The following is a 72089-nucleotide window of genomic DNA, read 5'->3' on the forward strand; positions in this document are numbered from 1 at the left end:
ATCCTTTTCTGACTAACTCGTACGGGTCTAGGGCATAAGTGCTATGGGCCATTTTAGAGGCAATACCAACCTCTACCTCTGGTATAATGGTCGGTGTGGAGAATCTCTTAGTTTGGCCAGCCGGCAATAGTTCAGTTCGAATTCGTTGTATCTTTGATTCCATATCCCCCCTTTGAACCCTCTACTGACAAACTCGTACGGGTCTAGGGTATAAGTGCTATGGGCCATTTTAAAGGCAATAAGTACCTCTTCCTCTGGTATCATTGCCCACGTGGAGAATCTCTTCGTTTGGCCAGCCGGCAATAGTTCATTTTCGAATTTGTGATATACCAGGGTACCCCCCCTTATCCTTTTCTGACAAACTCGTACGGGTCTAGGGCATAAGTGCTATGGACCATTTTAGAGGCAATACCAACTTCTACCTCTGGTATAATGGTCGGTGTGGAGAATCTCTTAGTTTGGCCAGCCGGCAACAGTTCAGTTCGAATTCGTTGTATCTTGGATTCCATATCCCCCCTTTGAACCATCTACTGACAAACTGGTACGGGTCTAGGGTATAAGTGTTATGGGCCATTTTAAAGGCAATAAAAACCTCTTCCTCTGGTATCATTGCCCACGTGGAGAATCTCTTTATTTGGCCAGCCGGCTATAGTACATTTTCGAATTTGTGATATACTAGGGTACCCCCCCTTATCCTTTTCTGACAAACTCGTACGGGTCTAGGGCATAAGTGCTATGGGCCATTTTAGAGTCAATACCAACCTCTACCTCTGGTATAATGGTCGGTGTGGAGAATCTCTTAGTTTGGCCAGCCGGCAATAGTTCAGTTCGAATTCGTTGTATCCGGGATACCATATCCCCCCTTTGAACCCTCTACTGACAAACTCGTACGGGTCTAGGGTATAAGTGCTATGAGCCATTTTAAAGGCAATAAGTACCTCTTCCTCTGGTATCATTGCCCACGTGGAGAATCTCTTCGTTTGGCCAGCCGGCAATAGTTCATTTTCGAATTTGTGATATACCAGGGTACCCCCTTATCCTTTTCTGACTAACTCGTACGGCCTAGGGCATAAGTGCTATGGGCCATTTTAGAGGCAATACCTACCTCTACCTCTGGTATAATGGTCGATGTGGAGAATCTCTTAGTTTGGCCAGCCGGCAATAGTTCAGTTCGAATTCGTTGTATCCGGGATACCATATCCCCCTTTGAACCCTCTACTGACAAACTCGTACGGGTCTAGGGTATAAGTGCTATGAGCCATTTTAAAGGCAATAAAAACCTCTTCCTCTGGTATCATTGCCCACGTGGAGAATCTCTTCGTTTGGCCAGCCGGCAATAGTTCATTTTCGAATTTGTGATATACCATATCCCCCCTTTGAACCCTCTACTGACAAACTCGTACTGGTCTAGGGTATAAGTGCTATGAGCCATTTTAAAGGCAATAAAAACCTCTTCCTCTGGTATCATTGCCCACGTGGAGAATCTCTTCGTTTGGCCAGCCGGCAATAGTTCATTTTCGAATTTGTGATATACCAGGGTACCCCCCTTATCCTTTCCAGACTAACTCGTACGGGTCTAGGGCATTAGTGCTATGGGCCATTTTATAGGCAATACTAACCTCTACCTCTGGTATAATGGTCGATGTGGAGAATCTCTTAGTTTGGCCAGCCGGCAATAGTTCAGTTCGAATTCGTTGTAAACCGGAATACCATATCCCCCCTTTTAACCCTCTACTGACAAACTCGTACGGGTCTAGGGTATAAGTGGTATGGACCATTTTAAAGGCAATAAGTACCTCTTCCTCTGGTATCATTGCCCACGTGGAGAATCTCTTCGTTTGGCCAGCCGGCAATAGTTCATTTTCGAATTTGTGATATACCAGGGTACCCCCCTTATTCTTTTCTGACCAAATTGTACGGGTCTAGGGCATAAGTGCTATGGGCCATTTTAGAGGCAATACCAACCTCTACCTCTGGTATAATGGTCGATGTGGAGAATCTCTTAGTTTGGCCAGCCGGCAATAGTTCAGTTCGAATTCGTTGTATCTTGGATTCCATATCCCCCTTTTGAACCCTCTACTGACAAACTGGTACGGGTCTAGGGTATAAGTGCTATGGGCCATTTTAAAGGCAATAAGTACCTCTTCCTCTGGTATCATTGCCCACGTGGAGAATCTCTTCGTTTGGCCACCCGGCAATAGTTTATTTTCGAATTTGTGATATACCAGGGTACCCCCCTTATCCTTTTCTGACCAACTCGTACGGGTCTAGGGCATAAGTGCTATGGGCCATTTTAGAGCCAATACCAACCTCTACCTCTGGTATAATGGTCGATGTGGAGAATCTCTTAGTTTGGCCAGCCGGCAATAGTTCAGTTCGAATTCGTTGTATCCGGGATACCATATCCCCCCTTTGAACCCTCTACTGACAAACTCGTACGGGTCTAGGGTATAAGTGCTATGGGCCATTTTAAAGGCAATAAGTACCTCTTCCTCTGGTATCATTGCCCACGTGGAGAATCTCTTCGTTTGGCCAGCCCGCAATAGTTCATTTTCGAATTTGTGATATACCAGGGTACCCCCCTTATCCTTTTCTGACTAACTCGTACGGGTCTAGGGCATAAGTGCTATGGGCCATTTTAGAGGCAATACCAACCTCTACCTCTGGTATAATGGTCGATGTTGAGAATCTCTTAGTTTGGCCAGCCGGCAATAGTTCAGTTCGAATTCGTTGTATCCGGGATACCATATCCCCCCTTTGAACCCTCTACTGACAAACTCGTACGGGTCTAGGGTATAACTGCTATAGGCCATTTTAAAGGGATATGGAATCCAAGATACAACGAATTCGAACTGAACTATTGCCGGCTGGCCAAACTAAGAGATTCTCCACATCGACCATTATACCAGAGGTAGAGGTTGGTATTGCCTCTAAAATGGCCCATAGCACTTATGCCCTAGACCCGTACGAGTTAGGTAGAAAAGGATAAGGGGTGTACCCTGGTATATCACAAATTCGAAAATGAACTATTGCCGGCTGGCCAAACGAAGAGATTCTCCACATGGGCAATGATACCAGAGGAAGAGGTACTTATTGCCTTTAAAATGGCTCATAGCACTTATACCCTAGACCCGTACGAGTTTGTCAGTAGAGGGTTCAAAGGGGGGATATGGTATCCCGGATACAACGAATTCGAACTGAACTATTGCCGGCTGGCCAAACTAAGAGATTCTCCACATCGACCATTATACCAGAGGTAGAGGTTGGTATTGCCTCTAAAATGGCCCATAGCACTTATGCCCTAGACCCGTACGAGTAAGTCAGAAAAGGATAAGGGGGGGGGGGGGTACCCTGGTATATCACAAATTCGAAAATGAACTGTAATTGCCGGCTGGCCAAACGAAGAGATTCTCCACGTGGGCAATGATACCAGAGGAAGAGGTTTTTATTGCCTTTAAAATGGCCTATAGCACTTATACCCTAGACCCGTACGAGTTTGTCAGTAGAGGGTTCAAAGGGGGGGATATGGTATCCCGGATACAACGAATTCGAACTGAACTATTGCCGGCTGGCCAAACTAAGAGATTCTCCACATCGACCATTATACCAGAGGTAGAGGTTGGTATTGCCTCTAAAATGGCCCATAGCACTTATGCCCTAGACCCGTACGAGTAAGTCAGAAAAGGATAAGGGGGGGGGTACCCTGGTATATCACAAATTCGAAAATGAACTATAATTGCCGGCTGGCCAAACGAAGAGATTCTCCACGTGGGCAATGATACCAGAGGAAGAGGTTTTTATTGCCTTCAAAATGGCCTATAGCACTTATACCCTAGACCCGTACGAGTTTGTCAGTAGAGGGTTCAAAGGGGGGGATATGGTATCCCGGATACAACGAATTCGAACTGAACTATTGCCGGCTGGCCAAACTAAGAGATTCTCCACATCGACCATTATACCAGAGGTAGAGGTTGGTATTGCCTCTAAAATGGCCCATAGCACTTATGCCCTAGACCCGTACGAGTTAGTCAGAAAAGGATAAGGGGGGTACCCTGGTATATCACAAATTCGAAAATGAACTATTGCCGGCTGGCCAAACGAAGAGATTCTCCACGTGGGCAATGATACCAGAGGAAGAGGTACTTATTGCCTTTAAAATGGTCTATAGCACTTATTCCCTAGACCCGTACGAGTTTGTCAGTAGAGGGTTCAAAGGGGGGATATGGTATCCCGGATACAACGAATTCGAACTGAACTATTGCCGGCTGGCCAAACTAAGAGATTCTCCACATCGACCATTATACCAGAGGTAGAGGTTGGTATTGCCTCTAAAATGGCCCATAGAACTTATGCCCTAGACCCGTACAATTTAGTCAGAAAAGAATAAGGGGGGTACCCTGGTATATCACAAATTCGAAAATGAACTATTGCCGGCTGGCCAAACGAAGAGATTCTCCACGTGGGCAATGATAGCAGAGAAAGAGGTACTTATTGCCTTTAAAATGGTCCATATCACTTATACCCTAGACCCGTACGAGTTTGTCAGTAGAGGGTTAAAAGGGGGGATATGGTATTCCGGTTTACAACGAATTCGAACTGAACTATTGCCGGCTGGCCAAACTAAGAGATTCTCCACATCGACCATTATACCAGAGGTAGAGGTTAGTATTGCCTATAAAATGGCCCATAGCACTTATGCCCTAGACCCGTACGAGTTAGTCTGGAAAGGATAAGGGGGGTACCCTGGTATATCACAAATTCGAAAATATAACGGAATGTTTTTTTTCTTTAAATGTGATGTAAAAGTTTTATTTATTCATTTGTAAATGAATGTTAGAATAAGTTTTAAAGCAAAAGTGTCTCATAAGTCAGTCATGGCTGGATACCGATATTTTAACTTCGATTTAAATTCTTATTTGTATTTTTATACTTATATTATTATGTATGATATTGTTCAGTATTGGTATGTGACACTATAATAAAATATTCTGTCTGTCTGTCTGTCTGTAATAAATTGTTTGTAATTATACTGCCCTCTTACGGCGTCCTTGATTGACAATAAAAATATTGTATTGTTTTGTATTGTATAAAGGTATCATTATCACAAGTCTTGTAACAAATGGTAAATTGAAAAAAACTTTACACAGCCTGATAATTTAGATGATCATACAGATACTTCCCATGCCAATGATCAACCATGAGTTTCTAGTATGTTCTGACTAGTACTCCCGCCTTTTGACCTGACTACTACTGTTTACAGCAAATATAAATATAGAAACCCCACAAAAATCTACGTTATGCTGAAACTGATGCAGGACTCCAAATAATAATAGAACTGTGGGAGAAAAACGATATTTAGGAATAAAATCACTCCTTTTTCACAAAAATGTAAAACCATTACCTTTACAACAGGCCTTGATTGATTTTTTTTTCATTTAGCCATCAAAACAATGAATTTAGTATATAAGACTGTTTTTACATGATGTTTTAACATCAATATTTCAAATCATGTAGAATGAGTTAGATTTAAGATGCAATACCAAAGATTTAGACACAAAATAAAAGACTGTCAGAGAAACGAATAATTTCCATCCACAGGAATACTTTCCATAAAAGACTGGTAAAAAATATAACATACAAGATAAGACTTTCCTGGTTTTGACAGTCAAAGTCTTCGCTTTAATACTTTTAAAAAAAAATCTCCTAACACAACTTTGTACATGAAGATTAAATACAAACTAGGATATCAGCCAGAATAAAGCGAGTTTTTGGTTAACACATAACCATTTTTCCAATAAATGCGAACAACATGAATATTCAGTAGCCGATATTTCAATGTAAGAACACGTGTTTTCTATATTATGGATTACACTTTTTAAACTTAGTTCTTTGTAAGTATTATTGTTTCCGTAATTGTGATACGGTATAAACACGTTTTTTGTGTTTTCTCTGTTTCCTTTTTGCAGATTGTTGTCATTCAAATGCTCAGTAGAAGAAGGGGATGAGGTACTGATATGAATATTTCATCCTGTGAAAAATTATGCCTCAGTCGCCATTTACGCAGCCTTCTTTTTTTAGAGGAATTGTTTGTGTCGATGGGATGGGATTGTGATTATCGAATGAGTCCAGTCATGATTTTCCTAGAATCAATGCAACTGAAAACTTGACACGGTAAATTGATGTAGATTGATTTGTTTTGATTTGATTTTGTTTCATGTCCCGTGCCATATATTTCATGCATGCTCAAGAACAAGAACACAATATCAGTTTATACGAAAGGTATGTGCGCATTATTTGAAGATGGACGTCGAGAAGCCTCAAAAGGTTATCTATCAATGATGCATGTGGATTCACCTCAAGATGTCTTTTCTTTGATTCATGTATTTGCGTACATAAAACATCCTGAATTTTAAAAAGTAAATACATCAATACATTTATTCTCTATTTTATTGTAACACCAAATAGACACAAATCGTTCCGGTAAGGAGTTCGTAACTTACATGTAATGTCAATTAAAACATTTATTAACTCAATAATTACAAAATAACCTTGAAAGATTGATTGTTTACATGAAAAATAAAATAATTAAAAATACAAATAATCAAAAAAAGACAAAAAAATATTCCAATTACAGAAAAATTTCATATTCTTAGGTGAGGTTTTGGAATTTGTGTCAGATGTTCGGACTCCATGGTGTTTTTCCATACAATACAAGGTAAAATATTTTGCCCCATAACACCTATTTATCTTTTAATATTAGACTTTATAGCTCATAAGAGGTCATTTGACAAAATTTAAGCAGATTCTTGATTTTCTTTCTTTTGATTTGAAACCCAAATAATACCAATGCAAATATAAGGTAAATTTAAAGTCCGAGTCAGCCTTTTCCCGTCATATTTTATAAATCAAATATCTTGAATAGGAGCACCATGACCTATCAATATCTTTAGCTTATTTTGATCCTTAACTAATGCTTTTCCAGCTTATAGTATCAATTTAAAATTCTTGATTTATTTAATTTCACCTCAGATCACCTAAGTACATCCATAAGGTGAGAGTTGCTAAATTGATTGATTACTGTAACAGACAAATTTCATATTAAGGAGAGATTGAGAGTTGCCTTGATTGTTTACAGACAAGTTACTAAATACAGTTAACTTTATTAAGAGTTTTGTTTTTGTTCAATTCAAACTTAATGTATAAGTTCATACTTCATTGTCAAATCTCTACCTATCTACATATACAACTTCTTGTTAAATAAAACATTTTACACAATCATTTATGAATACTCATATCTTTTTGTAATGGTTAGATGATTTGAAAAGGACTCTAACAGGTTTAAGGTAAACAACGTCAACATTTGGGTGTGCATGTACATAACCACTAATCATTGTCCTTTCTTTCAAAAATTTACCGGTAATAAGAACAACTCACGAAAAACAAATTTTAAAAATGACACCACCGCGTTATTTGGTTATGAAAAACTGTAATGTTATAGTTCTTCAGCAGTCACATAAATGGTAAAATTCAAAAGTTAGCGACGTCGGATACTCACCACAGAGCTACCAAATAAAAACCACAAATGCATATACATGTAGGTTTAAAGTACTGTTTTCAATATATTTCTACACAATACTCAGGATTTTTTAAAGTTCTACTGTTTTGTCAGTGTTTGTTTCTTATTGGATCAAATTTCTTTAACGGCATTGTGAAACGAGAAAATTGATGTAAAGACAATGGGTTATAATCAACAATAACTAGACTCTACAAATAACAATCAACAAATAGGTCTCGCTGCCTTCATTTTTAAGTGCCTAATCGTACGGTATCTTATTTTTTTTAAATGGTATCTATCGTTAAACAATTTGAAAAGGCCTCCTTTTCATTTTTGTTTTTGAATTTTGTAAAATTATATGCCAAAGTTCTTTTGAAAAATAACACAAAAATACTTTTTTTTCAATTTACAAGTAAACATAAGGAGATGTGGTATATTAAATTTTCCTATATTTCATATTCGTAAAAGTCTTTAAATTGTTTAAATACATTAATTGCAACAACCATTTACAACATGAAATACGACATTAACCTTTTTAAAATACAACCACTCCCCCCAACAACATCAACAACATCAATAACAAAATGGGACAGTGTTCTAACAACTATAAAAATCAGTTTAAAAAGCTTAACTTATCAGATCGATAGAATGACAAAAAACAACTAACAAAAAACATTTAATACGCAAAATACAGATCTGAGAGTAATACAAGCTTGTTAAAGGCCAATAAAACTACAGTGCAATATATAAAATCGTGTATCTATTGCTAGTTTATGACATAAAATTCTGTCTGATGGTTAGTCCATTCAATCTGTCAATAGGTTTTTTCGATGGTGTAAAGTATGAGTCATCTCAATTATTCATACTGCTCTTTTTTTAGTTTTGTTAATCTCTTGAGTTACTCTCCATTACATTTACCTATTACCGCGCAAATATTGGAAGAATACAAAAATTGACGAATAAATTTATACTTTTGTGGTCTAAGTATTTCTTGATTATTTTCCAAAATGAATACCCTTCAGCTAATGGTTTCAGAAATTTGATAAATTTGTTCTTACCAAGTAAGGTGGTGATCTATGTTAATTCCTAAGATCTTTGGTATTCAAAGTTTGAAATATTGTATTGTCTTAATTAATATTTATTTGATATATATATATACCTTTCACGATACTTGTGGTTTTTGTAGGATTTATAAATAAGTTGTTCTTACATGTATTACACCTAATGTTTACTAAACAGAAATCATTATTCAAATGATTTTCAATAGAATGCATACTTTTACCAACACAGGTTAATGTTGTGTCATCAGTAGACATGTCAATTTGATTGCTAATATTTTCGAATGATAATTCATTTATAAACAAAATAAACAATACAGGGCCTTGTATTGACCCTTGAGGCACTCAGAACTTTACCGGTTAAGACTTGGACATAGTATTTCCAACACAAGCCCTCAGTGTTATTTTTTTTAAAAGAAGATAATACTCAAACCAATGAAGTGAAACATTTGAAATTTTTTAACATTTTGTTTTTAAAGCATATCATGATGAACCATATCAAAAGATTTTTTTATATCTAAAAATAATTGGTATGAGCAGTATGGCATTAATGTTTCAAGCGAAAGCCGCATTGTTATTCGTGTAGTTATCTTTATTGTGATAAGCATAAATATAAATCAGAAGCAACTTGTGGCCGAAACAAAAGAAGAGTGGAGGCAGTAATGAAATTGGTCGGAAATTTCCTGGTGTCAATTAGTAACACTTTTAAAAAGAGAAATTATTCAAATATTAATTCAAGAAGAAGGAAAATAACCTTCAATTATACTGAGGTTTATTAAATATGCAATACATGAGGCAAATATTTCTATAGACAATTAAAAAAGATATGGTTCAATGTTATCAAGTCCTGTACCTCGAATTTTTACTCATGTTGTTAAAATAAGTTGATATATTCTCAATTTTTTGGAAGAGAGTAATAACTTTATTTATTCTTTCGGGGTATTAAACACAGCTTCAATTTTAAATATCATAGTAGATGAGAAATTATTATGTTGTATAGGATAAAGATTTTTTCAAAACTTTATATTTCTCTAGGTTCCTGTTTTCCCCTATCATATTTTGGAAATACTTCAGAAATTTCTGATTTTTCTTTCAATGTCTTGGATTTATTTCTCCAAAATAAAAATTTATCCAGTTCTCCTTTGTGATACAGCTTCATGTGTTTCTGAACTTCTTTTATTTCATATGTAAGCCATTCAGGACAATTTGATAGTTTTATTTCTTTTGTTTTAAGAGGTGCATGTTTGTTAATCACAATACAGGAGACTGCATAACACATTTCTGGTGCAGCCTCTATATAATTTAATAAATACAATTGATAAAAAAATATTTTGGAGGTCTTTTAGGAATAATTTTCATATTTCTTTTTAAATCATCTATTTGTACTAGTCTGTGTGTAAGGTTCTGGCAATCTTATTAATGTTTGTGTGGCACAAGTTTATAGTGATCACTTAAAGCAATGTGTGATACAAAAATATAAATTTTTATTTTTAACTACACATGGTAAATAATAGTTCTAGTAATTGATAGGTATATATCATATGAGTAAGTTATTTTATTAATTACTGTTTTTAGAACTTGCTGTGGAATAAATGTTTGGATAGCTTAAAATCATAAGTTCGTGCCCATATGATTTTAATTGTCAATTTCTGCATCAAAATCGTCTTTCCATGCCTATTTAAGGTCTAAATGCATAGCATAATATATGAACATATTTAGTTTTTAAACAAGACCTCCAGGTCTTTAAGCCTTTCAAAGTCCAAATCTTAAATGTAAACTATTCCCACCTAATTTACTCTGTATTTATTTATCCTAATTTTTAATAAAATTTCTATCCTAAATGAAAAAAGTCCAGCATTGTTTAAGCCAAAATAAGAATGTGGGTTTTTTTTCAAATTGATTTTATTCTTCGGTTGTTCTGTTAACTTTTTAGCTTTAACTACTTTCTGGCATAAAGTGTTTTATTTAATACACATTTGTTTTGGATTGAATATTGTTTAAACACTGATTTGCTTGCAAATAATTTCTAAATTCGTGAGTTTACGATAGATAGGGTGTCATCCGCTATCTTATTGTAGCAGAAACCAATCGGTCTAGATCTTTAATGAAATGTTAAAATTTTGAGAAAATGTAATTCAATTATGAAACTTTTTATCTAACCTTAAAATTATGTGTTCTATTTTTATTTACGTCTGTTCTGTTTCCAAATACATTTTTTTTTTGTGCCCTAAAAGGGGAGATTACTCGGATAATGTAGCTTTTATATAGAAATATCTTGTGAATTTACCTATTTTGTTTTGTAGCAAGAACACGAGTCCCGTGAACCTTCAAAATCTTACGTATTGTATGAATGATGGCTACCACTGCCGTATAGGGTTTAAATCTGGCACATTTTTTTGCCAGATTGGCGGGTCAGACTTATTGAAACATCTAGTGTAACTATAGTTTACATTTAAGGGTTCATATGATGTTGTCATAATATTAATAAAAAAAAATTATTTCTGTTTAATTGACCAATATTGGGAATAAATGTTCTATTTGAATATGCGTCATAGATTACATTATAAGATGAACACAAAATGAATTAAACAAAAAGCAGTCATATGATTAAACTTTAAAGATTGAAAGTATAAACTGATAAAAATCGAACATTACTCTGAACTACTTCATTCCCTGTTACTTTAAAATCCATTGATTGTTTGATTTCATAATATCTTCTATGAGTTCCTAAAGATTTACTAACACATTTTATGTGCCTCACGAATACATGTAATATAAGTTGAAAACTGATGTGTTTTCAAATACTTTCTCAGTTGGAGAATGTAAGTTATAGATCTAACATCTTTCAACTTTTAAAATTAGTATTTAAATTAGATTTGCATGAAAACAAACTGAAATAGTAGACTTTTATATTTAGTCAGAAATTGCTTTTTTTTTAAATGTTTCTCCTAATTAAAAAATATATAATACTCAATTAAGATGCAAAATTTTCCGTCGAAATTGTTTACCCCCTAGGTAAAAAGTCAAGAACAACTATGAAAAGAACAGACAAGACAAGAACTGTTAAACCGACACATCCAATGTAAAATGATGACTTTCTTGGGTCTGAGGCACTGTTCTTTTTCCTGATATACGACGATAAAGTTGTCTTATCCAATCTGATATCGTTTGGTATTTCTGGGATATCCGTCGGTTCTTGAAAATTACATTTACACTCAGCTGATGTTAAGGTAAGGGACGTGTTTGTAGCAGGAAGGGTTGTTGTTTCTAAATTGGTATGCTTTGTTGTTTGGTTGTAGAATGTCGTTGGTAATCCAGTGTTGGATGTAGGAAAGGTTGTTGTTTCTAAATCGACATTGTTTGTTGTTTGGTTGTAGAATGTTGTTGTGTTTGTTGTTTGGTTGTAGAATGTCGTTGGTAATCCAGTGTTGGATGTAGGAAAGGTTGTTGTTTCTAAATCGGCATTGTTTGTTGTTTGGTTGTAGAATGTCGTTGGTAATCCAGTGTTGGATGTAGGAAAGGTTGTTGTTTCTAAATCGGCATTGTTTGTTGTTTGGTTGTAGAATGTCGTTGGTAATCCAGTGTTGGATGTAGGAAAGGTTGTTGTTTCTAAATCGGCATTGTTTGTTGTTTGGTTGTAGAATGTCGTTGGTAATCCAGTGTTGGATGTAGGAAAGGTTGTGGTTTCTAAATCGGCATTGTTTGTTGTTTGGTTGTAGAATGTCGTTGGTAATCCAGTGTTGGATGTAGGAAAGGTTGTTGTTTCTAAATCGGCATTGTTTGTTGTTTGGTTGTAGAATGTCGTTGGTAATCCAGTGTTGGATGTAGGAAAGGTTGTGGTTTCTAAATCGGCATTGTTTGTTGTTTGGTTGTAGAATGTCGTTGGTAATCCAGTGTTGGCTGTAAAAATAATAATATTATCTATAAGTTGTTTACAAATACATGCTTGTTACATCATTGATAATTGATAAAATGTTTTGCAATTTTCTCTGTTATTTTGGTTTAAAAATACAGTGATATGTATGTTCGTCAAATGACAAAACAAAACAAATGATGTGAGGTAGATCGTGTGTGTTCCGCCATCATTTGATGTAAAAGAGAAATATACAAGCTGTCTAGATCGTGAATGAAATTTACTAACTTTGAAATAGGAATGCAATTATTTATTTGTTAGACTTTTCATCCAAATAATGAAAATAATGTATTTAATCGTACTATAACGACTGTTTTGTTTTTAAAAAAGCATATTTTTTTTGGTATGATTCATTTGTTTCCCATTATGCAATATAGGGGTTGGTAATTCAGATAATCTTATTTTCATTTAGGAAAGATTAGGTAATATACGTTTTATTTGTTTTGCAGCAAGAACATGTGACCCGTGACCCAAATTTTCTTTAAAAATGTTTGAAATTCGTCTTGTATTTCATTTGAAAATTCTATCTTTTTGTTTATTTTCTATCACACAAATTTTTTTTTCAATGTATTAAATATACAAAATCTGACAATTTTGCACATTTAATAAGTTGGACAAAACTCCGTGACTAATATATTTAGTATATTGTTTACAAACAGCATGATATACACTACATGTTTGCAAATTATTAAAAAAAATCTTTTCAATTTCAATTCAAACCCCTGATACTTACGAAATGATATACACACACAAGTTGAGGAAATGGCATTAGGTTTAAGGGATATTAATTTTTTTTTATCAACGATTCCAAGTACCGTGCTTCTAAATCTTGTTATTGTTAACATTATTACGCTTTAAGTTTTGATGAATTATGATGTGGATTACCACATATAATGAGAGAATGGGACGGGAAGAGAAGCATCCTTTTTCCGAATATTTTAAAATGTACACTCGTTGACAAACGTATTATCAAATATAATATTGGTGCGTGTATACTCATGCAACATTATCTTCAAATATTGTCGGACTACTAGTATTAGAAAACAAGTTAGAAAAATATTATCGTTGTCATGGTAATTAACCAAATAGATTTCCTTCTATATACATTATACAAAAACGCATATATTTGGATTTTGTAGTCTGATTTTAAATACTTTTATACTCCTTCGAATATTTTCATCTTATTTCCTTTTAATTGACTGTTTGATTCATCGGTAATTCAACATAAAAGATTGTCACGTCTTCCTACTTTTTTAATAAAACAACACCAAAAAGACTTAATATTTTGCAAAAACAATTAAGAAAACTATTTAAAAAGATGTAGATTTTTCTTTGAAATTTATCGAGAAAGCACATGGATTAGGACTGTTTTTCTTAAGATTCATTATAAAACCATATACTTCATAAATAAGACAATAATAGTATATAGATAGATATAAGAAGATGTGGTATGAGTGTCGACGAGACAACTCTCCATCCAAGTCACATTTTGTAAAAGTAAACCATTATAGGTCAAAGTACGGCCTTCAACACGGAGCCTTGGCTCACACCGAACATCAAGCTATAAAGAGTCATTAAAAAGACAAATGCAAATATATCCACCGCTGTCTTATATTCATAAATTAATTTAACTATAAAAAATCCGGGTAACAAACCAAAACCGACGGAAACACATTAACTATAAGAGGAAAACAACGGAACAACAGAAACACTGAACTGCTACAAAAACAAACGCCAACATACATAGAAACGGACTATTAGATAACAACTGCCGTAGTCCTGACTTGGTACAGGACATTTAAAAAAATGGTGGGTTGAATATGGCTAGGCAAACATCCCGCTTATATGGCAATTTAGTAAAGTAAATTTCAGTAAAGTTCTAATTTGGTGAAACTTATACTTACCTTTTTTTATTTTATTTGGAAAACATGTCTTATACCGAATTGTATATCTATCTTTCCAATTCAATTTTGAATGTTAATACACAAATCTACGTTAAACAAATAAAAAAAAACTAATTTCTAATTCATTTTATATTCTTAATTACCATAAGAAATGATTTTTTGGTGTATAATTAAATTTTTACTAGAATCTACCTTACTAGAAGTACGGGGTCGATACGGGATTTCCGTTTTCAATTTTCCACTGAGTTCGATATTTTTGTTATTTTACTTTTTACTCTTCTCCGTTGTTTAACTGTTATCATATGTTGGTTAACATCAGGATTCCTAACGATTAAAATGATGTAAATATTCACAAAGGTGGCATGGTTGCCTTTTCGTATTCTGTATTTTCATTATCAAAAATTCATAAAAAAAACTGGTCAAATTATGAACAGCTTTCAGTGTGAATAAAACTGCAAAATATAGTTTGTGCCGGAGCTTTTTGATAGAAAAAATGCACTTTTTACGGGTAATCTGTGGGTCCGGAGTTTTTGAAATAGTATGAATGAAGAACATCCCTTGAACAATTTTGCACAGAAATGTGGTTCATCACAGATAGCTCCCTCCAAATATCTCACTCTTTCTACACCAATAGCCAACACTTATTTCTCACTATTTCTATTTTCTTTTTCTAATTAACAGGACAGCTACGTTCCTTTATAATGCAGTTTGCGAGAAAAACAATTGTGTCTGAAAATGCCTATTGTTAAATTGCTGAACATATTTTATATTTTAAAAGAGGAAAAGTATGCATGCATTGAATCAAATTCATATACGGCGTCAACATAAAGATTCAAAGAAGCCTATAAGATAAAAAGTGTACGAATTTTTAACTTTCAATTTTCTCCGCAATTTGCTATTGAAATCTGTTATAAAATTAATGCTTTCATACATTATATCTTCAAACAATTTGACGAAATGCAGGAAATGTCAATAGCAAAATATTTGAGAGATTCATATTATCAACATTGAATGAATCTAATTATTGATTTGAAAATGTTTACCTACAATCTACCTGACAGACGACCTTAAAATCTGTACTACAGTCAACGTCATACATTTCACTATTAAACATAACTGCACATAGATATGCGTTATCTCGTCTATTGGGTTGTTGATCAAACTGTTCTAAAGTACATTTTATCATAATTTTATCGATAAACATAGACTTTCGATTAAACTCTTTCAAAGAGCTCTTGCTCACCGTATTTCGGATCTTTGGATAACACATTACGTATAGTAGTGTTGTTCAGAGTTTTTAAGTGGCCAGTAATAACTTGGCCAACTGGATTATATATGAATTTGGAGCCAGCACATGTGCTACTAAGAGATTTAGACTGGGAGCTATTAATATTAAGATTCCCAAACGCGTGTTTGTTATTCATTTTTTTTAGTTGCAATTGATTTTGAATAGTTATAGGAAATAATCAGCACAAACTGTTATTTTTCAATGAAGACTGGAATTTACCAACAATTTCTAAAAGTTTTGCCAAATACAGCTAAGGTAATCTATTCCTGAGGTAGAAAAGCCTTAAAAGATCTCAATTTTTTTTAAATAAAATTGTAATTGCATGATTGAATATGCAGTAAGAATATCGGATCGAGTGAACACACTCGACGCAGATTACCAAAATGGTAAAAAATATAAAATGTCTGAATAAAAGCCAACGATCAATCTTACGGGGCGCGATGGATCATATAATTATGATACAGTACACTGCAAAATATAATATATAAAAAGTCTAAAAGTAAAATCACAAAAATACTGAACTTCGAAGAAAATTCAAAACGGAAAGTCCATAATCAAATGGCAAAATCAAAATCTCAAACACAACAAACGAATGGATAACAACTGACATATTCCTGACTTGGTACAGGCATTTTCTTATGTAGGAAATGGTGGATTGAACCTGGTTTTATAGCTAGATAAACCTCTCACTTGTATGACAGTCACATCAAATTCCATTATATTGACAACGAAGTGTGAACAAAACAAACAGACATAATAGATAAAAATGTCTGAAATAAGGGTATAGCAGTCAACATTGTGTTACAATCCTAATCACTATACAAACAAACAAATATATAACAAAGAAGCATAAAAAAGCATATAGACAAAGCACATTAGCAAAAATGAATGACAAGAATATGAAAATTTAACGTAGCACAATAGCACAATACTGGGATGTATAAATACAAAGCCACGTCATATGTATCACCAAAAGGAATATAGACAAAGCACATTAGGAAAAATGAAAGACAAGAATACAAAAATTATCAAACAGCAATAACACAATGACGGCATGTATAAGTACAGAGTCACGTCAAATGGATATCCCAAAAAGTCAGACCAAACAGTAAAAGTAATATTCATAAAGACAACAACAAAAATACTATGACACGTTATTAAGATGATAAACAACGTCAGTACACAGAATCTATACTTCAAAACCATCGTGTATTATTTGTGAAGTTGATACGGAATATTTATCAACAAGGTCTTGGTAAGAGATGATGGACATTTTACAGCCTCTTTGTCTCTGAAAACGTACTTTGGTCGATCATTCACACAGTTTTTTATCTTATGAATGCGAGGTTATATCAGAGACCTGATTGTTTTGACACATTCTGACAAAGTGTCCAGTTCAACTTCTCGTTAAGCCCATCATCTGGCGTAGTCCTCAATAGAATCCATAATTATTTTTGAATTTATGGTTCCAATTGATGTGTTGGGATTCTCTAAACTTTGAACCATGAGATATCACCTTTCGGAGATTTTCATGTTGAATTATGTTAAGTTCCCCTGTAATAACATGGCCAGAGGGGCTGTAATTTGTCGAGATGAAACAGTCACAAGTCATAGGGTTTTTTAGGTATTGTTCTAAATCAAGGTCCTGCAATTCTTGTTTATAGTTTAATACTTTGGGTGCAATGGTTTTGGTGTAACTGTAGGATACAATAGGACCAGACTGATTTTGAAAATAAAGTGGAACTGTTACCTCCTTGTGATGTAGAACGTTCTGATGTTGATTGAAACAATTCTTCTATTGATAAAGTGAACAGGAAGGAATTTCCTCTTTTCCTCATGTGAAGGTTCCGATCTTACTGATTTAAAAAACGGAAAAGAGCTACATCACAAATTATACTGACAAGTCTGTATATTGATGAAAATGTATTTATGCATCCTTTGTCAAGTGCAAAATCTGTCAAACATTTTAGAAAATTAACAGGCAGTGAAAAAAGAATAGTTCTAATGTTATGTAATACTAGCGGAGGATGAAGATGTGAAAGATGGTCATCAGAGCTCCCAGAGGGCGATCTAGATTTGGAAGACTTTTTTACATTAAGCCGATGGTAATGTTTTTGCCCATGACAGGTTTTTGCGATCAGCTTGGGCGTGCCCATGTGATCTCAAATGAGGACTTACGGGGAGGTCGGGCTTGCAGGTGCAGTCACTTCGATGACCATTCATGCGTTTGTTGAATGGCTGTTCTGTCTCGCCAACATACTGCATGCCACATCTACACTGAAGAAGGTATACAACATGCTGGGTTACATTCCAAAATATAGTGTACATAGACCCAGTGGAGTTGCAAGTAAATGTTTGAGTATTCAGTATTTGTTGACAAGTCAGAAATCGTCTGTTACCACACGACTTGCACCACCCTGCAGTTGAACAGCTTTTATTAGTGGACACATCAGCTCTCACAAATAATTATAAAAAAGAAGATGTTGTCTGATTGCCAATGAAAAAACTCTCAACAAGAGACCAAATGACACAGAAATTAACAGCTATAGGTCACCGTACGGCCTTCAACAATGAACAAAGTCCATACCGCATAGTCAGCTATAAAAGACCCCGAATTAACAAACGAAAAACAATTCAAACGAGAAAACTAACGGCCTAATTAATGTACAAACAAATGAACGAAAAACTAATAAGTAACACAGCAACAAACTACAACTACTGAATTACATTCTTCTGACTTGGAACAGGTACATACATACAAAATGTTGTGGGGTTAAACATGTTAGCATGGTCCCCCTTAACCTGGGACAGTGGTGAAACAGTACAACATAAGAACGATTTTTAAAAATCAGTTGAAAAGGGCTTAACTCATCAGATGGATACAAATAGAAATAAATATAACAAAGATACAGATTGGACGTGAACGGGTATTTGTACACCCCAACAACAAAAAGACAATAAGTACACATCTGAGAGAACTCGCAGTTACTGACAGCTAGTTCAAAGCCAAAAACAACAATTAAAAAAATCATGCATCTAAGACTTAATTATCAATCAGTACACATCCAGCATCTAACAGTCAGAGAAAACCATGACCTTGTACAATGCCAAGATACAGGAGTCGACAGATTGTAGATCCATTGAGGTGCATATGTATATAACAATAATATTTAGTTTGCTTTTGATTTACTGATTACAAAATCAATATTAATACCAATTAAAACAATATTCAAAGATCTTATGACAGTGTTGAATTGGTAACCTTTAAGAATAAGTTTATTTAAAGGATCGATAAGTTTACCAGGATCGCTTCTAAATTTCCTGGCACGGTAAACAACATCTCCGTAAAAATGAGGATTTGCTATCCCGTTTGAAATAAGTTTTCAACAGGTACAACCGAACTTCAAAACCAAATCTTTATATTTATGGAAGAATTTAGTAAAAGTTTCAAGTAATTTGTGGTAACGAAATCCTTGATTTAATAATTTACAAGATTACCTTCGTTAAAATCTAAAACGTCACAACAGACACGGGCATAGCGAACGAGTTGTGAAACATAAACACCGTAAGATGGTGACAAAGGAACATCACCATCCAAAAAAGGAAAATTAACATTAGGGAACCAAAATCGTCCCTTTTGTCGTCAATTCTAGTGTGGAGTTTCCCGTGTAAAACTAAAAAAATAAATATAGGAAAAGACAGTAATTAGCGTTTACATTTGATTTATTTAAATAAGTTCCTTTGGATACATTTCGGCAGGAAAATTCTTGATTATTTAAAGTCATATGAAACGAGTGAGTGGTGAAAAATAATGTTTATCCGATTCTTGAACCAATGCATGTATATACCATAAACTTAGTCCTCTGTGTTCGATTTTATCATTTTTTACGCAAATATATCGTTTAATCGTAATTTTTTTCTCTCTCTGTCTGTTATGATTTAACAAATAAGGCTACTCATTAAATGCCGTGTTTTGAAGCCGAAGTTAACCGATTGTGACCTTACAGTAAACAAATAACAAAAAGCATGGGTATTGAGCACGTGTTTAACATGTATAATCAGATAATTGTTTATTTTAATGACAGATCCATGCGTATTGCGATCACCAGATTTATGCATACGGAAAATATGGCGGCGAATTGCTTCCTGGAAGCAAGCAATTAAAAATAAGTAAACTTCTTCTAAATGTGGACAAATTAAAGAATGTTCCTCAGAAAAAAGTATATGTACATAAGTTGTATAATGAAAACTATCTATTTCGTTATAAAAAACATATGCATATTGTTTTTTAATTTGAGGTTTCTTATGACTTTAACGAAAAAATATCATCAAGATAACGGTAAGTGTTGTTGAATTTATCAATTAAATGCACGGGTCTTTATTTACTTAGTTTGGTCATAAACTGGGATTTTTACAGTACAAAACAAGTCTTTCAGACTTGATGGTCTCCGAAAAGCTAAGACAGGAGATTTTGGAAAGATATTGGATAATTTTTGGCGCTTGGCAATAATCTGCCAATTGGCACGGATCAAACGTGAAAGGTAGTGTCTGAGTAGAAAGTTGATGAACAAGGGGTATGTCAAAGAACGTTTCGTTCTTTTTCTAAAAAAGATCATCGGAAGCTACCAAGACCTTGTTTATAAATATTCCGTATCAACTTCACAAATAATACACAATGGTCTTGATGTATAGATTCTGCGTACTGATGTTGTTTATCATCTTAACAACGTGTTTTATAGTTCTTTCATTTGTTTTTGTTCTATTATTAATATTACTTTTACTGTTGAATGGTTTTATGTAATATCCGTTTGACGTGGCTCGGTACTTATATATCTAGTCAATGTGTTTGTATTGTCTTTCATTTTTTTGGTGGTGTGTTTTGTATACGCGACTTTTTGTATTTCTTTGGTTCTTATAACGTTACTCTGTACTTTCAAAGATCTCGTCAGTATGATATTGTTCTATTTTATGTTATAATATTATACTTCTAATAGAGCTTTCTTACAAATTGACGAAAGCTACGAACGAACGTAAAGGGAGCACGTATTTCATTTCTACAATAACAGTTAAAAGAGTCTTTGTTTTATCCAATAAAACAGCATTCTTTTCTAAATCAAGTTTATTTAAAAAAAAATAATATTGAAATAATACACGATTTTAATATAATCAAACAGAGAAAAATAGTGTCAAATACACTTACGTCCGATACGTTACTTACGTAAACCACGAGTACACACATTTCCGCGGGAATCTTTTAAGCACGAGTTTCACGATTAACATTTCAATGACATTATTGAAGTACGTTAGTCTAAATTTAACGACAAGATTCATATTTATTTTTATTTGTTACAGTACACATTCAGAAAATTGTCAAAGTGGAACATCGAGCTTTGCTAAACAATGATGCGACAATGTTTTTAAAAAGTAATGCTAAATAAATCTAGAAAAAAAGACTTTGTATATCAAGAAAATAAATCTACAATTGTGCACCTTATACATTTTGTACATTGTGGATTTTATAATGACGGTTTAACAGTATACATGTTTGGAAGATAGACGCGAAGTTGTCGCTTATCGTCCAGTGGCTTATATTTCATGAATGTTTAGGACTATCTATAGGCAAAACGCAATTATACGCTAAAATAACCGTTCCCCGGTGCATCATATATACACATTTAGGGGGGGGGCAATGAATATTACCAGGGGAGAGGTGATGATTCAAAAGTTATGAAACGAGCACCAGTATATATGGCATTTTCATTTTATTATTTTAAGCGTTACAAATTTTGAATCAAGGAAGTATTTGAGTTTCAGTTAGATAAGAAGACAATGTATTTGCTTTGACATTTTTTTAGGTTAAACAGTGCAACATTGTTATATTGAAGAGTGGTGGAGGGACCGGTTGTTAGTATTCGAGGGGCATGTTTTTCGTCTGACTATTTTATATTTAGAATATTTTGTAGTGTTATCTCCTCCGACCTGGTGGTATCAATAATCATATTCTAACCTATAGTACGTCCCGAAATACAAAATATATCTCAAGAAAAATCCAATTTAATAAGTGTCGCTGCATGCACGATAATTGTCCGAAGTTCCACGACTTTTATTTAAATATGTCAAAATAAAAGATCCCTAAAACGAGTCTTACGTATGATTCGTCAAGCATACGTAACTTTCGTCAATTTGTAAGAAAGCTCTTTTATGAATTACAATTAACGTAGAACCACAAACGTAGTGGAATTAACAATTTGTGGATTCTTATAAATTCTATATATAACTTTTGAACTAGTTTAAATCTCGGTCTATTTCTGAAATTTATTCTTACATACTTTTGATTTTTTAGCCCTGTATGCTAATATTGACTAGGTAAATTTTAAAATTGTTTGTATGCACATTGAACGACAAATCTATGTGACCTATAAAATGTTCTGACGTCAGACACACAAATCAATTGATGTGTTTGTAGATAGATGTTTTTTGTGTTTTGTTAAATTGTTCCTTTTATAAATTGTTATACGATGATGACTGATGTACCCATATTTTGAATATTTTATTTATTGTGTTTGTTTAGTTAACGCATCAATGTAAATATAACAGAATTTGATGAGACTCAGTGGCGGATGCAGGAATTTTCGAAAGGGGGGTGCTAGCCCAGGGCAAAGGGGGGGGGGGTGCAAAACATATGTCCCGATTCAAATGCATTGATCGGCCAAAATAAAGGGGGGTGCGCACCCCCGGAACCCCCCCCCCCCCGCTCTGGATCAGTCTGTCATCAAAGTGAGAGGATTAGCGCTATAAAACCAGGTTTAATCCACCATTTTCTACATTTGAAAATGCCTGTACCAAGTCAGGAATATGACAGTTCTTGTCCATTCGTTTTTGATGCGTTTTGTTATTTTATTTTGCCATGTGATGGACTTTCCGAATTGATTTTCCTCTAAGTTCAGTATTTTTGTGATTTTACTTATTTGCATGTTAAAACAAACAGAACAATTTCGCTGCGCTTCTTCTGTTTGTACTTTAATAGGTCATTGCGGCTGTTATTATAAGCACGCGCAAACCCTTTATCTATGTCCTATTTCTTATAACCTCGTTTGGTCAAAAATCCGCAAAGTTCCTGTTACCGTTTAGTGAAAGCCTCCTCCGAGGAGAAAATCCGCTTTACTCTGAGAGCTTGACTGTACGGGATACTTTTTGTACAGTGTTTAGGGTGACAGCTTTGGGGGGAAAGGTACTGATGTTTATCTGTAGTTTTACATTAGAGGTCTGTTGATATGACACCGTCCTTTATAGATTTAGTTGTGTCTAAGAAAGATATTTTAGAGTCGGAAATTTCATATGTACATTTAATTGACCGATGGGCGTTGCTTGCATGTCTGATAAAATTCTCCAGTTTTTTTGGGGATTCAATCCATTTCATGTCAACATCGTCGATGAAACGGAACCAAGACAGAGATCTGGATAAAGATGTTGAAATATTGGCGTAAGACGGTTCCATTTTCGTGCCAATCGCTGTCTCGTTTATCTGAAGGTAATGTTTACCATTAAAGGTGAAATTGTTGCATTTCAGAACCAGAGTAAGCAGCTGGACTAAATATTCGATAGATGGCTCTAAAGTGTTGCACGGTTGTATTCCGTCATCATGAAGTATATACATAACTATGCGACCATGCTACTCGCGTACCGTATTACAAACCTTAGTTGACTGAGTCAAATGTAAAAAGACAAAGTTCATGGCGGACTAAATAATCGTTTCACTACTAAATGATTCTAATAGTTTTTTTAAGGTTAATCTTAATAAATTATCTTTAGGAGAGACAGAACATACCACTGGGATATTCAAACTCGTACGTCAAAGACAAACTTTCCTGTCTTATAAGGACAAAAACTTGATACTTTTAAAACACAATTCGTATTGACGTTTCAGTGTTTTATAAAATAAATACCTGTACACGTTTGGCAAAGCACCGGATTGAGTTTGTAACACATATATGTCCCCCACAAGCTTGTACTTAGAATGCGAACACAGTTTTGGTATGATTTACAGAAATGACTTGGTTTTTCCATGCAGTTTGGTTCCCCGGAATCCCAGTTTGTCCATAATCCTAGTGGTTCATTATCAATCCATTCAAATGATAGATCTGTCGTATTCCATAACAATCCTATCCAAATATCGCCTGTCCTTTAATAGAAGTGCAAAGTTTGATTAATATATATTTTTCAATACGTACAAACTGTGAAAGCTTTGCATGCAGTAATTATAACAGTGAAATAAATTTCATTCATTAAATTTTGATATTATCCTCAGTATCTTATTTTCTACTACAAAATAATCGATAAGCTAAGCGTCGAACTAACTATTCCATGCTCTTTTACATCAAGTAGGAATCAAAACCAGCGAATATTTATCTTCATTGGTCGACAAGTGTTTTCTTTTACCATCATATGATGTTGATCTTATTATTTACGTTTTTGTTTAACGTCTTCTTTATATTATATTTATTATTATGACTTGTGTATATGTTGTCTTGTACACCTTCCTTGTTGCTTTTGTTTATCTCTCCTTTATGCATTGTCCTTGAAGTTATTCATAGGGGGACTTCCCCTACAACAAAGTTTATCCGGAGTCGTCTAACTGTTATTACTTTACTTTATCATTTGTGTACCCATGAACATGTTTGCCTTTTAACATGTTCAATTAATGTATATGTTGTATAATCTTTATTTGTAAATTATGAATTTTACATATAAAAAAAAACCAGTAATGTTGTATTCTGTTTAATTAGTTAATACATGTACTGTTTAATGTGGTACGTACTGTATAAGGGAGTGCTTCTGTGTACAATCTTAGTCTAGTCTTACAGAAATGTCATTAGTGTAGTACGTATTTAATAGTTTTTTGCTTTCAATAATGTCTTGCTATATTTTTTTTTACTTTTTTCTAGCAATTTCTCGTGTTTAATATTCTGTTTGCTGTAGTATTTTCATACATCTATTTGATTTTTTACAGCACTATAAATGAAATAAAATAACGAAGAAGTAAATATTTCATATAATGTTTTATGACGCAATGAAGTTCTAAAGTAATTTTTTCATACCTATTTATCAACAGGATTGTAAAGGATAAAACAGAAATAGCTATGTCTGCTTCATGTCATTACAGTGAGGATCGGATGAGAAAGTAACTTCCCATAAGGTACATACGCTCCTAGATGATGTGAACATATCTAAGAACGGTACGTATAAGGACTTGATTGATAGACAATGAAAACAAATACTCAACAGAGTCTCTAATGCTATATAGTTGAAGTCACTTCTTTATGGACGTCAGAATGAGTTGGCATGGTGGGTACGAAATATATGTGTCAAATTTGACAATTGAAACATTCAATGTGTTCCCTTACGAGGAGCAGGAATTCCTTCACTGTTGCGATGCCTCTGAGTTTGTCCCCGGGTTTAGTTGGCGTACGTTGCTTCAGTGTTGAAATTGAAACAGAATGGCATTTACCGTGATATACAAGTCACATTTCATTTTGACGGTTTTGGCATAAAATGTTCAAGAGTTATGGCCATTAGTTATGTTTAAATCTTGGAGTGGGTTTTGTTTCAACATGATATTAAAATGTCGCCTCCAAGATTTATTTAAGGTATTAAGTACATGATGCATATATTACCGTTCAAGTTATGTTGAATGCCTTTGACTTATTCCGATCAAGTTTTTTACCTCTATTTTATTTTGAAATTCAGATGTGTTTTGGTTTCCAGATTACAAGTTAAGTACTACTTGCCATGTTTTTGTTAAAGATTTGAATAAAATGTCATGACTTATACAGTTATGTTAGGTTTAATGCTGATTGGCATTTAATGTTCAAGAATTTTGCCTTTTACATGTCTGAAAAAGGGGGATTTTTTAATGTGGCTTACTCAAGCACGTTTTGACAGAATCTTTTGTATTTCTAAAATTTTCATATCATAGAGTCTACAATGAATCATAAACTACGATCAATTTCTAAATTAAATGAATACCGGTCAAGTTCGATTTTTGACTGTTTTGGCATTTAATATTTAAGATGCCTCTTTAAATTAATTATCTGAAAAGTAGGATTTTTTTTCGGGTAACAACTGAAGCATTTCTTGTAGGAATCTTTTGAGTTTCTTAACTTCTAATATAATTATAGTAATAGAGTTTATCATGAACATAAACTACGATTGACTTTTAAATTTGTTTACCTTTTATATAGTGGTGTTAATATTTATTAAAATGGTGTCATTTGGTAAAAAATTTAACTAAACTTAGAAAAACGTAACACCGTTGCGCTGTAAAGTTGAAAAACTTGAATTTCTACCTTTTTATTACAGCCACGGAAATTGTATCAATGCGAATATTAATGCGAATGACGCTTTAAGTTCAAACACTTTTGGAACGAAACATTTGCTCAATTATTTGTTACCATTCAATTGTGGCAACATAATCTTTGACTTCGTCAAGTATTTCTTGATCTTTTATAACAGCTAGATCCATCCCATCATTTATACATCTGTCACGTCCATCTTTCATGTTGAAAGGACCTGGTATGTACGAATAACTGCAAGATCGACCTGAAAATTAAAAAAAGCATAGATAAAATCATTTTCATGAAAAAAATCGCTCGCCCAAAATTGTTGGGAGCAAGTGTCCGAAGAACTAGACATGACATTGGTGTGGTTTAAACACTAATAATTTGATTCATCACTAAAATATCTTTTAGATATAACGCTCCCTTCCCAGGCAAAGATTAATATCAATAAAATAATGATGTATATACTAGTAGTAGATCTTACCAACAATTCCTAAATTTTAAAAGGAAAGTGGACTTTTTAAAGAGTTGAGTGTTGTAAGGGTCTTTTATTCGATCAACATTTTTATAAAGTATTTATCAACAAAGATCCCATTCTTATGACCTATCAAACATCTTTAACCATAACCATAATATTTTATTTAAGTTAAGTGTTTGTTTTGCAGTAAATTAAGCCGTTAGTACTCTAAATTGATTTTTTTTTTAATTTTTCATTTCGTAGCCTCTTAAAGCCGAATGCACTGTATATGTTTTATCGTTGTTGAAGGCTTTAAGGGTGTCTATAATTACTTAAATCAACTTCATTTGAACCTTGGTGATAGTTGTCTCATTGGCAATCATACCAATCATCTCCTTATATGTATATCGTTTCCCTTACTAGACAAACACGTTGAGTTGATTGATTTGATTTGTATCTAAATATCAAGATAATAGTCCGCAAGAAGACGTGTTGTCCTACTGGGACATGTTACATTGTTTCCGAGCCTAAGTTCTTGTATATTGTCGCAGTCATAGAGTAAGCAACAAATAATAAATACATATACCATAATTATATTAAACAGCTAGTTCAGGACATTGCTGTTCTTATTTAGATTTTGTAAGTTCTATAGAAAATGAACGTTGTGAGCAGTAATGAATTTGCAAGTTAGTTGATCTTTGACGTTTTATATTAATAATAGTTATCAAAGGTGCTAGGTTTATAATCTAATACGCCAGATGCGCGTTTCGTCTACATAAGACTCATCAGTAACGTTCAGATAAAAAAAAACGTGTTTCTCGTTTTTCGTTTTTATATAGACTAGACTGTTGGTTTTCCCGTTTGAATGGTTTTACACTAGTAATTTTGGGGCCCTTTATAGCTTGTTGTTCGGTGTTAGCCAAGGCTCCGTATTGAAGGCTTTTATAAACTGTAATTTGGATGGAAAGTTGTATCATTGGCACTCGTACCACATCTTCCTATATCTATATATAGCCAAGGAAGTACAAAGCTGAAGAGCATTAAGGACCCAAAATTCAGCTCCGACTCAGTACTGGGCTGGTGATACCATAGGGGACAAAACTTCACCAGCACTTGCATCAACCCAGTGGTGTAAATAGTTTTCAAAGTTACCATGCTTATAAATTTTAAAATACACCAGACGCGCGTTTCGTCTACATAAGACTCGTCAGTGACAATCATTCACATTCGAAATGTTATCGAGACTGCGCTGTATCGCTTTAGTTTAAACATATTTCATTTGATCGAGTACAAGTTGGATAAAACACAAGTCAACCAGACTTACGAAGTCTTTTCCATTTAACTTTTATTACAATATAATACAAAATATATAAAAGCATGCATATATAGAGTGATATATCTATTTGATATTATATATGTAGAACTCTGAAGTGCGATGGTACTCTAAAGTACGATGGTCACGTTAAAGTGCGATAATCTACGCTTAAGTACGATGGTGTATAACGCTAAAGTGCGATGGTTGTTTGTTTGCTAAAGTACGATAGTATATATATCACGCTAAAGTGTGACGGACCAATATGATAAGGTTAGACGGCTTAAAAGATTAAAATACATGGATTTTAAAAAAAATAGTCTGTTTGCGAAAGCTAGTATGCTAAGGTATAACAAATGCGATACGCTTTATGATAAAGTTAAGCTCAAGTTATATTTTCTAAATTTAGAAGACCGACCACATTGTCTGAATAAGTAACATTTATTTGTACAAGGCCAGGCGTTTAGCTTTAATTCTAAATGCGAGAAAAAGGCGATATTCGTCGACATGGTCGAGCTTTCTCTTTTCCGTAAAAAAATCGATAATATTTTAACGGGGACCGCAATGTAAACTGCAACGTAAACAATGATTTCAGTGTATCCGTTCGCTACCAATAAAAGCAGGATATACGATACATATGCGTATATTGTTTTGTATCTATAAAGTAAAATGGTCGACTGCAGGTCACAAGTCCTTCTGCCAGCATCCGAAATAACATTTGGTTTAAAAGTTGTCATTCAAATATTTATAATTTATCTTGCGGCATATTCTTTTTTGGTTTGTATAAACGACTGTTAACGTCATAATCCAAGTACTATTCGTACGTCTATACTTTTGCAGACCATCGGACTTTAGCGTATGGAGGAATCGCACTTAAGTGTATGCAATCGCACTTTAGCGTGGCCATCGTACTTCAGCGTCCCCATCGCACTTTAGAGTCCTATATATATATATATATATATAAATTGAGGGTGAATTATATGGCCTTCCAAATACCGTTTCGATGCCTAACATCACTGAAGAGACATTTATTGTCGAAATCCGGATCTGGTGTTCAAAAAATAAATATTGACACCTTATGTTTGTGGCATAACATCTTGGCCACAAGTTTATTGTTTTCTGTCTATTATTAAATTTATATTAAGATCCATTTTGTTACATCTTGTGATCAATTTTATTTGGCAATCGCCAATGGCAGTCGGCAGGGTTAAAGTTTGTTAAATATACTTTTTCACTTTTTTGGTCTTTTGAAATGTTTTTTGTGCTGTATTTATACCCTTCTTCAACGAAAATTGTTTCACATGCACACGTATAAAAATTGCGATTTTTATCCAACGCAATCATAGGTTTGAACGTAGTTTTCAATTTAGACTTGTTTATATTTATTCGTTTGGGCTTGTTTCATATTTTTCCTCCGGTTTATATGATCCGTTCATCCTATATTGACTCCTAAAATTCAAGAGTCTATCTTAAATTGAGGGTGAATTATATGGCCTTCCAAATACCGTTTGCTATCCAGACAATGCATCGCACCTCATAATGTAAAAACAGGTACAGATTTGTTATTGTAATCACAATCTTGATGTTGGTGTTAGTGATATATAAGTTTTCGTTTCATACAATATTGCAGATATTAATATGAAATTGACCATCACAAAAAAAATTTAAAACCCAAAAATATAAAAATCCAGATTAAGTATCAAATCTCTTTTTTTTTTATAAATTTGGTATTTCGTTATCACGGATGAAAGTCAAGGTAACGAATTTGAGACATTGTTTGTTAAGTTGTAACCTAATACTTCACAATGCCCTAATATCTATAACAAGTATCATATTTCCCTAAATTAACTTTTTTTAATCAATTGCCTTACCTGAAACTGATAATGGTCTAATCAGACATATCAATGTTAGTAGTGGCTGCATCCTGCAATCTGAATGTCTAAAATTGACGGTTACAATGACTTTAAAGAAAAGTTAAGTTTTATTGACCAATCAAAGAAACGTTGAGGTTTGTTCTTGCTACACAAAGAATTTAATTGGTAGAATAAATATTTCCAGTAAACCTGGTGTTTAAAATTATTACGGGTGTTCGAGGGATATTGGTAAATAAAGTCAAGCAAAGAGCCTTAATTAAAGAATTATTTATATCACATGATAATTCTTAAGACGCATAATAACTGATAACGTGATTATTATGAATAAACTTTTTTGTTCCATATTGATACTATTTAGTAGGTTTTCATTGTATAAATGGGATTTTAAATAAATGATCATAATTCACCTGCGTAAAAAGTATATTCACCGCGCAAAACGTCACATGCTTTTACGTGCATAATTTTGGTCTAAAACTTTTGATGAACAATTGGTTTTGGTTAATAATTCCCATTACATATATATATATGTCTCTCGGTATATGAAATTAAACAATTACTTCTTTCGTTTCGCTAAATATGATGTTTAATTGGCTTTTGAAAACTGATAATCACTTCGGCCGTTAGCCTCAGTGAATATCAGTTTATCATAATTAAATAAAACAACACTATTATCTCATCAAAAGACAGTAATTGTATATTATTCCATATTGATACAACTTTAAAAGGTTTTTCTATATGAATGGGATTTTGAATAAATAAGTTTCTTCCATATTAGTATTATTTTAGTAGGTTTTTCTATATGAATTGGATTTCAAATAAAAAAGCATATTCACCTTGAGAAAAGTGTTATTCGCTGCGCTAAACGTCACGCGCTTTTACATGTAACGTTATGGTAAACTGTTTGATGTACAATTGGTTTAGATAAATATTTTTATTAAATACATTGTTTTCTCTTTAGGTATGGAATTAAACAATTACTGTCTTTTGTTTCGGTAAATATGTGGTTTAATTGACTTTTGAAAAAAATGATATTCACTTCGGCCCCCGGCCTCAGCGAATATTAGATTTTCAAAAGTCAATAAAACCGCATATTCACCTCATCAAAAGACAGTAATTGTATAATATTCACCTACGGAAAATAGTTTATTCACCGTGTAAAACGTCGCTCCCGTGATTTTACGTGTACATAATAACGATACAATGTTGGACGTTTAATTAGTTTTGGTCATTTTGTACATATTTTTTCTCACTTGGTACATGGAATAAAACAATTACTTTCTTTTTTTTCGGTAAATATGTGGTTTAATTGACATCTGAAAAACCTAGTGACATTCACTTCTGCTGTTGGCTTCAGAAAGTCAATAAAACCACACATTTACCTCATCAAAGAACAGTTATTGTAGAATATTCTTATTAGAGATAATTTTCTAATTGGTGGTATTTTGTTTTTGTTTTTGTTTTTGGTTCAAGAATATTTTTGAATATTTAAACAGTGTAATTTTTCGGTATTTTGAATTCTGATATTAAAATTAGTTTTAAATTATAGTATTACATTAGGCAAAGTATTACATTATTTATGAAAGATCATCTTTCTTAAGACAAATCTAAAGACAAACACGAGTCATTTGTCTACAGATAGGAAGGGCGGATTTATTGGATTTATGGACTTTTTATTTATTTTGAATATGATTATATATTTTCTGAACTCTAAAGCATTCTTAAGATGTAGAATATACTTAAGAAATAATTCATGGAAGCCATAGATTATTGGAAATTTACACATGGCCTGGGCCGTGATATTCGAATTTTATCCTGAGCGTTAGCGAGGGATAAAATTAACGAATATCACGGCCCAGGCCATGTGTAAATTTCCAATAATCTATGGCTTCCATGAATTATTTCGATTCTAATAGGACAAATACGATCATTAAAAAAACTGAAGCGAGGGTGGGTATGCTGTGTGTGCGGCTGTTCTTTTTTACTCCCTGTTAGATAAAGCTCGAACATTCTAATAAATCCGTAGCTTACATGGATTATTTCGTGAGCAACCGCCGATAAAAAAATCTGTTTCATTCTCAAAACCAACAATTGCCATTTTGATTTACATGTTTTTCTCGTAAGTTACCGTAAAATCCAAAGTTGACATTTCGTAACTAAGGAGCCGCCATTTTGACTTGCTGAAATCAGTAAATATGCGAATAATGCAATAGAATAGTAAATCAAACAAAACCTACCTTGAGAATCAATTTTAATACAATAGTAAACGAAATTTAAATGGTTCACGTAACAGAAAACTTTCAACTCTAGCGTTTCATTTGTATAGCGCCAAATACATGAATAAACTTTCGCGGAATTTTATTTTATTTTTCTTTTGTTGGTTTCTCCGAGCTGTTTTGCATTACTTCTTTTTATTATGCATCCGAATAAGAATAAAAGTGATGATTTTGTCTTTTTTAATTACAATTTTTAAAACAATAAAATCGGCAAAGGGTTTGCAAATAGGTTTCAATACATGTGGATTTACGTGGGAAGTATATTAATTGTAACAGCCATTATTATGTACATCTCGGAGTCTGCGCTAAGTATAGATATATCGAGAATTTTATCACAGTGTTGTTTACAAAGCGAAAGAAGCACGTCATATTAGAATATGTATTAACATCGTAGACTTGTAAATTGTTTCTATTTCTTATTCGTATAACAACCATTATAACAAATTGAACTTATAAAAGATGTGGTATGATTGCCAATGAGACAACTGTCCACAAGAGACCAAAATGACACAGACATTATGTCTTGTAACAATGTATGTACGCACTCACTTTTGACCATCATACATGTTATGTAAGTGAACATGTTTCCTATTATTTTACAAAATGATTGAAAATGGTAAAAAGAAATATAAAAAATAGTAAGTACGAACATAATAATCATTCAGTTACCATTCTTATTATTTACGAAAAAAAATAATTTCCCATTATAATGAACATGAAATTATTTATGAAAATGAATTTAAATCTGACTTGATAATGTGTTTAAATTTAGTTTTTATATAGTATATAAAAAAAAATCTTGAACTTCGCCTGTGTATTAATTTATTAAAAATAAATAGTTATTTGATAGTGATTTGGTACATCGAGTACCCTCTTTACGAAATCCCCGTGCAAATACGTAAATAAAGTACTATATAAGGAAAGAAATAATAAGTATAGTTACATACTTTAAAAAGACTTATTAAGAAGGGATATAGTTACGACAGGGTTGTCAGGTCATTAAAGATTGCATATTTTGGCGTTAATGTTGATTCACTTATGGGGTCTTTGCATTGGAACTAAACACATTTATTTAAAAACCAGTTGTTGGCATGACACGGGTTATGTTCTTCTCATATATGTTATGATGGTATGATACTAAACCTCTAACGGGAAGGATTGTACCTGATGTTCATATGATGACGACATAATCTTTCAATCAGTTTAATTGAAGTCTGGAGCTGGTATGTCAGTTAACTGCTAGTAGTCTGTTGTTATTTATGTATTATTGTCATTTTGTTTATTTTCTTTGGTTACATCTTCTGACATCAGACTCGGACTTCTCTTGAACTGAATTTTAATGTGCGTATTGTAATGCGTTTACTATCTACATTGGCTAGAGGTATAGGGGATGGTTGAGATCTCATAAACATTTGTAACCCCGTCGCATTTTTGCGCCTGTCCCAAGTCAGGAGCCTCTGGCCTTTGTATAATTTTTAATTTTAGTATCTTGTGTACAATTTGGAGTTTAGTATGGCACTAGTATATATATTTGTTTAGGGGGCAGCTGAAGGACTCCTCCGGGTCCGGGGATTTCTCGCTGCATTGAAGACCTATTGGTGACCTTCTGCTGTTGTCTGTTTTATTGTCGGGTTGTTGTCTCTTTGACACATTCCTCATTTTCATTCCCAATTTTATTACTATACAAAATCATGAGTAAGAAAATCTGTCAATTTTTACATCGAAGGAGATTCAAGATTTAATTGCGAAGGGGAGGAGAATACATCTTTACTATTTAGCAGACTGAGCAACACAACTTTTATTTTATTGTAATGAACATGACATTATATATGAAAAATAACTGACTTTTAGTCGATAATCATGAGAACATCATGAGTCATGTCGCGAGGGGTCTTAAGTTTACGACAGAAGTTATGATACATCGTAACTTGGGACACTTTCGAAAACATATCTTTCGACTATGACATGTCCTAAGATCATCATAAGACATGTCTTAGTCATAAGATACTTTCGAAAACCAGGACCCTGTGCACGATTTTGTCATTTTCCTTCAAGGTATGTCAACCGGAATTAAGAGCGGAACATTTGAACTGCCCTAAGAAAGTGAGGGTTACATGGTTCCAGGCACACGTTGTGGCATTCCAACACACCACCTAAGAACCCCTCAGGTATGTTCTGATATACATACATTCTTAATTATATATCTACGACAATAGTTGTAATTTTGGTCTGCTTTATTGTTATTAAAGTTATCTAAAAATATATATACATTGTATATCAATTCCTTTTGATTTGTTTATTTGTATTTTTTGCATTAGAAGGACAAACATGAAAAAAATATACAAAACGATATACATTTTGTATACCCATGATAACTCTTTGCAACAACAGACACATCTAAACTACAATCAAACCGAGTGTATGTGTACATTTCTTAAGGAATAGAATGCGGGAACGAAATAATCGGAGAAAGTGTACTTTGCAAGTCCTTTTACTTGTTGGGTATCATTTTTTTGTGGTTTTCGTGGATAGCTCTATTCACAAACTTAAGTGTCAAACGAATTAAAACAACTGTTGTCCGAAGCAAGACATCGACAGACCCCCGTTTAGGATTGAGTATTGGATACGGATCTATAATTGAGAATCCATCAGATATCAGAAAACGTATCTTCAACTATATACAACTTCAGACAGGTTTTCATCCATTTAATTTTTAAAAATGTAAATTGACAACTATTGCTCTTTTGATGTTCATGGTAAAATAATCTATAAGAAGATCGATGAAATTAAGACTTCCAGTTTAAAGAATTCATTTTATCTGCTCATTATTTTGATTCGAAGAAAAAAAAGAATATATTTTAAGAGAGATGGTGATGGCCCAATCAACATATTTAATGATCGTTAATCGACTGATCGTTCCATCTTGGGTCAATAAGTATCATCACATCTGATTACACGTGTGCAACAATTAAAATGTTTACTTTACATTTTTCTTCAATAGAGACAATGTGTAAGCATACTTTATTCACCTTTTCCCCCCAAAGCAACTATTTAATTAAAATTTGCAGAATGTTGTCAATAACAAAATACGATCAAGTAAATGTAAAATGAACACATTATATTGCGCCATGTCCCATAAACTATTATAAAACAACATGATTTTATGATTATTTGAATTTTAAAAAATCTTCGTTTCTGATGGCTTCGAATTAATCAATCTATTTTCTTCGATTAAAATTACAAATCCACGAGTTTCAATACCCAAGAACTTGTAACTTTCGTTCAAATCACAAAATTTGATACTCACAAATAAAAGTGCAATCACAGTATATGGTACGAGGTTCTACAGATTATAGTTTATTTTCACATGTAGGTTTACATGTGTGTATTTAAAACGATTTCTGTTAATTGTCAAGTGTTAATATAAACATGGCAATTTTCAAAACCAATGGCGTTAGAATAAACAAGAAAACAAATAATTATATCTTAAAAAACACTGCATATATCTTGAAGAGCCGAATTGGTAAAACAGAAATATGATACAAAGTGACAAGATTTTAATAAACGCAATCGAATTTCTGTACAAACCGTTTATTTTTGTTTTTACATATTATTTTGACTGCTGTACCCCTATTTTTTTACATTTACCTATTTTGTCTGTTTGTTTTGTTCACACATTGTTGTCAATGTAATGGAATGTTATTCGACTGTCATAGAAGTGAGAAGTATAGCGAGCTGTAAATAGTTATCAAAGGTACCAGGATTATGAGTTAATATGCAAGACGCGCGTTTCATCTTCAAAAGCCTCATCAGTGACGCTCATATCAAAATAGTTGTAAAGCCAAACAAGTACAAAGTTGAAGAACATTGACAACTCGAAATTCCAAACAGTTGTGCCAAATAAGACTAAGGTAATCTAATCCTGGGATAAGAAAATCCTTAGTTTTTCAAAAAAAAAGTTTTGACAACCGGAAATTTATTAAAATGACCATATAATTGATATTCATGTCAACACCGAAGTGCTGACTACTGGGTTTGTGATATCCTCGGGGACGAAACGTCCACCAGCAGTGGCATCGACTCAATGGTGTAAAGAGTAATCAAAGGTTCCAGAATTATAATTCATACGCCAGACGCGCGTATCGTATAACACCAGGGTTCATTCACTATTTTCTACAATAAAAAATGCCTGTAGCAAGCAATGCAAGATCAGGTGTGTGTGACAGCTATTGTTTATTCGTTTTATGTCTAGGAGCTTCTTCTGCCCTTTGATTAGGGCCTTTCCGTTTTGAATTTTCCTCCGAGGTTTTGTTATTTTACCATTTATATATTGACTTTATAAAATAAAAATAAAACAAAATAAGGTCTCCAACTTTGTCAGACACGCTATCCTATTGTTCAGAATTTTATGATGATAACGCAATACTCTAAATTCGATAACGTTCTAGTATTGTATCTTATATAAAGCCATGGCAAGTGGCATTTAAGACATTAGCAGAATAGATACTTATGGTGCAAATGTGTAATTACAATACAACCCTGCAATTAAACGCAAATTGAAACAGAAACAAGTAAGAGGCAGGTAAACGCACTTATTTATAATATAATCGTAACCAATTTAGTCATATTAAATATTTGATAAGCTGAACATCGACGTTTGTTCCACACATTAATATTTCATAACAGCTTTTGTTTTATTTAAACGTACGTTAAATGTAGAAGTCGAAATGTAAACATTATGCTCAATTTCAAAATGTAATCAATTAAACCAATCAAGTATCTGTAAATTTGATTATACGTTATGTAAAAGGTACGAAAAACACGGCCATTATATATCTATATTTGGAATATAATTAATGGCTTGAGTTATATAATTGAATATAGATTAGAAATTAAAATTGTACTGTTTGAAATAAGCCAGTCATTTGAAATCTAAAAACACAAAAATAATATTACCGAATCCGATATTTTGCCGTCTCATTTTACGCTACAGTATGATGCCAACTATGTGTACTAAGTTTCAAGATAATTGGACTTCATCAAAAACTGCCTCAGTTCACCAAAAGCCTTAACCTGCAGTAGGACAGAAGGACGGACAGACGGACGGACGAACGGAATAAAGTAAATAATTCAGTAATAACAAATAAAGAAACCTGATTTAAAACTTAAACAGAAGTGGAGAGAGACAGTACAAGCCAAGGAGGGATAACTCCATCTGTTCACCTGAACTTGTGTCTTTTTTCCCTATCTCATCTGGAAACTTTTAAAATAACTGTATTCAAATTTTAATTTTCATTTTATGATCCAGATAAAAAGATTGTATAAATTCGTATTTCTTAGATTTAGAAACTTTTTAAAATAAATTTTGTAAGAACTATAATCTTAGTGAATCATATCATAATTATATATATATTATATGCTGAGCTATTTCGGTATCCATTTCTTACAATCTAATTAAAATATTGATCTCTGATTACGTTATATTACATATGAGTACAATCTATACTCATATGTAGTATGATGTAATCAGAGATCAATATTTTAATTAGATTGCATTTCTTATATCAAGCCATATCGTAAATAAGTTCTTTTGGAGATATTTATCAAGTACATCCGGAGGGGTTGAGCAGCTGAGACATCAAGTATCCCAGGCTTTTCGTATATTTTGCTCATCAAAAATATATCCCTTGTCATAAATCATTTAACAAAAAAACAGACCGATATATATATATATATATATATATTTGTATATTTTCAACTTCTGTTACATTTTATAGTATAGAGATTATATAGGTGCAAATGTCAAAATGTTCGGATTTATAGTATCTATAACTATAAAGAAATCTTAAATTTTGCAAGTATGTTCTTGGTGTCTCCAAAAATTGCACAAATATTGGAGTTATATCAGAGCTAGGTAGATTTCCTTTATATATTAACATAGTAATTCAAATGTTTATGTATTGGCACCGCCTTGAAAACTCGCCCACTGATCTCTTAAGTGATGCTTATATTGAAAGCTCCTCTGATAAAGCTGTGGCTAATCAATCGTGGTATGCAAACGACAAAAAATAAAACAACTTTTATTTTGAAATATATTTTTTAATGGCTATTTGTAAACAAACTTGAAGGTTTTTAACAAATACAATATAATTGATTCAGTTGTGTTATCTGTATCATCTTGTTCCATTGTATTAATTGTCAACTAGACATTTCACAGCTGATGAAATCAATTATCATAACGATTTAGATGCCAGGAGAAATACAAATAAGCAAATGTATATAAGTCAACGAATTATAAAATTTTTGAATATTATTTTTATTAGTATAGATAATTTATGTAGGACTCTGAACCGTGATAGTTTCCCTAACTGCGATGGTCACTCTGCTGTTCGATAGTTTAAAGCTGAAATGTGTTTTAATCCACCATTTATTACATCAGAAAATGCAAGTCAGGGATATGACAGTTGTTATCCATTCGATAGATGTGTTTGAGCTTTTGATTTTGGCATTTGATTAGAGACTTTCCATGTTGATTTTTCCTCGGAGTTCGGTATTCGTTTACATGTTACTTTTGATCAAGTGCGATTATGGCATTGATACACCATCTTCTTGTTAGCTACGCTGAAGTGCAATGATGGTTACGCTAAAATGCGATGGATTACACAAATCATATTTTCAATGTTTTTCAAGTTGAAATCATTTTTTTTATTATATATACCTTTTCGTTTTTTGTTTTTTGTTAATGTAAAAAAGTCAAGACTTTAACCCGTTTTATTGAAGACTGTCATTTAATTTCGAGTTCTCGTTGGAACGTTGTGTTGTAAATTTTACTTTTTAAAAAGCTTACACGCACAAGATATTTTCTTTAAAAACAGTACGAATTGCATTCATTGACTGAAATAAAACGTGGCAGTTATTTGAAATGCAAGTACTTCTTGGTTAGTCAGAACAAAAACAAAATCATGTATACGGTTGCTGTGAAAAAAACAAAATGTAAAATAGACCACAGATGTTTTATAACACAACTGGAGAACAAAATGAATGTTTGGTATTTATAAACTATCTTATGAGAAATTAAGTTTTAATAATAACTAAATATCTGTAAATTTTACTACCTTATCGCACATTAGCAAAAGGACAATTGCACTTCGGCGCAGACCATCGCATTTCAGCGTCACAATCATCCCACTTCATTATCCCTATCGCACCTCTGAGTCCTACATATGTTTAATTTTTCTCTAGTAATTTAACATCATATTAAATACTATTGTTATACACATATTTAGATTCAATGTACTACAACCTGTCGATACTTGTATGCTGGCAGGGCACAAGGCTAGGTATTTCTCTGACGTTTTTACATTAAATTTATTGGATATTGAATGTGCACACTATTTTAGTCTTAGATTTATGTACATATTGTTTGTCTTTTTCATTTGTAATCGTTGTAGTTTGTTTTGAATAGTAGTCAGTATTTCATGGTAATTGTAAGTACTCTAAAATCTGTATTAAGTGTCCCCTTGTTGTTAAGGATGAAGAACTGATAAATACCCTGACCCTAAATTAGACCGTTAGTTTTGTCAATGGAATTGTTATATATATTTAATGTCAGGGTTTTTGTAGCCGATTGTAAGGCTTTGTCGTTTCTCGTTGTTGAAGACCATATGGTTGCCTATATTTGCTTACATCAACTTCATTTAAATTTTGGTAGATAGTTGTCGCATTGGCAACCATACCAAATCCCTTTATGAACATAACGTTATACATGGTAAATTCCTGTTGTATCTAGTGTTATAACATTGCATTTACCATGTTTACAATATCGTTTCAGTTGTTTCGTCATTTAGCAAGTGTTAGATACTATGATATATATAATTAATACTTTACTGTGATGATGATCGCTGGGTTCCCCAACGGACTAACAAATCTACGTTAGCCATTTCGAAAACCAGTTGTATTCATTATATGAACAAAGACTCGTTAATAAAGAGTTAATATATACGAATAAATTATCTTCAGTTTCACAGTCATTAATATTCACAATTCAAAAACGTTAATTGTAATATAGGTTGGGTTGACCTTTTATCAAATCGGTATTGAAAACATTTTTTCTTAGTCCGAGATTACTCTGACGTCCAACGGCTGTTTTGTCAAACAAGATGGGGCCACGGGACGTCAGAGCTCGTCCCATATCAAAAAGTGGATATTTGCCCACCCAAAATAGATGCGCTGCTTCGTCGTATCTGATGTCGACTGGCGGCCTTGGAATTATATAAATCGGGCATCAATCTGTTCATTTTTTATTTATCTCTTCATTTATGTAAGTTTCACCTACCTGCCTCATATTTAGACAGATTTCACAGTGACCCATCGATTCAGACATTTTTCTTTTATTTTCAAATGGACTTCAAGTTACGAAGGATTTCGCGACCTCGAGACTCAAATATGCAAATAATTATTCTTTTATCACCTCCTTTATACGAGATCGATATTAAGCATTTAGTGCCAACCACGATAACAATCAGCAGCTCTCGGACATTTAGATTAATTGCATCGTAAATGAACGAGGTGTTAGAATATGGTCATTTGCATTAATCATCACTTGTTTTCTCGTGGTCACGTGATAATCTTTGAAAATGAAAGTCTAAATGCAGAAATCGATAGGTCTCTGTGAAAACTGTTAAAATATGGGAAAATAAAGGTTGGCAGGTAGGTGAAACTTATATAAATGAAGAAATAAATGAAAAATGAACAGATTGATGCCCGAGTTATATAATTCCGAGGCCGCCAGTCGGCACCAGAAGCGACGAAGCACCGCATCTATTTTGGGTGGGCAAATATCCACGTTTTAATATGGGACAAGCTCTGACGTCCCACGGCCCCAAATTGTCTGGCAAAACAGACGTTGAACGTCAGAGTAATCTCGGACTACTTTTTATATTTATGATAAAGTTGATTTTTGAAACTTCTTTTTCATGATAATTTGCATTTTTAATATCTTTTTTGCAACAAACCAATGCTTGTAAATGTATTTGTGCAATTGTTGTATTCATTCCATTGTTGTTATTAAATGTAGATAACGAGCACATTATCGGCGAGACTGTCATTATTGTGATTTCATTAAAATATATAACATCATGTGAATAATGTTTCTCACCATTGTTGTTTTATGATTTCTCAAAACGAATAACGTATGGACCAAATTATACACAGCCTTCCATAATGGTAAAGTTGAAGCCAGTTTGTCGACGGTTGAAACGAACGTCACCATGACTTAATTGAGCGTTTTGGTATGTATCTTTCATGTTTGACCACCGATATGTTCCAATTGTGCTAGCCAAAATCACGTCCTTTATCCTGCATTTTGATATCACGTTATGTGTCCTTCACTTACAAGGCGTATCAAGACAGGTGTCTTTTTAATATTTACTTCAGTACTTTTGGTTACATAGCTTCCTTGTGATTGAGCATGGGGAATAGTAGGGTAAAGCGTCGAAAAATCAAAGGTCATGATGTTGCTGCAAAATTGCAGAGTGTGATCTAAGATTCGGCAGTAGATCTTTATTGGGTTTTTTTTCAAATCCACATCTGATTGACAACACTGGTTGAATATATCTCATTACATATTATTTTTGAAGGCCATCTTTATTCTGTATAAAGAATAGAAATCAACCCTTTAGAAAGATGTTTAGTCATAAATCTTCATGATCCAGCTATGTTTCGTTCTTTATACGGAGTTTTGTGAAGTGTTTGTACCAAGTATGATATAATGACGGTAGATTATATGCGTTTTCTTTGATGTTAATATTTACTGAAAGAAGGACAGATTTGTGAAATTTTAAAATTATATCCTTTGAGAATGATGTTAAATGATATGTTTGATTACAGAGGCTAGTTGTGCTGTTGTTTCTTTTGTTGATATGAACCTAGCCATGCAGTCACAGGACTTCAAATATTTCAATCCTTTATGGGTTGATATAAATAAAAAATAAGTAAGCAATGAACGTGGTTGTTAAATTTGATATGCTTTTTGTGCTTCTTAGTTAAATATATGTTTGTTTTTGTTCTGATTTACATATAACATAAAATTTAGAATGGAAATGGGGAATGTGTCAAAGAGACAACAACCCAACCATAGAAAAAACAACAGCAGGTCACCAACAGGTCTTCAATGTAGCGAGACATTCCCGCACCCGGAGGCGTCCTTCAGCTGGCCCCTAAAACAAATATATACTAGTTCAGTGATAATGAACGCCATACTAATTTCCGAATTGTACACAAGAAACCAAAATTAAATAAAATACAAGACTAACAAAGGCCAGAGGCTCCTAACTTGGGACAGGCGCAAAAATGCGACGGGGTTAAACATGTTTATGAGATCTCAACCCTCCCCCTATACCTCTAGCCAATGTAGAAAAGTAAATGCATAACAATACGCACATTTAAAATTCAATTCAAGAGAAGTCCGAGTCTGATGTAAGAAGATGTAACCAAAGAAAATAAACAAAATGACAATAATACATAAATAACAACAGACTACTAGCAGTTAACTGACATGCCAGCTCCAGACTTCAATTAAACTGATTGAAAGATTATGATTTCATCATATGAATATCAGGCACAACCCTTCCAATTAGGGGTTTAGTATCATACCATCATAACATATATGAGAAGAACATAACCCGTGTCATGCCAACAACTGTTTTTTTAATAAATGTGTTTAGTTCCGATGCAAAGACCCTATAAGTGAATCAATATTAACGCCAAAATAAGCAATCTTTAGTGACCTGACAACATTATGTCTGTTTTGTTCACACATCGTTGTACATATAATGAAATTTGATGCGACTGTCATACAAGTGAGAGGTTTAGCGCTATAAAACCAGATTATATTTTCTACATTGGCAAATGCCTGTATCAAGTCAGAAATATGTCTGTTGATGTCCATTCGTTTGATGTATTTTATCATTTGATTTTGCCATTTGATAAGGGACTTTCCGTTTTGAATATTTCCTCGGAGTACAGTTTTTTTTTGTGATTTTACTTTTTTGAGACACTGCAAATAAGGGTTTTTACATACGAAGAAAATATTATTGGAGGCTGAATCTGCTCGAACAACGAAATGTTTTTCACGCAAGGAGGATGAATCATATGCAACTTTAGGTTATGGAATGTGTTAGAAACCCTTGTGCTCATAGTACATCGTGGTTCTTGAATGCGCATCTGAATGCATGATCGAATAGCTTTGATCCATTTTGACAAAGTGTCCAGTTCTGGTTCTGGATTGCGCTATATCCATTTTCTCATGTTTTTGTTTAGTCCTCAACTGCATTTCCAGTAACCTCGAGTTCTTTTTCCATTTGCTGGGCTGGTGAGTTCTGTAATTTGATACCTTGGCTAACAACGCTCTTAGTCCTTTACTTGTAACCATGACAATGTTACCAGTAATAACATGACCAGCTTGAGCATACTTGTATTTTGACGATGCACATGAGCAATCCGAGGTTTGGATTTACATTTTTGAAGGCCTTTTATACCATCTGAAGCATGAATACAAACTAGGATGTAAGCCAGCAATAAGCGAATGTTTAGTTAACACATCACCATTTTTCAAGAAAATACGAACAATATGTAGCGGCCGATATTTCAATGTAAGTACAAGTGATTGTTGCACAAAGGATTATATATTTCAGGCATAGAACTTTAATTTTCGTAAAAGGGATACAGTATAAATAATTATTTTGTTCTTTATATCTTCGTAATAGTGATACAGATTAACCCATTATTTTGTGCTTTCTTTTTTCGTCATAGTGATATAGTATAAACATTTTTTGTTCTTCCAGTTTCGTCATAATGATACAGTGTCAACAAAAGATTTGTTCTTTTTCTATTTCCTTTTTTTTTACAGACTTATGTTATTTAAATCATTCAATTGAGAAAAGAGGCTTTTGTACTGTTAACAGGATTTCATCTTGTATTAATGTGTGCCTAGGCCGACAGTTTTATTTTCAGCTCATCCTGGTAATTTGTTTTTTAAAAGGAATTAATGGTGTCGATGAAATAGGATTGTAAGTATCAAACGAGTCCAATTATAATTTCCTTATAATCAACATGATCAATGCGATTTAAACGTTCCACGGTAAAGGTAATGATGAAAATTATTTTCTTTTTTATGTGAATGTTTAGTGGCAAGTATTCCATGCTTGCTATCGAGTAAAACTCAAAAAATGAAATTCATTCGAAAGATATATGTTCATTATTTGAAAATGAACTTTGAGAAGCCATAAAAGGTTATCAATCATTAATGACAGTAGGTTGAATTAAATATGATTTTTCTTTGATTCACATATTTCCAAATGCAAATCATCCTGCAATATAAGTAAATACATCAATACATTTATTCTCTACTTTATTGTAAAATCCTATAGACACAAATCGTTCCAATAAGGAGCTCGTAAATTACACGTAATGTCAATTACAACATATATTAACTCAATTATTACAAAATTATTTCGACAGATTATGAATCTTTAATAAAAAAAATTGAATGATTGAAAAAATTGAATAACTAAAAGAAAAGAAAAAATAAATATTCCAAATACAGAACAATTTCATATTTAGTAGAAACTGAGAGTTGTTTCCTCGATTGTGTACAGACAAGTTATTTAATGCAGTTAAATTTATTTAGATTTTTGTTCAATTCAAACCTTATGTTTACGTTCATTTTTCATTGTCAAGTATCTACCTATTTACATACAACTCCTTGCTAAAAAAAAATTTCACACAATCATTCATCATTACTCATAATATCTTATAATGACTAGATATTTGGAAAAAGAATTTGTCATGTTTCAGGTAAACCAACTCATAATTGAGGTGTTGATGTACACAACCACTCATTCATCAACTCTTTCTTCCAAAAAAAATTCCGAGAAATCGAAAAACTCACGAAAAATAGATCTTCAAATTGACTAACAACACGTTATATAGTTATATAAACTAATTTTATATTTATGCCGCATTTACATAAATGGTATAACTCAAAGGGTAGCGAAGTAGGATACTAATAGATGTACCAAATAAAGAACGAAAATGCATATTGGTACTGTTTTTAATAAATATCTACACAATACTCATTTTTTTAATATCAACTTTGTCAGTAATGGTTTCTAATAAGACCAGATTCCTTTAACGGAATTTTGAAATGTGAAAATCGATGTAAAGAAATTGGGTTATAATCGACAGTTACTAAACTCTATAAATAACAATCAACAAATACGTTCTCGGTGCCTTCATGTTTGAAGTGATTAAATTCAGGCGGTATCCAATGAAATACAAAAATACTTAATTAAGTAGTATTTATTATAAACAATGGAAAAAGACCTTCTTTTCATTTTTGGTTCGAATTTTGTTTAATTATATGCCAAGTCCTTTACAAAAATAACAAAAAATTTTAAACTTCCTATATCTCAAATTCGACAAAGTCTTAAAATTGTTTAAAAAATTGCAATAACCATTTACCACATGAAATACGACATATACCTTTAATACAACCCAACAACAACAACACCAACAATAACAAAAGACAAAAACAGTGGTCAAACAATTATAAAAATCATTTTAAAAAGCTCTAATCATTAGATCGATAGAACGCCTAGGACAAGAACAATTTACAAAAACATTACAGACGCAAAGTATAAATTTGAGAGTACTCACACTTATTAAAATCTAGTTCAAAGCTAACAAAATTTACAATGTTATATACAAAACATGTATCTATTCGTGATATAAAATTCTGTTTGATGCTTGGTCAATTAAATCTGTCAATACATTCTTTAGATGGTGTAATGAATTGGTTAGCTGAAATTATTCACGCTGTTGGTGTTTAGTTTTTGTTAATCTCTATTTTGACATATTCCCTCTTTCCATTTTCAATTTTATGTATTTTATTTTTAAAATCAGTAATTGATAGTTTAATGCTACATGTATGTTTAAGAATTTTTTAACACTGATATTTAAGGGACAGCAGAAGACCATCTCCTAGGGCGGGATTTTCTCGCTGCGTTGAAGACCCATTGGTGGCTTTCGGCTGTTTCTGCTCTTTGGTCAGGTTTTCGTCTCTTTGTCATATTCCCAATTTCCATTCTCAATTTTATGTTTTAAAAATCATTTCTAGAATTAGCCAAACATGTGTGCATAATAATAAAATCTCAGATTGTTTAACTGTGTTATAAAAAAAAATTAAAGCTAAAAATATCATTGCATCTTATATATGATAAAACTTTATGCAATTTAACAACGTCTATCACATAGCTTCAAAAAATCAAAAATGTTAAAATTAAACCAAAATTTTAATTGCATATGTGTAAACAAAATAGTTTTTAACTTGTCTTCCGCTTACCTAATGGCAGAAAAATAACACATTGTCTATTTTTCCAGCACAGCTGCAACATATTCACCTTTATTATTTTTGTTGACGGTAAAGTAGCCATTTCTATAGAAATATGTTTTTTGCCGGCTTGAGTTAAGACAGTTTAAGTAGAGCTGGCAAAATAGAAAATTTTCTATTTAATTTTCTATTTTGCCGATGGCGGCAATATAGCTACTGCCTTAAAAAATAGAATTTGAAAGAAAAAGAAATGGAGATCTTTCAGGAATAATTTTCATATTGTTTTTTAAATCATCTATGTGTATTAGTTTGGTTGTATGATTTGACAATCTTGTTAATGTTTGTGTAGCACAAATTTGATAGTGATCACTTTAAACAATGTCTGATACATGATTAATATTAATGGTGTTGTTTACTTTAAACTACACATAGTCACCATGATAGGTATAAATCATTTGAGTAAGGTAATTTATTTATGACAGTTTTTGGAACCAGCTGTGTAATATATGTTTGCATGAATTAATATCCTTACTTCATGTCCATGGGGTTTAAATTGTCTATTTCTGCCTTTAAAAAGTATCTTTCCTGGCTTATGTAAAGTCTAAATGCATAACATAATATACAAACATAATGATTCAGTTTTCAAACCGGATCTCAAGTTATGTAAGTCTTTAAAAGTAAAAATTCTAGATGTAAGCAACTATTCCCCTTAATTTTTCCTTGTATTTTAATATTCCTATTTTTTGTACAGTTTCTATCATATATGAAAAAAGTTCAACATTGTTTAATGTAAAAGAATGTTTTTTTTTTCAAATTGTTCTTTATCTTCGATTGTTTGGTTTATTGCATAGCTCTTTTTTTTTTTTATTGAATACACATTTGTGTTGGATTGAACATTGTTTGCTCGGAAATACTTTCTAAGTTAGTGAGTTTAAGATAGATAGGGTGTCATCTTTTATCTTATTGTAGAACCAACAAAAGATATGTTCAAATTTTGAGAGAATATAATTCAATTGTGGGAATTTTAATGCAGTCATATGAAGTTGAAATTTGGGGATTGAAAGTATAATCTGATTAAATCGAACATAAATCTGAACTACTTCATCGTCGTTGACTTAAAAATATATTAATTGTTTGATTTTATAATACTTTCTATCAGTTCCTTTTGATTTATTAAAACATTCTATATCCCTCACGATTACATTTGTGTTGGACTTATTATAATATAAGTTGAAAACTTATTTATTGGGGAATGTAAATTATAGATCAATTTATATTATATTTAGCCAGAAATTGCTTATATTGAAATGTTTCTCCTGTTTAAAAAGATTTGTGTCATTTACTCAATTTAAATGCAAAACCGTCAGCCAAAACTTATCCTCTAGGTATGAAGTCAAGAACAACAATGAAAAACACGGACACAACAAGAACTATGATACCGACACATCCGATGTAAAATGATGACTTTCTTGTGTCTGAAGCACTGCTCTTTTTCCTAATATACGACGATAACATTGTCTTATCCAATCTGTATGTGATGATGTCGTTTGGTATTTCTGGGCTAGCTGACGGTTCTTGACAATTACAATTTCTCTGATTCATCCATAATGCTTCACACTCAAGTGATGTTAAAGTAAGCGACATATTTGTAGCAGGAAGGGTTATGGTTTCGAAATCGCCATGCTTTGTTGTTTGGTTGTAAAATGTCGCCGGTACTCCAGTGGTTTCTGTAGGAAGGATTGTTTTTTCGAAATTGGTTTGCTTTGTTGTTTGTTTGTAGACTGTCGCCAGTACGTCAGTGGTTTCTGTAGGAAGGATTGTTGTTTCTAAATCGCCATGCTTTGTTGTTTGGTAGTAGAATGTCGCCGGTATTCCAGTGGTTTCTGAGGGAAGGATTGTGGTTTCTAAATTGGTATGCTTTGTTGTTTGTTTGTAGAATGTCGCCGGTACTCCAGTGGCTTCTGCAAGAAGGATTGTTGTTTCTAAATCGGCATGGTTTGTTGTTTGGTTGAAGAATGTCGCCGGTATTCCAGTGGTTTCTGTACGAAGGGTTGTTGTTTCTAAATCGGCATGGTTTGATGTTTGGTCATGTAATGTCGTTGGTAATTCAATTTTTGCTGTAAAAATAATAATATTATCTATAAGTTGTCTTCAAATTTATTTTTGTTACATCATTGCTAATTATTTTAATGTTTTGCATTATTTTCTTTAATTTTAAAGACATACGACGTTTTAAATAAATATTTCATTTTGGTTTAAAAATACTGTAATACATGTATGTATGTTATTCAAATGACAAAACAAAAACAATGATGTGAGATAGATCGGGTTTCGAGAAGTACACAATCTTAATAGATCTTTAATGAAATTTACATTTTTTGAAATAGGAATGGAATTATTCATTTGTAGATTTTTCATCAAAATGATGAAACAAATGTATTTTTTCTTACTATTACACATGTTTTGTTCTAAATAAATCATTTGCAATGAATGATTCAGTTTGTTTTCCGCTATGCAATATAAGGGTTGATAATTCACATCATCTCACTTTCATTTAGGATAGTTCAGGTGATATACCTTTTATTTGTTTTGTAGCAGGAAAATGTAACGTGTGATCAAAAATGTCTTTTAAATGTCTGAAACAAAATTGAGAATGGAAATGGGGAATGTGTCAAAGAGAAAACAACCCGACCATAGAACAGACAAGCACATTTTAAGAATTATCGATTTGTATTTGATTTGAAAATTTTATCTTTTTCTTTATGTAGACGACAAGTTTGAGAACAAAACAAACACCATTGTTGGGCTATGAAACAATAAAATTAAGGTCATCACTCAAAAATTTTACTGTCGCCATCATGAGCTGATTGGCCATTATGACAAAAGTGTGTCAGAATCTGATATCATATCTGATGTTCTCCCTCAGTCACAATAACCTTCCATCATTACCGAACTGAACAATGAAATAACAGAAGGGGTGCCGTATACGGTGCAGGAAATGCTTACTCTTCCGGAGCACCTAATTTCACTCCCGGTCTTTAGTGGTCAGGGAATGACTGAGATTAGCTAAATGTGTAATCCTTGGAAATAAACTCATCATAGATATCAGGATTAAATTTTGTATATACGCCAGACGCGCGTTTCGTCTACAAAAGACTCATCAGCGATGCTCGTGATCTTGGTCATATATATCCTTTCTCTGTTTGAAGGAATCTAAATGACCGTTAAACGCAAACATTCGAATCGTATTTTATTTTTTATTATATTTGATAAATATTTAATTTCCCGGGAAGCGCTCTCAATAAATAATCAAAGTACTGATGTACTAAACGTCGAATGACCGCAAGTTATTGTGGATGGTCTGACAAGCACTTGTCTCTGAACAAAAATCACATCTCTTTAGCTGAAAGTGTGGTTAATGTACAGATATATTTTTTTTCTTGGAAAAAATAATTATAATGTTTGAATTGACGTAGTCACTACCCAGGTAAACTATGCATACTGTAAACTGTGAATTTATGCTGAGTCATCATAGTTAAGGCCCAGGATTTTTATCAATCTTCTAGAAATATTTATAAAACTTCATATATGAGTTAATTTCTTTAAAATATCTGAGATAAATAAGATTTGGTGAAATTCTATATCTTCTCTTTTTTCACCCTATATAGAGAATTGCTCTTCAAATTCAGTTGACTCAGTGAAATGTAAAATAACACAATTCATGACGAACTAAATAATCTTTTTAAGATCATATGATTAAAACTGTATTGTCAATAGGTATTCATCGATGGTATGAATAACCGGAATGAAATATCATTTAAAAGAGAGACAGAAAATACCAATTAGGAAAATATTTCATTTAAAGTGTATTGCAGTGACATGTTTGTGTTTTATTTAAAGATAACTACCTCTACAGCTTTGACAAAGCACAGAATATTGGTTGTGGCATCCATGTGTCTTCCAGAACCATAAGTTGGCTGTACGTTGAATGCGTATACAGTTTTGGTCATATAAATACCAACATTTCATTGGCTCCATCTCTGTTAGTTCCATGCAGTTTGGTTCACCGGAATCCCAGTTTGACCATGATCCTTGTGTTTCATTATCAACCCATTTAAATGATAGATCTCTCGAACTCCAAAACAATCCTATCCAAATGTTGCTTATGCTTTAAAAGAATGCCATAGTGTTTCATACTTATGTTGTCAAAACATACACACTTAGAAAATCTTTGAATACAAGATGCAGGTGTATTAATTTTAATCACTAATGCGTCCAATTTAACAGTATACGTATATCCGATGGTGTATACACAATTAACACATACAGAATCCTTTTATACGTTTATGGCCGATTTCACAATTTCAAAAAGCAGAATATTTCTCAAAACGAAATGTAGGCATCTTTGGATTTTTAAGGTAAAGAACCACTTGTTCAATCCCTGTCATACAGAACATACAAGAAAGTAGTTCAGATTATAAACAAAATAGTTCTCAGGGCTAGCTGTATTTTGACAATTCGTAAAATATATAGATAACTAGTGGTCAGTGAAGTATCTAATTTAAGTTTCTTTTGAATAGTGGAACAAATTTGAAATTGAAATAGGATGTTATATTTGCCAAATTCACCGTTTCAGAATATAATACATTCTGGGTAATATTTCAATAGCGTAAACCAAAACGTTGTGATTTGTTAAAAACGTTTTAACCATGGAAATTCAACCAATGACGTAACGGTATTTTCATTTTGGTGTACGAACAATGAGACTTTTAGATTCTGAAAGAGTGATTGGACAGGCAGATGTTCTGGTTTTAGTACTACCAGATGTTTCCGGATTTGATACTACCAAATGTTCGTGGCCCAGTGCGCTCTAATAGAGATTTCCAATACAATAGCGTTACCAGACATATGGAACGTATCTTGTGGTATCCAAGACAAATACATTTAAGCATGCCGGAGGGAAGTAAAGGCTGCGTTATTTATTTAAGAAATAATTAATGCAAGCTATATTTTATTGTAGTTTTAACACGGGTAGGCATTATATTCGTGAGTATTTTTGCCGGAGCAATAATGATACAGTTCATTATTCTGCAGTATGTTCAAACATATTTTATTGGATTTAGAGCATGGGTTTATTCACAAAACGAAAGAAGCACATCATATTAGAATAGCTCATTGACTACATATATTGTGTTGACAGATTTATTTGTTTGCCTATCTGATTTGAATCAGATATTAAATCCGTTGAAATCTTGACATATTTTGTTGTTCAAGATTGAATGATTTTATTAACAACTGCATTACAAGGAATGATAAATGCAGTTCCGTGTAATCAAATGCAGCAACAATACTTGGTCATTTCACTGGAATCATACATTATTTTTTCGAAGGGTAAATTTTAATAATTCTAAATAAAAATTTAGTCAAAAACATTTATTGAATTAACTGAAATCTGAAGCATTTTATTTGCTTTATGATTTAGTTTATATGAGAGTTTCAAACACACCCGAATATACAAATTGCATCCAACTTGCTTCTTTGGCATATTTCTATAGTTTTATAAATCATTTTTCTTAGTCAAAGCATCAATTCATTAATGTATTCATGAGATAAAGATGATACATCTATCTGTAGAATTTTTTAGATTAACTTTGTGAAAAAATATAATGTAAAAATATAATGTAACCTCAACCAGATAAACTGTTTTACCTCATTTTATTGGTTCGATGATGCATGAGTTTATGATTTAGTTCGTCTTCAAGCCAATTTTTTCACTAGTAAACTGTTTTTTTCTATTAACTAATATACTTCATACAATCAAAACCTTAGTAACACAGTTTTCAAAAAAGATCTACGAAAATAGTGGATTTAATTACTTTTGAAGTGGTAAAACTTCAATGGGAGACTTCATAAATTACATGCAATGCCACTTATGAACATTTCAAGGTCCCCGCTATGTATTGGTTACCTGAAGTACACACATTAAAAAAAACTCGGAAAATATCGTTTCATCTCTGCTTCTAGTAAGTTTTCTACAACTTATCTTTCTTCGGTGCTTTTAACGACTTCCTTTAGTATTTGCAAAGAAAGTAACGTTAGTTTTTGTAATTAATCATATCAAAACAGTGACATTCACCATGTTTTGGAGTGTAAAAAATGCTTTGGATGTTGTTTATAAATTACGTGCTTTTGGTGGTCCTTCTGATTCTGTTGACAGTTTTTGATTTTTTCACTCTTTTTGCAGCTGCTACTCGGACTTAAACGTCACCATAGTATGAGCAGAAAGTTGATGAGCTAAGTCTATGTCAAAGAACGTCTCGTCATTTTTCTTTAAAAAAAAATACTCGGAAGGTACCAAGACCTTGTTGTCTTGAAGTATAGATTCTAGTACTGACGTTGTTTATCTTCGTAATAATGTGTTATAGTATTTTTTTATTCTACTTTATGAATATTCCTTTTACTTTTTATTCTGTTATGGTAAAATCCATTTGACGTGGCTCTGCACTTGTATTATTCCGTCATTGTGTTATTGTGCTATGTTATTTTTTTGTATTCTTGTTTTGTTATTTTTGCTATTGTTCTTTGTTTTTTTTAAAGTGATTAAAATTATAAAAATGTTGACTGTTGTACCTTAATTTTGACATTTTTGACATTTGTGCCTATAATGTATGTTTGTTTTGTTAACACACCGTTGTCAATATATAGAATTTTTTTCCGCTTGTCAAACAAGTGAAGTAAAAGGTTTAGCTAGCTATAGAACCAGGTTTAATCCACCGTTTTTTACATAGGAAATAATATAAAAATAAGGAGATCAAGATGTGGAATGACCAATGACAATTATCCACTAATGTTCAAATGAAGTGGGTGTAAGCAATTGACAACGTTCTTTGACATGCCCCTTGTTCATAAACTTTCTGCTCAGACACTGTTGACGTTGAGCGAAGTCTGAGTAGGAGCTGTAAGCTCTTGAATACCGGAGAAGTTGGGAAATGTTTATCCCATATGCAGGTGAAGTTGGTATATTGCTACTAAGGTGGGGAAAATTTATTATTTCAAAATTAAAATCGTATATTTTGTCATAAATTTAGGAGATATGTATATCAAATTCGAGGTATAGGTTTAAAAATGAGGCGGAGGAAACCGTGTTTATTGTTTATTTAATTTCAAGTTTTGGGGATATATTTCAATGGAATCCAATCAGAAAAGTTTGGATTCCTAATGGAAATAACATCATCAAAATATCTGAAAGTCAAATTAAATGACCTGGCTTTATGATCTTCTTGTTTTTGACAAGTGTGTGAAGGAACTCCGATTCATTTGAAAAAAGAGGCGCACATTACATTCCCATAAGAATGGCGACAATTTGTTGAAAAAGTCTACCTCAATATTCAACAAATATATATGTTGTCAATAAGAAACACAAGCACACTAATCACTTTGTAAGAGAAGCATAAATGAGGGAGGGTGTCTTCAAACGCGCTTCACAAAGCCACATTATGTATGTGTCTGTCCCATGTCTTGAGTCTATAATTCAGTGGTTGTCGTTTGTTGCTGACTAGCATATTTGTTTTTCTTCATTATTTTGTACATAAAGCAGGCTGTTAGGTTCGGGGCCTATTATAGATGACTGTGCAGTATGAGCATTTTGCATTGTTGAATGCCATACGGAGACCTATAGTTATTGATTCTGTGTCAATTTGTCTCTAGTCGAGAGTTGTCTCATAGGCAATCATACCACATATTTGGTTTTTGGCATTTTAAAATTCAGTATTACATAATTATATAATATAATAATAATGTAAAAACTTGAGTATTTATTAATTAATTATTACGTTCGGTTAAAGTATGACGATCTTTCAAATAATAACTAACTTACCTGAATAAAAATGTAGATGAAATGAATTTTAATAAACAAAGTTTTCGAAAATCGTTAAAAACAACCGTTATCCGGATACACATGGAAACTGATAATAGGTTATAAATCATCCCTATCTCGGGTCAGGATAATAACACCAGATTATCTATATACGTTCTTTTAATGGAATCATTTATTAATTTTTTTGTAAAAGACAAAAACCATGCAGTTTATCTACCCAATGAAACTAGTACTAGTGAAACGAGGACCTTGACTGAGATAGCTGTGTCCGTAGTCCATTATGGAATAATTATTATTGATGACAATAAAGTTTGTTTAAAAGAATTATCACAAAACCAAAATCTATGGTTCCAAGGAGCCTCTGTCGCTCACCTCATATTTTTGGTAAACTGTTTTCCCCCTATGTTCTATTTTGAGCCACGTACGCCATGTTGGTTGGCAGGCGGGGTCATCGGACACATTTTTAAACTAGATACTCTACTGATGATTGTGGCCAAGTTTGGTTAAATTGGCTTTGCAGTTTCAGAGGAAAAGATTAAAGTGTATATCTATCTTTAATAATATTCTTTAAACAGTATAGGAACACAACATTCAATACATAATTTGTTACCTTCCATTTGTAGTGAGAACATTTTGGACTTCGTTTTGTGTTTCTAGATCTTTTATAACAGCTAGATCCATTCCCTCAGACATACAACTGTTACGCCCTTGTTGCCAGGTGAAGCTACCAGGTATGATGGTGTAACTGTAAGATCGATCTGAAGCTAACAAAACATATTTTTTCTTATTTTTTTTTTGTGATGGCCAAGACACCTGTAAGACCTTATCAGTTTGTGTGTTGCTGTCGGAGACCGCGCAAACATGCCATTCAAAGAGTAAAAACTAATCAAATAGACGTTCCTTTATAGAGTAAATGAATCTTGATTTCCTAGTAAATGAAGAGCAATAAAACACCAACCCCAAGGAATGCATATCAAAATAAAAACAAAGATAGAAAGAATAGTCAATTATTGAGATTCGTTTTTAAATTATTTTTTTTTAGAAAATGCAGCTTGATATGAACGATATATGGTCCACATTAAGTGATGTAAAGAGATCTAGAGTTGCTATTAATAAAGTTGATGTTAATTTGATATACAGCTATATTTTCAATCTTAGGCAACTATTTTTTTTTAACTCTAAACTATGATTCGTCCAAAAAATATCTGTTCATTAGAATGGAACACCATTTCCCCTTTTTTTATATATAAAACAAACTACATTATGTAACACAAAAATGATATACAGAGTTATGCATACCAACATGCTAAATTTTAAAAGTAAATTTAACCTTCCAAAGAGGTTACTGTTATAACCTGTGTGATTGAATACTTTTGAAGATATTGGTGTGTAATTGGCAGTCATAATTGGAGATCATTAATTTAAAAATCTAGACATGTTCACACATTTGATAATTCGTTATGGTAGATTAAATTCGTGATAACGAATATGAGACATTATTTGGTACGTTTAAACGTGATATTTTACAACTTTTTACTTGGATTTGACCTTAATCACGAATTATTTGAAAAAGATATCAGTGTAAAATAAAATTTGATTTACATGTTCATTTAGTTTTTCTTCTTTTTTTCTTTGTTGTAATTTTTAGTTAACTATTGCCTTACCTGCAACTGATAATTCTCCAAAAAGACAAAGCAATGTTAAAAGTCGCGGCATTGTGTAATATTTATTGTCAATAGTGGTCTTTGACAATGATTTTATAGATAAGCAAAATATCGTAGACCAATCAATGAGTGTTTTCTTCTTGTTATAAAGATATAGAATTTAATTGGTAGAAAAATAAGAACATTTCAGGTACATTGCTTTTCTGTAGGTAAAGACTTAGTTATTACAGGAGTTCGAAAGGGATTAGGAAAACGAAGTCAAACCTAGATCTTAATTTAAGCGTTATTTATTTCAAATAACACCTAAGACGCGTACACAAATTAAAATAAAAATTTTTGTTAATTAACTTCTATCATATTTTATTATAATCGTTCTGTATTATGATTACATAATTTATGAAAAAAAAGAAAAAAATCATATGGGCAGACATATGGGACTAACTGTGCACCACTTATTGCGGACCTGTTTTTGAATTGTTAAGAGTTACAATGTATGAATAAAATTAGCAAAGACCCATCGAAACAACATTTGATACACACATTTAACAATACTTTTTGATATTTGGATGATATATTAGCTCTCAAGAATGACGACTTCAGTAAGTATACTAAAGACATTTATCCTGTTGAACTTACTTTAAATAAAGCTAATACTAACAGTGACCACTGCCCTTTCCTCGAACTTTATATCTATATCATAAACGGGAAGCTTAATACAAAAATTTATGATAAAAGAGATGATTTTTTATTTCCTATCGTTAATTATTCATTTTTAGATGGTGACGTTCCCTTGTCACCATCTTATGGTGTTTATATATCTCAACTTGAACGATTCGCTCATGTATGTAACAACGTATTAGATTTTAGCGAGAGAAATTTATGTATTATTAAAAAATTATAACACCAGGGTTTTCGATATCACAAACTAGTCAAAATATTTACTAAATTTTATCATCGGTATAAGGAAATAGTCCGTAAATATAACTCAACATGCAGACATCTTGTACGTTCAGGTATTTCACATCCAATCTTTTATGGTAATATTCTTTACAAAGCACAAAAATGTAGGTATTCACCTGAAAAGCTTACAAAACCTTTAAACAGACTTATAAAAAGGGATATATATATGATGCTGTTGTCAGGTCATTAAAGATTGCATATTTTGGCTTTAATATTGATTCACTTATAGGATCTTTGCATCGGAACTAAACACATTTTTGTTTTGTTTTAACAGTTGTTGGCATGACACAGGTCATGTTCTTCTCATATATTTTATGATAGTATGATACTAAACCCCTAACGGAAGGGATTGTGTCTGATATTCATATGATGAAGACATAATCTTTCAATCAGTTTAATTGAGGTCTGGAGCTGGTAGTAGTCTGTTGTTATTTATGTTTTATTGTCATTTTATTTATTTTCTTTTGTTACATCTTCTAACATCGGTCTCGGACTTCTCTTGAATTGAATTTTAATGTGCGTATTGTTATGCGTTTACTTTTCTACATTGGCTAGAGGTGCAGGGGGAGGGTTGAGATCCCATAAACATGTTTAACCCCGTCGCAATTTTGCGCCTGTCCCAAGTCAGGAGCCTCTGGCCTTTGTTAGTCTTGTATGATTTTTAATTTTAGTTTCTTGTGTATAATTCGGAGTTAAGTATGACGTTATCACTGTACTAGTATACATATTTTTTAAGGGGCAGCTGAAGGACGCCTCCGGGTGCGGGAGGTTCTTGAAGACCCATTGGCGGCCTTCGGCTGTTGTCTGCTCTATGGTCGGGTTGTTGTCGCTTTGACACATTCCCCATTTTCTTTTTCAATTTTATTATGAGTAAAAAACATAAGTGTATAAAAAATCGGAATTTTTATGTAAGGAAAACATTTTCTGAGTATAATGCAGAACATTTGTGTATTATTACATAATATGTTGATAGTACCTCAATTGTCAATACTGTTACGTCTAAAATGTTTAGTAAATATGTCGAACAGTGGCAAATGCAATACAGCTAGAGAAAACTTTATCTGGTAAAGGTGGTAACAAACTTCGTATATACATATAATCTATTTAAGAACAGTTTTGAAACAGAAACATATTGTAAAATTACAATGCCATTTCGCAAAGATGTTCTTTTGCCAAGTTTCAATGTGGACAGAGTGGTGTAGCACCACTAAGAATAGAAACGGGGAGATTTGAAAAATTGATTTTTTAAAGATCGAGTCTTTGATAATTGTATGAATATTTTAGAAGATGAAGCCCATGTTATTCTATCGTGTCCTCTATATGACGATTATGGAGGAAACAATTAATGAAGCAACACATTTTAATAGTGAGTTTATGTGTTTTGATGATAAACAGAAATTAGTGTTTTTATTTACAGATGATAATATGATTCGTAGCTGTGCCAAAGCCGGTAGTCTTATTTTAAATAGACAAAGAAATGTTTTATACTGTAAATAATGTTCTTATCAATATGTTTTATAATAGATGAATTCTTTAGATAATGTTTTTAATGTTATAGTCTCTTATAATTCTGTACAGAATGGCTCTCTTTTTATATCTATATACTTTTACGTTTAGAGTAATGTTGTATTATAATTTAATGTACAGCCCCGGACGTGTTTAAAATTGAAATGACTTGTTTGTCTTAGGGATGCGACACACTTTTTGCCATAAACTCGTAATAAATTAAACCAGTGTTCATTAAAAGTCAGTTACATTTTTGTATTAACCTATCAATACCAATGTTATGGTGTTTTAATTTTTCTGCAATTAAATTTAGAATGAGTTGCTTTTTTCAATAAATACCCTTTCTCATTTTGTTATGTGGTGAACTTGGACACTTGCCATAGCATATTTTCAGGAAATATAATATCCTGAAACATTTAATTCATATTGTTACAAATAAACCTTATATTGTATATGAAGTTTATAAACTTTTGTACGAAGATGCAAATAATGTTAAGATTAATTGGGCGTCAAATGTAAAAAATAAATGTTATGTAACCTTGAATTTTATGATGTATGGATTTCGCAAGATACTTTTAATTTATCATTTGATAAAAACACGCATTAAAGATCAATGTTTACAAAGCTGGAATACAGCTTTAGAAGAATGTAACAAACTTTGTATTTATAAACGATATATATGGCACGCCGTTTTTATATTTATTCAAATTTGAAGATATCTTATTTATTTAACAAGATATCTTATAAGTATTAAGATATCTTTAATTTTTATAAGATATCTTATTTAATTTGAAAGTAAATAAGATATCTCTATTAGTTTATAAGATATATCTATTAGTTTATAAGATATCTCTATAAGTTAATAAGATATCTCTATTAATTAATAAGATATCTTATAAAGGATATAAGATATCTTACTTCTTCAAAAAGATATCTTTTAAATACATACTTTATAATATATCTTTTAAATACATACTTTATAAGATATCTTTTAAATACATACTTTATAAGATATCTTATTAATTAATAGAGATATCTTATAAACTTATAGAGATATCTTATTAATTAATAGAGATATCTTATAAACTAATAGAGATATCTTATTAACTTATGGAGATATCTTATATATTAAATAAGATATCTTTATAACCAATTAAATAAGATATCTCTATAAGTTAATAAGATATCTTTAAAAGTTTATAAGATATCTCTATAAGTTCATAATATATCTCTATAAGTTAATAAGATATCTCTAAAAGTTTATAAGATACCTCTATTAGTTTATAAGATATCTTTATAAGTTAATAAGATATCTCTATTAATTAATAAGATATCTTATAAAGTATATAAGATATCTTACTTCTTTATAAAGATATCTTACTTCTTTATAAAGATATCTTTTAAATACATACTTTATAAGATATCTTATTAATTAATAGAGATATCTTATAAACTAATATAGATATCTTATTAATTAATAGAGATATCTTATAAACTAATAGAGATATATTATTAACTTATGGAGATATCTTATTAAGTAAATAAGATATCTTATTTATTTAATAAGATATCTTTATAAACATTTTAATAAGATATCTTATTTAATATATAAGATATCTTATTTAATAAATCAGATATCTCAATTAATATATAAGATATCTCATTTTGTTATTTATATATCTCAATTAGTTTATAAGATATCTTATTTACCTAAATAAGATATCTCGAAATTGAATAAATATAATAACGGCGTGCCATAGATATACCCTAGTATTTGGTTTTGAAAAATACTTAGATTTTTATTGTAATGTATCTTTATTAACAAAATTGCCTAGCGGCACACTTAGATTAAATGTTGAAGTTGGTCGATAAAAAAATACTCAAAGAGAAAATATAATTTGTATATATTGCAATATGAATGCTTTAAAGGACGAATATCATTTTGTTTTGTCATGTCCAGCGTATAGATCTGTCCGTATAGAATTTTTACCTTTATTCTATTGTTCTTGGCCAAATCGGCACAAGTAAGATAACTTATTACAAGCTTATTCTAAATCTCTGACAGTAAAACTATGCAACTATTTAAATGCAGCTTGGAAAATTAGATCACATATATTGTCATAATATTATTGTATACTCTGTAACTACTGTTCTCTGCTGTCTTTTGTTTGTTATATATTGTATATATTTTCGTTTGTCATAGCATGTATATGCTTCTTGCAAATAAAATATTCATTCATTCATTCATTCATTGGGAATAAGTCTATGACTCGAACCATCAATTATATTTCATACATGATTATATGTTGGCTGTGCCAATAATCTAACATATTTCGTTTTCATATCTTTCTCAAACAGACATTAAATATGATCCATTTGGAAGATAGGTAATTGATAAATCATATTTTAAAATAAACAGTATGTTTACATTTCTGCTTTTAAATTTTACATACGTTTGAAAAAAAAACAAAAAATGTTATGAAATATTAATGTGTGAAACAAGCGTCGATGTTCACCTATTTAAATACATAAAATGGCCTAATTGCAGGTTCCAATTCTTTATTAAATAAGCAAATAAGCGCATTTACTTGTCTCTTATTTGTTTTCTTTTTCAATTTGTGTTTAATTGATGGTTTACTTGTTAAATTATACAAATATTTTGACAATGGTGTCTAAAACAACAAGTGATATAAAAGAATTATGTAAGAACGTAACCTGAAATCATTGTCAAAAGGAGAGTACAGAAATTCGATGAAAAAATAGAAATTATTTTGCTATAGCACTTGATACTTTCTTAATTTGTATATGTCTCGTATTTCTGTGTGAAAATAAACCCTAAGGTGTTTAATTTGGAACCTCGTTTCCTTATATAGGCTTATCTAATATGTTATTTTGTTCGATATAAAATTTACGTTTTTATGATGTGTTTCTAGAGATTTGAACCCGAACACTCGGTTCGAGCCAAGTTTGAATTGGGTCAGTCGTTACAAAACAGTCGCATGGATATATGTAGATGTGTATTCATTTTGCATGTGTTATCCTTCTAATTCAATAAAATGAATAAATGAGATCTTGGAGGAATTGATTTCTTCTAAAAAAAAAAAAAATGTAATAACAATATGGCATACCAAAGATGGAATTTTGTTCTTAGATATATACAATACTAATTTATTTATATATATATCAGATTTTTTTTTAAATAAAGTAAGAGAGCATGTCATGCTCTACACCTTAAGGAGCCGTTATATCAACAACTGTCTGAGGGGTCCAAAGGCGGTTGGAATATTGGAATGCCAAAATGTGTGCCTGTATCAATTTTTTTTGGCAAGTCAAAATGAGTTGTTTGCCACTAGACGTTAAGCAAGCAACATAATCATTAAATCAATTGACGATTACCGAATATCTCCTTAAATTCATATGTCTTCAATCTTATTACTAAAAATAATGACTTGCATATATATGGTCAAATAATTACATAACGAAATAATATAACCATGTTGAAAACCCTCAATAGCAAATCAATGTTAATTGTAAGATGGTAATTTAAACTTGCTACTTTTAAAGAGATAAGAAAAAATCCGATTAAAAAAACATATATCTTGAAAAGGCGAAAATAATGGATTCAGAAAACAACAATATGATACAATTATGAGGTCTACAATTTTGTCAGGAACGCTATCCTTTTGTTCCCTATGTGTTGATGATTTAGCAATACCCGTTTTCGCGCAGGTTACGATCTAGTAGTCTATCTGGGACTTCAGATTTTGTTTTAGACATATGCAGCATAGATACTTCAGGTACAAATGTATAATTAGATATATAACCCTGCAATTAGACACACGTTAAAGCGGAAACAAGTCAGAGGCACGCAAAAGCCCTTGTTCAATATGCACAAATACAATATTTATATCCTGTTATACACAGCTACTTTAGCTCATGTAATCTTGATGTACAGTTCTAAAGATGCATATAAATGTACCTCTGTAAATCTGTATATAAACTATACATATGTAAAGCTGTATATAAACTGTACATCTGTAAAACTGTATATAAACTATACATCTGTAAAACTGTATATAACCTTGGGATAGATATCGTATCACACAAGTTGCAGTGGAAGAATCTATATGTTTAGCTACTATACAGATTTAATAATGTGCAGTAAAAGTACATTTTTACAGAATTGCAGAATATACTGTTTTAAAAATGTACAGTTTATACTAGTATACAGTTTACAGATGTACAGTTTATATACAGCTTAAAAGATGTACAGTTGATCTACAGCTTATCAAATTTTGATGGATTCAGTCGAGGATTATGCCAGGCAGTGGGCTAAATGCGTGAAGGAAGACGTAGAAACTCTTTCCGAGTGGATTAAGGCGGTTAGGTCGTTGATACAAATCAGAATTAAGAAACTGAATGGGTCTATCAATGCCCATGCCACGTCAATCTTTAAAGACCCAAATGTTGCAAAACACTTATCCTACCTCCATGACAAATATGTTGTTGTTCCCGCAGATAAAGCCCCAAACAACATCGTTTTTGTGTGTAAAACTCATTACATTAACTGCTTGATAAACGAATTAGGTCTTGAAAATTCACTTGGAAACTCAACATATACCCTCACGGCACTTACCAAAAAGGAAATCCTGGATAATCATAGGTCTGTTCTATGTTCCTTTGGCATTTCAACCAAAGATGAAGAACTGGATTTTCCATCACTGTATTGGATACCTAAACTACATAAGTGTCATTACAAACAACGGTATATTGCTTGGTCTTCCAAGTGCTCCACGAAACCTCAATCTAAATAGTTAACATCTATTTTATCAGCAATTAAAGACGGGCTTCAAAGTTATTGTGAAACTGCCTATCCTAGAGGTGGCTGAATCAGATGTGGATACTTAAAAATTCCAAAGATCTTTAAGAGTACATACAATCTAACTCTCTTTCATCTTGCAAGTATGTATGTAATTTTTAATGTATAATTGTTATCCTCTTGTAGCACCATACGTGTGCCTAAGTAGTAATAAATTGTCTTGTCTTGTCTTGTCTTGTCTTGCAATAGTATTAAAATATTTGACTTTTCTACACTTTACACAAGTATATCACATTCCAAACTAAAAGATAAATTGAAAGAGTTGGTATTGCTTTGTTTCATTAAAAAAAGAATGGCCAACGTAGATACAAGTATCTTCTCTTAGGGAGGGATAAATCCTACTTTGTAAAGGATCACTCTGATTCAAACAAAAAATTCTCTGAAACTGAAATTATCAAGATGCTTGATTTCTTGATTGACAACATATTTGTTACGTTCGGAGGACGTGTTTTTCAACAGACTGTCGGCATTCATATAGGAACCAATCGTGCCTCTCTTCTTGCCGACTTGTTTCTTTATTATTATGAGGCTGACTTCATATAGGAACTTCTTAGGAAGAAAGATAAGAAGTTAGCAATATCCTTTAACTCTATTTTCCGCTATATAGATGACGTTCTTTCACTAAATAATTCAAAATTTGGTAACTGTGTTGAACGCATCTGTCCCATCGAACTAGAAGATAAAGGATACAACAGATACAGTTAAGTCGGCCTCATATCTTGACTTACATCTAGAAATTGACAATGAGGGTCAGTTGAAAACAAAACTTTACGACAAAAGAGATGATTTCGGCTTTCCAATTGTGAACTTTCCATTTATATGTAGCAACATTACAGCAGCACCTGCATACGGGGTATATATCTCCCAATTGATACGATATTCACGTGCTTGCATTTTCTATGATGATTTTCTTGATAGAGGGTTGCTGCTCACAAGGAAGCTATTAAACCAAGAGTTCAAAATGGTGAAGTTGAAATCATCCCTTCGTAAATTTTACGGACGCCATCACGAGTTGGTTGACCGTTATGGAATAACCGTTTCACAAATGATATCGGATATGTTCCTTACGTCTTAACTACAATCCCCTCCCCATGTTCAATAATATTAGACATTTCCAAGCGGTTTTAAGAAAAAAAATTATAAAGTTAGTTTTAAATTGCTCACCGAGATATAATTTATTATGACACATGATATCTCGTATGTGTATTTCAATTAAATCTTCATAATTTTGGTAAATTGACATAACCTCGGTTTTGAATGTATCTGTGTTATTGTATTGGTCATTTTTTTTTTTTATCGAAATACATCATGGACATGCACAGTATATCAAATTCATAAACAAAATACGTCGTTTTGATACATTTTTCTGTATCAAATCTCTTAAAATTCTATAGAACTTTCAATAACATTTACAAAGTTTTATTTCTAAATAATGAAAGTGGGCAAAGCAGAAACTTTTATAAAGTCAACCTTTCTATTATGTCGATCCATTTGTATACTTTACATACGACATCTGTCGAACTTAGGTTCGGAGTATGCATTTCAAAATGCAGTTGACAACAGAAAACATTGATTTGAAAAATAAATTTCTTGATAATTAGATTGTTTCATCATTTTTCAATCTTATCTGCTATGGAAAAATTAACCTCGACGAAAAATGGATTTTTTATGTTTTTTTTTTTAAAGTCAAAGGTACAAAAACTACTATAGAAACATATGGAGAAAAGAAAAAAAATATGAATACTATTTTCAAATGGACATTGACAACAGTAAACGCTAACTTCAAATTATTTTTTTTGAAGAATCATATAAATTGGAAATCCTTCTAAAAGTTCACTTGCTATGGAATTTTTTTAACACATTTAAAGTAAAAAAGATATATTACAAATTATAAGAGGGTATAAGTGTTTCCCGTTTCAATCAATGATAACTATTTATACGATTTATCAATGACATATCACGTATGCTGATTAATGTAAAAAATTAAATGCTTACCTTTCCGCGGCACCTGAGTTCACCCCTAGTTTTTTGTGGGGTTCGTGTTGCTTTTTCTTTAGTTTTCTATGTTGTGTCATGTGTTCTATTGTTTGTCTGTTTGTCTTTTTCATTTTTAGCCAGGCGTTGACAGTTTATTTTCGATTTATGAGTTTGACTGTCACTCCGGTATCTTTCGTCCCTCTTTTAACAGATGTACAGTTCACATACAGCTTAACAGATGTAAAGGTTATATACAGCTTTACAGATGTACAGTTTATATACAGCTTTACAGATGTACAGTTAATATGCATCTTTAGAACTTAGATTACTTGTACTAAAGTAGCTGTGATATATGATGAGCGTGTATAGAATCGAAACCTGCAATTTTGACATATTATGTATTTGAATATCTGAACATCGACTCTTGTTTCACATGTTAATATTTCATAACAGCTTTTGTTTTATTAAAACGTACGTACCATTTGCAAGCCATTATGTTTAATTCAAACTGTTATCAAATCAATTAAATCAATAAGATATCTTCAAATTTGATTACATGTGATGCCTACAACGTAGCCAACATATATCTATTTTTGGAATATAATTAATGGTCTGAGTTATAGAATTAAACGTGATTAGAAATGTAATTCAGTGAAATAGATCATTGAAATCTAACAACAGTAAGAAAAATCACCGAATTCAGTTGTAAAGCCATAATTTTATGTTATTATGGTACCAAGCAATTGATATAAATAGGTTATTAAAAATAAAAATGACATTTTATGACACAAACTTAACTATATCAAAAATCAATCAAATATCTGTATTCCTAACAACAGGGCCCATTAAGAGCATATACATCAACACAAATCGCAAAGTTCATACACTATCCGCACAAACAACGCTTACACTCTAACTTACATACTGATGGTTAATATTAAATATGATTTAATTAGAACAAATATGGAAACATGATGATTGTCATTTTCGTCCGGTCTGATCTTGAAAGTTTTATGTATACACTTCTAAATGGCAAAATTTCGGGTACGTGAATTATTGATTTTTTGCCTTCTTCTGTTCGTGTACGTATGAAAAGTTGTCTACTACCGGCCTTTTCAGTTGACAATCGAAAGCGTGATCGAAGTGTAATTGATATATATATATATATAAAATAACAAAGCAAGATTCAAAATAGAAACTAAAGCCCTGGTTACAACGAACCCACCAAAACATCTGTGCAGCGCCACGACATGGAACTTGATAAATTCGCGGGTCATCTGTGATCGTCGTACGACAGTCGCACGATATTTTGAACATCGTGACGCTGTCGTCCCAGATAGCAATACTTTGTTGGGCCAACATTGGTGATTGGTTGGCACAGTTGGTAAATAGTTGGCGTTGGCAGCACAACAAGAAACCGACGTTGGCCCAACAAAACTCACCCAACAGTTATTTTGACACTATTGGCCCCTTATTGGCCCAACAAAACTCAGCCAACAGTTATTTTGACACTATTGGCCCCTTGTTGGTCCAACGACTTTCCACCAACTGTCATTTTTGGTGTTATTGGCCCAATGTTGGCCCAACATTTTCTTACCAACTGTTATTTTTAAAGTAGCTTGCCCAACGATAGTTGACTTACGTTATCCATTGGTTCAGTGTAAGATCTTCTGATTGAAACTACTGAACCAATTTTATTCGATTCTATGTTATCATAGAGACTATAGATTGTGTTTGAAGGGCATTGAGGACTTAGTAAAAAATCAAATAATAAAGTCTTCCCAAATAGGACTATTTTAAACCGTCTGTGCCAAGAGCTAGAAAATTATTAGTATTTTGAATAATTCAAAAGTTTTTGAAACAGTATATTTATAAAAAAAAAAACCCAACAACATATCATTGATATTTCATGACAATATTGAAATATGAGCCAACATTGTGCCAACAATATGCCAACGTATTAAGTTCTTATCTCCCCGTATTATACCACAGATTTTTTTATTTTATTTTTAGATATTATTTCAAAGTGCAAACCAAAAAATGTGCTCTTCATTCTCTTTATCTTATATTTTCAAATCTGTGAAGTCTATATTTTAGATGCAAGAATGTTAAAATGTGGAATTCAAAGATTTGTTATAATTCAGTATTAGTTAAGATATTTAGCACTAGCTTAAGAAATAATTTACTTGATAAATAGTTAATATAAATCTTCACAATTTTAGATAAGTGTAAAGCAAATTATTATGTAATCCCCTGAGGCCTAAATGACAATAGAGAATTAAGGATTAGAGAAGTGTTATTATACAAAAGGGATTTCTTACTTTTTAAGATTTTAGGTTATGTCACAAAGACTTGATATTTGGGAAAATAGATAAATAAGCTTATTATGTAAAGTACATATATTGAGTATTAATGTATGTAAAATTGAATAATGAAATATATATATTAGTTGACCATGCAGTTTGGGACACTTGCCTTACAGTCACGTATTGGACTTGTATTCTCATGACACTTGTAGTTTACACTTGTGTTATAGACTTGGATTTATATCAGACATTCTGTTTTATTATGTCTCATGAACTTATGTGATTATTGTGATTATTGTGATTGATAAACTATACTGAATGCTGATTAAATAAACATTATATATTGAACTTTGAATCTGTGTTACGTTGACATGTATTCATATAAAAGCTACCAGCTAGTTCCCCCAACCTAGCAAGATGAATAACCAGGTCAGGGACGAGCATAGTACTGGCCTTGGTTATAAAAGTACACAAGAATACCTTATGATATCACAAGTAACAGTCAGTGAAATCACATACATAATGTTTATAGGCTGACTTAAATATATCACAAATAATGATCTTCCCCTACATGTAAATGACAAGATAGTTGCTACATCATGTGTATCCTAACCAAAAAAGCAATGTGATAAGAAGATAGTTTATGATATAGATATTTGTCACAATGAAAGTTTAAAAGTTTGCAAATTCCAACAGTTCTTACAAGTACGGTCACATACAATGTACGCTCCACTTTTCAGTGCGTCTTCACTTTAAGCTATCAACTGGGTGGCATTTTATGTGTTGATGTCAAAATCCTCCACAACAAGTAATGTCTATGAGCCTATATATCCTGCAAAATAAAATTTAAAATTAATAGAAGAGAGTTTTAAATTTCATAAAGCATCAAATTATGCAATGGTTGTTATGCTTTAATTTCGATGTATACTAGAGTACAAATTGATATTCTATGGCAGTGAAATGCAAGTTTTGACATTATAAATTACAAAAGTCGATTTCTTGACCTATAAAGGTATACAGATATAAAAATGATACACTTACATAAGCTAATATATATATATTGTTATACCTTTTTGACATCTTTCTTTTTTCTCAACTTTTTATAGCATGCAGAAATGGCCTTTGTGGGATTATTGGCTACCGGTTCCTAATTCAAACATTTCAATCTAACGATTCCTGCAAATAAAAAAAAACGAATGCATTTTCTAAGTCAAAAATGGTGTTCCAAATGTTTACACTAGTGTTCATTATTTGAATGTGTGGTGTTCAGTTTTTAATGCCTTTGTGTTTCACGTTTGAACACTTGATGTTAGAGTTCTTAACACTTAGTGTGCATCAATTGAATGTGTGGTGTTCAGTTTTTAATGCCTTTGTGTTTCATTTTTGAACACTTGATGTTAGAGTTCTTAACACTTAGTGTTCATCAATTGAATGTGTGGTGTTCAGTTTTTAATGCCTTTGTGTTTCATTTTTGAACACTTGATGTTAGAGTTCTTAACACTTAGTGTTCATCAATTGAATGTGTGGTGTTCAGTTTTTAATGCCTTTGTGTTTCATTTGTGAACACTTGATGTTAGAGTTCTTAACACTTAGTGTTCAGCTAATATAAGTGGATGTAAAAAATCATCATTTATTCCGTATAACAGACAGACGATCACAGACTGGTTATTCATCAGTTTATGAAATCATCAGAACAAAGCTGACAGTTATTTACTTTTTATCTAAATCCTGTTCTTTAATACGTCTTATGTTGAATATTGAAAATTTGGATATAACAGTTATGAATATTTGACAAATATATATATATGACATGAGAAAATAACAAGGAAGCCATCGAACTACCTATAGAGATTATCCTAACTTGTTACTCACTTCTTTCCTGTTCATGTGTCCCTTCTCAAGCTCTCTTCCTTATGTGTATCCATTCTTCGTTTAACCGCCTAAATCACCAGCCGATATCTGTTTCCGGTATACACTGGTTTATTTTTTTTAACGCGAGGTGTTCAAAATTTCGAACGATTTGAACACTGATTGAACATGTAATGTTAATAAACTGAACGGATCATGAAATAAGATAAACATCGACATATTTTTATTACGATATCTTCATAACAGGCCTCATTGATATGCATAATTATGTCACTTATAAGTAAAACTAGTAATAATAATCAAATAAGTTCATAAACTATACATATATGCCAGCTTGGAAGTTGAATATTTCACAAGTACTAAATTATTAGTAAAAAATTCACAAAATCATCATCCTGCGTATACATTCATATATCTTTTAATGAATTTCTTTGTAAATTTGCCAATTAGAAGGATAGAAAATCGGACAAACAACTATCTTCTTTTTTTAGATCAGAATTTGAACACCGGTGTTCACTGTGTCTGAACAGACATGTTAATATTTTTAACACAAACGTTAAAACTTTGAACACGTCTCTAAGCATGAACATATGGCGTTAAAATATTTCAAACATTCAGTGTACAAATTTTGAACGCGTCCGGTATATTTACAGTGTAGGATGTGACGTCATGAACCAGGGGTGGATCCAGGATTTTTGCAAAGGGGGGCGAAGTTTTTAAAATTCGCCGAGCGGAGCGAGGCGAACAATTTGTGGGGCTAAAAAACATTAAAAAGGTGTAAAATGCACTTTTTAAACGGTTCCTGACGTGGGGAATGTATATTTTATAGTTGCTGTATATAAAGTGTAAGTGTTGGACTTTTTTATGTTGTATTCTCCCTATTTATTGTCTATCATAATGATAGTATGGATTCAAAGCTTTCTACCGATATATTTGATGTGGGACTTGTCAGTAAAAAATAAACATGGAAAACTCTCGTTTGTTGTGAGTAAAGCTAGCATAACCTCACAGATTTTTTTGTTGTGAACAAGATATACTCCGGGCTATTCGATGTAATTTAAAATACGACTGACACGAGTTAATAAAGACAAACAAGCCATTTTTATCCAACTGTTTGGTTGATATGTTTCACCCAACAAAAATAAGGAAAGTGAGGGGTTCCAAATCAACCAAATGCTACGAATGAGTCTGAAATGACAACGAATTTATAAATGACGGTCGAAAAATGGAGACATAAAGGCCACACCCAGCAGGCAGGTTGCAGTCTGGTCTTGAAAAAAGTATTCAATATATATCAGTTCGGCGAAACAGACATTCCGGTCAGACATGCCAACCCCTGCCCCCCAAAAAATACGGCCGTTTTGTAATCATCATCTTCATTTAATGATCATTTATTGCTAAACAATTCTGTTGGAAATTTTCGTTTCTAATAGCAACAAAGTGGACAAGATTATTATTTTCAATCCAGATACGACCAGAATTTTTGTTCAAGGCAAAAATCAGAATCAGATTGTTTTTCTCTCAAATATTTCAGACTGCCTCTTCAAATCAAATGGTTCGTATCTTAGACTCTAGAGCTTATACTAACTAGGGATCATTATTCAGCTATGTTATTTTAAAGCTGGGCGTTTAGGGTTAAACATGTTTTCGTAGGTAAGTAATATTGCTGTGGAACTTTTTTTTCATGAGAGTGTATTTAGAGTAGTAGTCTCTATTTGGTGGAATTGTGAAATAGAAGTCAATACGTTCTTGCCCAATCCTGTGTCGCTTTCAAGGTGTCATGATTGTCATCCTCAGCCTAATCAATTCGTTACTGTAATTTGAATTTCAAAATGACTGAGTGACGTTATTTCGACGCACTGGTCAACTCTACCCTAGCGAATCATGCACATGACTTTGACATAATCAGTAAGAACCAGCGATAAATATTTAAGTAAAGAGTTGTCGCATAAAAATTAAATACACGGGGAATGGTACAGTTTACGAAGTCTGGTCTGATTATTCGTTTTATAAAAAAAAAATAAGTCCAAGCAAGGGGGCAGACGCCCTCTACGCCCCCTCTGGATCCGCCACTGTAAACCCCCTATGAAATTTACTAACCCCCTATCCCCTATGCATCCATAGGGGGTCACCACGTGACGGCGCTAAACCATGATATATTTTTCCAGAGGTGCGATAAAGACTAAGGGCAGCTACTAAAGGCATTATGTCAATTGAGGACTACAACTTTGCTACAATAAACTTCAAAGAATTCTTGTAAGATTCAAGGTGATATTGACATTCTCTGAAGCGTACAACCGAATTTAACGACCCTATTCTAACCGGATGCGGCTCTGTAATCAAATATCAAGCATGGCAAAAAGGACGCACTTCTTTAGTATGGGATGCACTGTATGATCACAGAGTCCAAAAAACAAGTTACAAAAATGACAGAAGACCGAGATATACTTCCATGTTTAAATGTCATTCGAAAGCAATTGATGGCTATAACTTTAAAACGGCAAAAGCGAAATTCGGCAGTTTCGAAGTAGACTCCAATTTTGTCACCTGAAAAAAAAGGTTGGAAACGTATCAACCGAAATCAACGAGTTAAACATCGTTTAAATTATACACTTGGTAATGTCCTATCTATATTTAAAAACAATGGTAGGCATCAATTATTATGTAAACTGGGTCAAATACTCATTAGTAA

The sequence above is a fragment of the Mytilus galloprovincialis genome, chromosome 8, assembly GCF_965363235.1.
Source record: "Mytilus galloprovincialis chromosome 8, xbMytGall1.hap1.1, whole genome shotgun sequence".
NCBI lineage: Eukaryota > Metazoa > Mollusca > Bivalvia > Mytilida > Mytilidae > Mytilus > Mytilus galloprovincialis.